Source organism: Scomber japonicus, chromosome 16 (genome assembly GCF_027409825.1).
Source record: "Scomber japonicus isolate fScoJap1 chromosome 16, fScoJap1.pri, whole genome shotgun sequence".
NCBI lineage: Eukaryota > Metazoa > Chordata > Actinopteri > Scombriformes > Scombridae > Scomber > Scomber japonicus.
In genome coordinates this window covers 27,450,161-27,522,249 of record NC_070593.1, presented here as the reverse complement: position 1 = coordinate 27,522,249, position 72,089 = coordinate 27,450,161, and the positions used below count along the sequence as shown (strand labels likewise).

General features: G+C 37.7%; 3 protein-coding genes across 4 annotated transcripts; all 3 read left to right on the top strand.

The window, feature by feature from the left end:
* Window positions 1-48,969: 48,969 nt before the first annotated feature.
* Window positions 48,970-52,514, top strand: LOC128374999 (GTPase IMAP family member 9-like). The gene is made up of 2 exons (XM_053335218.1): window positions 48,970-49,003; window positions 51,445-52,514. Exons 1-2 carry the CDS (start codon window positions 48,970-48,972, stop codon window positions 52,407-52,409), a joined length of 999 nt encoding a protein of 332 aa, XP_053191193.1. The 3' UTR covers window positions 52,410-52,514.
* A 1,508-nt stretch (window positions 52,515-54,022) lies between these two features.
* On the top strand, window positions 54,023-55,323 carry LOC128374998 (GTPase IMAP family member 9-like). Its single transcript, XM_053335217.1, has 2 exons — window positions 54,023-54,065; window positions 54,545-55,323. The coding sequence occupies exons 1-2, from the start codon at window positions 54,023-54,025 to the stop codon at window positions 55,321-55,323; spliced, it is 822 nt and encodes a 273-aa protein (XP_053191192.1).
* A 2,549-nt stretch (window positions 55,324-57,872) lies between these two features.
* galcb (galactosylceramidase b) lies at window positions 57,873-71,865 on the top strand. 2 transcript variants are annotated; one of them, XM_053335364.1, is made up of 17 exons: window positions 57,873-58,027; window positions 58,146-58,214; window positions 58,302-58,365; window positions 59,427-59,540; window positions 60,589-60,728; window positions 61,607-61,645; window positions 64,374-64,504; window positions 65,857-66,012; window positions 66,121-66,245; window positions 67,762-67,889; window positions 67,982-68,071; window positions 68,155-68,244; window positions 68,323-68,467; window positions 68,572-68,752; window positions 70,053-70,216; window positions 70,309-70,385; window positions 71,446-71,865. In XM_053335364.1, the coding sequence occupies exons 1-17, from the start codon at window positions 57,887-57,889 to the stop codon at window positions 71,590-71,592; spliced, it is 2,001 nt and encodes a 666-aa protein (XP_053191339.1). In that variant the 5' UTR covers window positions 57,873-57,886; the 3' UTR covers window positions 71,593-71,865. The 2 variants fall into 2 exon arrangements, with proteins under 2 accessions (XP_053191339.1, XP_053191340.1); XM_053335365.1 differs by lacking the exon at window positions 64,374-64,504 and adding an exon at window positions 61,836-61,963.
* Window positions 71,866-72,089: the final 224 nt, after the last annotated feature.

Below are 72,089 nucleotides of genomic sequence, written 5' to 3'. Positions count from 1 at the left end.
CTAAGTACATTACGATAATGGGGATGGGGGCGTGTGTGTGTGTGTTTGTTTTCGTTAGCCGTTAGCTTGGAGAAATTGATGCTATTGGCATGAAAGCGTATCCCCGCGAAGGGGAAACAGAATCACTCAGAGTCAGTCAAAGTGTTGTCGTTCACTGAGTGATTCGTTCGCAGTGAACGAGTGAGTGAGTCGCAGCAGTTCCACTCCCGACCGGCAGCCATGCTCGCGGCTGAGCTCAACTGAACTGAACTGAGAAAGGAACGAATCAGTTCATGAAGTGATTCAGTTCACTTCGTTCACTCAAAAGATTCGTTCGTTCGAACGACACGTTCGCGAACGACACAACACTAGCAGGGTCACAGCAGCCAAGACAGAATTCTCGCTTTCCAGCACCTCTGCAAATCTTGTTCTGATTGTCTGCAATGATATATAATGCAACGGACATATTATACTGACTATCTACACACACACTTTATATTTTTTCATTATCCATGGATGCATTTAAAGATAAATAAATACTTGTTCTTACTGTGTAACAATTGCCTCTGGAAGGTCAACGAGGATTTGCAGACCACTTTTCAGGTCTAGGGTCTTGAACATCAATGTCTCCAGTGTGGGTAGGAGTGTGCCATGGAAACAGTTGTCCTCTCCTTGAAGAATGTCTAAGGCTATTGTTAGTGGCTTCATTACCATACAGTACTCCTTGAGGAACTGATGCTCTCGTTCTGTGATGGCTTTCAACCCAAACTTGGAGGAAATGGTGTTCAGCTCGACTATAGGGATCTCACAGATGCGAGCAAGGGCATCATAAAACGAGTTCCATCTCGTAGTGCAGGGGACTGGCAGCTTCTTTGCGATGACATCATCGACAGTCTCTGCAGCCACAGTTGAACGGCTAGTCCAAATGTCTGCAGTAGTTGAGAGGTATTCTATTTCTTCAAATACCCCTTTGAGCTTGGCATTCATTTTGGTGTACTCTGCATCTATGTATTTAGAAAATGTCTTTCTGCACGGCGGACTGGCACCTGCTCTCCCCGGTATTTTGCCAATGAGGGCTCTGAATGAGTCTGAGTCAACTGTTGACAACGGGAGCATATTCTCAACAACATACCGCACTATCATTCCATTCAGTTCGGTCTGTGTCACAGCATGTGAAGCTGGAGCAGAAAAATCCAGCTTTTGCTGCTTGGACGGGGTAGTCCCGTGTCCTTCGTTGTTAGCGGAGCTCACGTTAGCCACACTAATACCATAGCCAACAGCTTCAACAACCGTGTTTTTGGCCACAAGTTTTGTAGTCGCGTGTGCCGTTGACAGATGTTTCATTAGGTTAGAGTTGCTTGTAACGGACGTGGACAAATACTTGGCTCTGATACATAATGTACATTTCACATGTATGTTCCTGCCTTTTACCTTGAGGAGATTAAAATAGTGTCTGTACTTCCACCTAAAAACGCCACCTTTTCCTCTGAACTCGCCATGCTGCAGCTTCTGCTAGTTTGTTTGTGTGAGGCTGCTGTGTGTGTGTGTGTGTGTGTGTGTGTGTAAACACTGCCTCTGATTGGCTTACCATGAAATCTTACTCTGCCTTAACCAATCATCATCACGGTTGTCCCGCCCCTCCCTTCTCCCGTTCCCCTCTCCAAAAAAACAAAAAACAAAAAAAGGCTTTGCAGTTTTTGTGGCTGAGAGCAAAGTTGGATGAGAACAGGTTCACTGAGTAGATTAGCTTCAGTTTGTAACGTGCCTCATTAATTAAGTAACGTAACGGCGTTGTAACGATGGAAATAGTAATTAGTTACATTACCCGTTACTGAAAAAATCATCCCATCACTGGTTAGAACAAAACCAAGGCACTGTTTGAGGGTTTATTCCTGTACTATAAAGGCTACACAGAGGAAACTGGTTTTGTTGTCAGAGTTGGAGGTAAACCCACTGGCCTCACTGTAAGGATGACACTACTGGAGTCTAAGCTTGAGGGCTAAACTAGCCCTTGATTGTTGGATTGTTGGAACACCTCCAAGCTGTTGACTGGTTAACACAAAGTCTCTTTTTCTGCACTTTTTTTTTTAAATACGGAAGATGTGGGGGTAGCTTTCCTAGAGTGAGACTACCTAACAAGTGTAAGGTAATGAGTAACTTTAATAACTTTTGATGTTGGGTAATAACAATGTAATTCATTTTTAAATAAGTCATATATTAATTGATTACATGTTTCAAGTAGCGGGTTATATTGCCAGCCATCTGCTCCAGTCTCATCATGTACTATAGTAAAATACACAGGGTTGCAGTTTGAAATAGATAGGTGTGCTTGTCTTTAAATAATTGTGATTGATCAGTTGTCAAAGTTTTTGTCTACAGCTTAATTTGAATTTTTTGAGATACTCTCATATTGAAACTACCAGGTAAGAGTGATGTTTGTTCTTCATTCCTAAAGTCTGGTGATATTCTACATTCTACAATATCCTCAAACCAACAATGAATTGATCTACTAACAAGTATTGTGTGTGAATCAAAAGTCTGATTAATCCTGGTGGTATTTTATGTCCTTAATGCTAAAACCTACAATTCATTGTTCTTCTGTTGCTTAAAAACTGCATGAGAAAAGTGAAACATACTTTTCATTTTAAGTAACAAACAGTAAGTACAAAATGACTGCGTTGAACTTATGACTTTTTCATCCTTTAAATATGAACAACTCTAAAAATTAAAATGACCCCCCCCCCCCCCACACACACACACACACTCTCTCTTTAATTGTGTTGGCATTCATAGAAAATTGAACCAGTTTGTCACAGTTTGTTCTGTGAAACCACAACACACACATACATACACACACACACACACACACACACACACACTTTTCCAGCAGCATTGTTTGTATTCTAATTTCATGACATTTCATGAGACCCGGCTTGATTGGTTTCAACTTCATGGTAATGTTGTATTTTGGAGTGATTGACCTTCCAGGACACCATAGCTTTAGAAGTCTATTTGCCCACTGATACACACATTTTTACACAATTATTATCAAATTAGCATCTATAGTCAAATTACATTATTATTCATCAGTTGAAATTATTCAAACAGCATGTTGTAAAATACAGACAATTGCTCTTGCAGACCGTTGTTGCTTTTTATGTATCGGGGCTCATTTGCACATGCAATATATTATGTTCACTGGAGCAGTCGGGGGCCTCGCCACTGAGATTAATAGGATGCTTTATTTTAAATGAAAATGCTTATTAGTGCTGCTACTTCCCAGGGTGCCCGCCAATAGTAATTTTTCATCAGATGAGCCCCTGCTAAACACTCGGCTGCTGGAAGATCATGATTTTGAAGTGGAGGCCAATAGAGTTATATATAGAAGTTGGCTCACAATCAGACTTTATGATGAAATGATGAAGTGAAACTCTGAAAGAAACAAGAACATGTATTCTTCGTGGTGTCTTCTGTTTATTCTCAGAAGATGCTCTGTACAGTTCAGGACAGTTTGTCAACATGACAACAGAATGTCATGCTGTCTTTTTGAATGTGGGTCACCTTTTTAGACTTGAAAACTGATTTGGGAAATGTGTTTGACAGCCATTACTGCATTTTAGCAGCCGCTGTTGCTGTCCAAGTAATCTAAGTCATTCTCTTACATGTTATATGGACTTACACACATTTAGCAAGAAAAGCGAGAGGAGGATGCTTTAAGCTGCAATATGTAAGAATAGTCAAATTTATTCTGGCAGAGAATTTAGGTCATCTGGCCAGGGACTGCTGTCTGTCCACAGATCCAGGACTAATGGAGCATTTCCATTATACAGTTCTAGAGTCAGCTTGACTCTACTCGGTTTGGTACCAGGTACGCCATTTTCCATTACTTCATAGTACCTCTACAACATGAGCGGAGTCATCATAGCACGGCTGCACGAAAGGAACACATAGGAACGTCTGCATCTCTCGAAGGACCACGGTGTAGTTTGCGCATAGGAGCCATGTTAACTCGCGTGAAACTCGCTCTAACTATTGTTGGCGGTGCTTAGACTCTTCCAGTGATGACTCTCTGTCCAATCAGTGGCCGACTGTTGACGTCACATGTTAGTATCGGCTTGGCTCGCTTAGACACTCTCCAGAGCAGGTACTAAATAAGTAACCAGGTACCAGGTACTATCCCTGATGGAAAAGCAATGAAAACGAGTAGAGTTGAGTCGAACCGAGTAGTGCTAGAACTGTATGATGGAAAAGCCCCATAAGTGCTACAGGGACATGACCTTCTCCATTGCTGCCTCCAAACTGGGAAACACTCTTCCTTCCTCCATTCGTTTATCTCCCACCATTGAAAGTTTTAAGAAAAACCTTAAAACTTACTTTTACTTCCTAGCTTTTAACTGTATCTAACTGTCACTATGTATTTTATGACCATGTTTTTTTATTGAGTTGTGTTTAAGATGCTATAAATATATGTAAAGTTGAAATTGAACATTTAAATTATTCTCTTCACTCCAAACCAATAGGGGGCAGTATATCACCACAAAATTGGGGTTGTCTGTTACATTACGCTATAATGTATTAGCACCTTAACAATTATGCATTATCAGTGCGTTGTTAGCTTGCAAACTAGTTAACTAGGACTTTCAGTGAATCAAACTTTGTTTATATAGCACCTTTCAAACAACTCGTATCCAATTCAAAATGCTTTACAAGCAAGTGACAAAACATAGGATGTTTTAAAAATCGATTTAGAGACGAATGAACACAGAAACAACCAAAGGAGCAAACATTTTAAAGAAATTGAGTAAGACGAATATAAAAGATGAATAGTTAAGCTAATATACAAGATTAAAAAAATAAAGTAAATGAAAAAGTAGTCTAGACCTCATCTATGTTGATACAAGCAATAAAGATAGATAAATTATAATGACAATAAATTAAATAAGTATAAATAATAAAACCATACCAGTATAATAGACTACATAAGAAGCCAGACTAAATAGATGGCCTTTCCAGCAGACCATAATGACTGAAAGCAGTATCACTTCTGCCTCATGAAATAACAAAAAGAGAAAAACCAGATATGAAGAAGAGCCTTCCTGGTTCATAAAGCATTTTTGAGTGGTTGTCTGGTGTAAGGCCTTGTAGTCCCTTATAAACTAATAAAATCATTTTAAAATCAATGCAAACCATGTAACCAGTGTAAAGACTTTTAAATAGGTGTAATATGTGCTCTTCTTTAAGTCTTAGTCATCACTCATGCAACAGAATTTTGAATCAAGTTTGGCTGATTTATTGTATTCTTCCATAGAGCAGAAAGGACATCCTTACAATAGTCTCTACTGCGAGTTATACAAACATGTATCAGTCCCTCTGTGTTGCTCAGAGACAGAAACGGCCTCATTTTAGAAATGTTCTTCAAATGATAAAAGGCTGTTTTTGTGACGCCCTCCACCTGAGTCTTGAAATTAAAATCATAATCAAAAGTCAGTCCTAGATGTCTTGCTTCCTGGCTCGGGTTGAGTTATAGAGTGTTAAGTTCGGAGGCCAGTTTTTCTCTTTTGAGTTTTTGAACCAATAATTGGCCTAGCTGTAAGAAATTCTTTGACATTCAGGTCGTTATATCTATAATACAGTTAAAAAGTGAGAACAGTAAGTCGGCCCAGTGTCATCACTCATCACTGCACTGGGTATAGCATGTACAGATATAAAATAATGGCTCTAAAATGTATCTTTATAGTACTCCACAGGTGACCTAATGGTGTTTAGAGGTGTGGTTATCTATAGATACAAAAACAAAGATATGGGGGAAATGAGTTAAACCTCTAAAGCATACCCTTGATTCAGGTGTTTGAGCCAACTATACCTCTATTGAACCTTCCAAAGATCCTTGATAAAGCAGTCGCCAATCAATTGTGTGACTTTTGACATAAACAATAGTTTATTTTTTCCACCTTGTTACATTCATGTTTTTTACATGCTTCAGTTAATAGTTTCAAAAGGTGATGGACAATTCTAACTACAGTAAAATGGTGTGAAAACCAGAATCTGCACTACATTGTTAGTGACTTTCAGCAGAGCAGTCAGTACTATGCAGCTGGTGAGAACCAGATTGAAATGGATCGAAAATGTTATTAGTTTCCATTATTTCCAGTAATAATTTAGCAACAGCCTTTTCAATGATTTTTGAGACAAATGGTAATGTGTAGATTGGGCTGTAATTATGAGGGAGTGCTGGATAAAGGCCAGGTTTCTTTAAAAGGGCTTGAATACAGGCTTGCTTTGTTTCATTAACAATAGAGAGAGGACAATGGGCAATGACTAATACCTCTTTGAAAATTGTGTTGGGTAGAGGTCAAGACCACAGAAGCATAAGTTCATGTGTGACACAATATTAAGTAGATTATTCAGGGAAACGGGTAAAATCACTTAACAATGGAGGAGTCTGGAGAAGTTATACATGAGGTTAAGCGCTATAAAGTAGCAGGTTAGTTTTCTTCCACCTTTTCTTTTCAGTTGGCAAGTATCACCACTTCCCCAAGGTGATGGATTTGACTGGCACATTGACCTCGACTTAATGTGAGCAATGTAATCTAAAAGTGATGAACATAAAACATTAAACTGATCAACCAGGTCATTTACATCATGGAACTTAGTTAAGCTACAATAATGAACAGAGAAAAGAGGAAAAACCTATCAGCAGATCTCTCATTAACGATGTGAGAGTGAACTGTATGTTTTGGAGGAAGGGGCAGCTTTTTGAAGGGCAATATTGAAGAATTAGCATTTTGTTTTTGTTTTTTTTTGTTTTAATTCAGTAGCTGTTAATCAGCTGAAGCTTGTAACACTAAACACAATCACATTTCAAGTCAAAGCTCAATAAGAAGATAAGAAAAACAAGAAATGAACATTCAAAGCAATGGTGAATATTAATCCCTCTGATGGCTGGCATGCCATAGAAGCCATAAGTGAAAAAACAGACAAAGGGTGTAAAGAATGCTAATATTGATCAACAATATTCCATGCATAAATTTGATATCAAAGATCGACATCAAAGCGTTAGGAATATGAGGTATGGTTTAAGGAAGGTTGAAGATGAGGTCGGGTCAGACAGTTTGGGGAGTCAGGAGGTTTAGTTCTTTCTATTGACTTGCAGAAGATAGCAGTATAGGATTCTTGGAAATGGGGAACTTGTCTTAGGGTGGAGAGGTTAGCTGGCATCAATGGACAGTAGTGAGCCAGCAGTTGAAATAGGAGACCATATGACAGGCAAAGAAAATGTTAACAAGAACATAACATATATATTCACCATGTGTTGTTTATGTCTACCAGTTACCATGAGGTGTCGATGGTTAAACATCTTAAGTAACAGATACTTCAAACTGATAAGGCCTTTAAAGCCCACATGGCGCCCACATGCCTCCAATGGGGCCAATCACTTACAGAACATACTCAGACACGGCAAGGCAAGGCAGTTTTATTTATATAGGGCATTTCATACACAATGGCAATTCAATGTGCTTTACATAAAACAGACATTTAACAGTAAGAATTGGAAATGACCCCCCCCCCCCCACACAGCCATATAAAGTACTCTTATATGCAAGGAACTTCATTTAACCATAGAAACATGGAATAGTGCACGAAAATTGTCAGAAATATGTAAAATATTGTAAAAAATTAAATAAATAAATGTTCACAATCATAGAACATAAGACACTGAGAAAACAACTCAGTCTTCAAATAATCACAATACCTATAGAGATTTTTTTTTTTCACTGTTTTCCATTAAGCAGAATGACATAGTGAATATTAGCTAGAAGGAAGCTTGGGATGTCGCTGCTGACATTCACATAAATCTTTTGAAGACCATTTCTTGGGTTGCCAAAACAATCCATAAACAAAGGACTGTATATGACGTGACATACATTCATGAATATCAAAATATAGAAGAAAGATTTTGAGATGACAACAACCACTAGAAGTACAAGGAAATACCCTATTACAATAAGCAATCATCATTAGTTTCATGTATGGCAAAGTGGTGCATGTTTACTGTACAGTAAATGGAAGATGCCATTTTCACCAGTAGATGAACATGAATGTCCTCAACAAGGTGGTTTTGAACAAGGTCCTGCAACTCGAGGACAAACATCTAGTCTGCACTTAGATTGACAACTTTATTTGTGATGACTGATGTTAAGCTGTGTCCCTGGGGTAGCTTACCTGATATTGTTCACATAACCCTTTGCAAACAAGGCTGTGACTCTGTGAAAACAGAAACTGTCCCTCCACAAGTCTTCAGGAGAACTAAGGTGATCATCAGCATGAGGCGTGTTTCTTCTTTTTTACAAGAAAGCCAGCAATGTAGTTGATTGCAGCCTCCTTGTACTCAAAGATAGCATAAACTTTTGGGGTTAGGTGGTGATCATGCTCTGGCTCTGCATGCTTAACAGGCTTCAAGTCGTACCTGTGGAAGATGTTTGCTGCCGCAGTTGTCACCAGGTGGTATTGTCATGGGGGATGCAATTGCCTGTTCCAGTCCTCACTTGCAACTTGATTTGAAGATGTCTTGCAGTAAAGTTGTTGTTAAATCTAAAAAAAAAGAACATTTCAAAGTTAGGAGGTAACGGCAGTGAGTATTTGGCTTCCACACAGCTTCTTGGAAAACCTTCCATACACTTGTGCAACTGGCAATGATGTCAACTACAAAAGCTTTTCATTTTACAGCATGCAGCAGTATGCCTCTCTGATTTTTCACTTCCAGGAGTCTGTTGTGCCTTTAGCAGGATTTCTTCAGCACAAGCTCTGTTACATGTCGTCATGGATGCTTTGTATCTTTTCCTTTGGGGATTCCTGCTGTTGAGGACATTGAAGGCATTATCTATGGTCCTCAAGAACTCCACCATTTCTTCACATCCTCTGAATTGTGACAGATGGAGCTGTGTGTTGCAATACTCTGGAGCATCTGCCACACTGGTGCTCAAAACCAGGTTTGCAACCTTCATCTTCTGTTTTTCTTATTCTATATGGGTTATTTCAACTTGTTTCCACGTCGTAGTCCCTGCGTCTCCTGAAGTTTGTTCAGCTCCTGGAGAGACTTTTTCTGTTGAGAGTTTGCAATGTACATCATTCAGCCAATGCATTTCTGAGCTGTTTTAATCATGTGGCACATATCAAGTACTGCATGGACCATTTTTTGATATTTGCACACTTTTGCCTAGTCAATTCATCAATGAAGAGGTAGTCTACTGGGATTTTCCAGGAATCATCAATGGTTACAGCCATATGGACCAAGGCGTCTTCAGCTGGTTGTAGGTTGCCCAGCCGAGGCCCATGCAATATTCCAGCAGTGTATTCCAGAAGCTTACATATGGCCACTTAATCCATCATGAGGGCATACATGAGACTTGTTTACAGAAAAGCCTGGTTTTGTGAATCCAGAATCTGGAGAGATTTTGCTGTACCAGATGGTTTTGGGGTGTGGCACACAGCAAGGTCAAAGCATTCATGCACTTAAGCATATGGTTTTGTGGAATACAAAAGTCATGGCAAATTAACTTTCTGATGGGTATCACTTTTGACACTCCACTAAAAGAGGCTTCCAGCATCACTGCAAGGCCTGTTGACATGAGCAACTTCTCTTTTTAGGTATCCAATTTTTTCCCACTTTCTGAATTTTACCATGCAATTTGCACACAGCATACCCGGAGATACTCCTAAATAACTGTGGTCAGTGGTGGCTGAAATGTCATTACTTACTATGTACCTGCAAATCTTCAACATAGTGTTCTACTGTCCCATCATTGTGATGAAGAACAGCATCTGACACCAAACGTGTGTCACCATGCACCTCCTCCATCACAGTGTACTCATTAACATTTTTTTAATTTAGGACATTCCTAGTTGTTGGGAGGTTTCGGTTTTTCACAAGTAAAAAAAAACCTATAACAAAGATTTATATCAAGCTTCTAAAACTGTTTAAACAGTAAGCAGTTAGTCCACCTGAGCATGGCGATAGTTTTAATATATTTACTGTTTTGTCCAATTCTTCTATCAATATGTCAGACTCATATAGTTCTTTTGATTATTTATTACCCTTTGGGATATTGCTTTCTACTATATTAAAGAATTAATTTGTTTGTCATACTTAATTCAGACCAGTTTTTGTTGTTGATGAGAAGTGCTGTAGTTCATTTTTTTCGTGTCTTTTCTAATTTACAAAAGTAAGAAGTGTTTTTTTCCCCTTCCTCTATCTATTTGGCTTTTGATCTGATGAAAGCTCCTTTTGCTTTAGCCTGGAAGATGTAATCTAATTTATTATGCAACTGCGACCTGACGAATTAGTTATATTACAATTTACATTTAATTCTCAAGTATTTTTTAATATATTTGAAAATACCCCATTTGGAGGATAGCTCTTGAGTTCTCTCTCAGTACCTTATTCTCCTTTGACAGCATCAACAAAGTTTTGGTCATCTCCTCCACTGAAATTTTGCAGTCACGATCTCTCCGCTATGTTGAATGCAATGCTGTCACAGCTTTCTTTTATCTTAGCTGTTATTTCTTCAAGCTTTTTGGTCTTCTTTGTCAAAACGATCAATCAGGGACTGAATGGAAGTTAGCAGGGTGTTATTAGATAGATCGCCCTAATAGAACCGGTCACACTCAATAACTCCTGTCTTCATTCTTTTGGAAGTTTTGTATTTGTTAGGTGTTTTCTGTCATTTACATGTTTCTTTGGTGATCTAGATGCTGTGTCATTAATAAACACAACAGACAATTGACAGATAGTCGTCAGTTGTAGTTTTGTTTGGTAAATGTTGGTATAAAATTGAATTATCTAGAAACTTTGCATCTGCTAACCATAAAGTGGTTACTCAGCTCTCCATCTTGACCCCTTCCAACAAAACAGACCTGGAGAAGCTAGTTTACAGAGGCATATGAAGTGCAACTAAGTGCATTAGTAAAATTTCTGGAGGTCATCTGATAACTGCTTGAGTTCAGTAACCTTTCTGACGTATTTCCTACTGTTCCTCAACTTTTGTTAACTTCAGCGTTGTTACATGAAGCAACTACTTCTAACTCAATATGGCAATATGGCGACTTTGTTTTCTGCTTGTGATGTGCAAGCTTCCTGTCAGTTTTAATAAGGGATGAGAATGGAAGTTATAATCACTGGCCCTGAACAGCTCGTCACACAGATGCAGCCACACAGTCCCTGAGCTTAAAACTTTCACCAACACAAAGGTTAAAATCAAGTGGAGAAGCAACAATCATTGTATTGTTGCATCGGCTATAGAGCAGTCTGCTATTTAATATCAGTTCTCTGAGCACAGTTTCTATTATTACATCTAACTTCAGAATACAACTTTATACAGGTTTCTCTCTGATCAAATAATGGCTTTACCTTGTATTATCTTTTTGTTATCATTTTTCTGTTTGATTTTTTATGAAGAATTTTTCTAGAATTGAGTTTTGTGTGATTGTTATATATTTTACAGCTGTAGCATTTTGCAGCTCTGTATGTGCCTAAACAGAGTGTATGCCTTTCATTTTGTTGCTTTTATTTGCACTGTGGGTGTTCTCGTTGAACTTTACTTCCCTTATCTTAAAGGGGCTTTGTGCTTCATGCCATATAAGTAATTATAATTATAACAAAACAGCTATTACATTGCATTAATATGGAAAATAAAATATGTTAAATTATTATTTGTAACATTTATTATTGTTATGTACTATTCTAAAACATACTATTTTTCAGTTTGAAGACATTCACTAATGAAGCGATACCTGCAAGCTAGTTCAGGCAGCCCAATTTGTCCTGCCGGTCCATTCACATACTATACATATATCCAATACATCTTTATAATCATGACAGGATTGCTTGCTGCCATTATAGCATTTCAAAAGCCCTAACTCCACCCCAGCATCTGTAGACTTCCCCTAAGGGGGAAGTCAGCATCGTCAATCCCCACTCCCTGCTGTGTGAGATCAATATTACTTTGTGGGGAGTGATGGGGTCACAGCCAAGACTCCAAACACAGATGCACTCTACATTTAAATAATAGTCTATTCCACTTGAGTTGGCTGACTGAAATGCAACTCTTTAAATTCTTAATAACCCCCTAGGAAATTTCCTGGATATAACTATGGATTTTTTAAATTAATAATAGGAGGAATAAGGGCAGCGGTCAACTGCTACACTTCTATTTAATTCATTCCAACAATAAATGATTGATGAATAAATTGTTACAAGCTAGAGGTCAAGGCAAGAGAAGCAAGATGTATTTGCTCACGTATTCTAGCAAGATAAAGCCTTTATTATCTAGTGCTGGAGGAAGGAAGGCTTACATGCCAAACTTCTGGATACGACGCAATGATAAGGAGAAAGAAAAGAGATATAATCAAATAATTAGAACTAAAATAACTAAAATGTCTTTACTGTCTCAAAACTAACAACAACAAAAACCCAACCACTCTGCTCTGACCTGACAGAAGAAAAGAACACATGGCAGCCACCCCAACCTTCCCACTGGTGACCCATACAGGGTGCTAAGTGGTGCAATGAGAACGATACAATCTAAAGCTGTCCAATCCCAATGATCCCTAACTCAACAAAATCAGTCTCAGCCACAGCAAGATCTGTGCTCTGACCAGGCGGGGAGCTCCAGTCCTCTGCAACGAGGCCAACGTGGAAGTAACTTAGAACTGCATTCTATCAAAGGGGGGTGACCGTTTTGTATACAAGTCAATGGATAATTCACCAACTTCTCACTTGATTTCAAATGTTAAATTAGTTGTTATTTAGAAACAAGTAATCCCTTTAGTTATGAGGCACCATACTTGATAACTTTTTGAAGGATTAAATTGTAGCCGAAGTCTAATTACATGTCAGTAATTACTTTCTATAGACCATGAAATACTGACAAATCTAGATTCTGTTTTTTTTATAATGTAACACACCAAGTTAGAGTCAACAGTACACTGACATGTATCCTATTTCACTGTTGTTCTGTACTTGAGATGTGCTAACATTCACAGAGAATGTATCGACCAGCTTGATACATTGTCTGAAATCCAACCTGCGAGTCACAAATAGTCACTCCTCTTTCTGCTGCAGAAGTTTCAAAACAAGACTCAAGAGGTTTGTTCACTTCTTCATGTACTTTCATTTGCCCTCACAATTTATATCTAATTGAAGGAGATTAAAGAGGATAGACCTGAATTAAACTAATAACGGTATGCAACTAGTCAATACCCCTAGGTGATCTGAGCTTTCTATGAAATTCATGTTAATGATTATACATTGATTCAAAAGCTTTATTCCTTTAATACTTGATCTGTGCTGTGCATTTAAATTATACACACACCAGTAAATATGATAGAGGGAAAAAAGTGTGTTCATGTGTGTGTGTGTTTTGATTTTATAATCAGACAGCAGCAGAAGGAAAGGTAAGTGTCATGCTCATTGAGCAGGTAATCATGCAGATCCATGCCGTGGTTTCAACACACAACATGTCCAGGTAATGTGCTGCAGGGAGATGTTGCTATAAAGTCTAACCAATGAAGCATAGATGCAGCTTTGTGAGAGGGCATGTGTGTTTGCATGCCTGACTGCACGTTTGCTTCAGTGTGGATTGTTCAACATGATTATAGAGGTGGGATTGTCTGCAGAGGAAAAATACAAACCTTCTCACATTTTTCTGATGTTGAAATGTGTGTTGCATGACAGGGTGTGATGACAAAGTGAGGCTGCAACAGAGAAGAATAAAAACTCCCTTTTTTGGCACAGATTAAACAATGCTGTTGGTAGGATCACTGGGGGATGGTCCCCACACAGGCAGTGGCAAATTAAAACTGGATAAACTGTCAATTTGCTGTTTCTCCGTTAACTTTTATATCTAAAGACATACACTAGATTCTGGGACTATTGTACATGTACGAAAGTAATCCTACCTTTACAAGCTATTTTCCAGAGTTTTTAACTATATCCCTCATTCTCTTATTATTTTTTATTTTATTAATTTTTAACAGTTTATTGTTAATGCTTGACGAAATCTGCACACCTCATGATGACAACTTTGCAAACTGTATTTGAAGAGAACAGATATGATGATATCAGATATGGTTGAAAGCTCTGGAAAGACCAAGTCAGTGTACCTTACTAAGTCAAGAATTCATTTTCATGCTCATTTTCTACATGTTATCCTTCATATGATGCATTTTAAAGTGCGTAGCTCCAGATCTGAAAAGTGTACAGTATATAATGCAGAAGTGCCTTAAATCTGCATTTTTTTCTATTGACCAGTAGGGGGCAACTCCACTATCTACAAAAATAAGTCAATGACTGTATAGAAGACTGTGACTGTGACCCTACTTATCTGTTGATTTATTACCTCACTAAACATTTTTTCCTAATGGGTTTATTGTCTTAATTTCAAGTTTCAAGTCAAGAATGATGTACATTTTGTAAATTGTGGTCCCATTTAGAGAAAATAGATAATAAGGCAGTATGCCTTAGGGTGTGGCCCTACCTTGATGACAACGATATGCTTTACTCCTATTCTAATCTGGGATTATTATTATGTATTGTATCCCAGATTAGAGTATAGATGGTTTTTAAGAGTATAGATGTAGTTGTTGCTATTTTACAGTTTGTTTTCAATTCATGAACATTAAAAAGGTAACCTTCTTTTTTAGCCTAAATTAGCATAAGCATTAACATTATCTGAGGAAATAAGTCTCCTAAAGTTTGTCACATGGAAACATTCCCAGTACATATGCAAAAATTATGATGGCTTCAGTGCAACCTTGGGATGCCAAGTTTCATTGTGTGGCTTCTTCTGGGTGTAAAATGAATCTAATGCACAAATTTGAAATGTATTATAGATGGTCAGGATTATTAGAAGAAAGATTTACATCACATCAAACTGACTCCCAACAAATCTCACTGAGCTCACTGTTCACACTGGATCAGTCTCTGTTCCAAATATCTTGAACTGAAAGTGGTGAAATGATGTTACAATTATTCAGCCAAAAAGCAGATCCCCATGTGTCTTAGATTATGGATATAAAACCAGAGTATCATGTTTTATCCAATGAAAGACACCCTTTTAGAGAAAACCTTTGAGCTAGTTGGCCAGCCAGAGGTGGATATGGGTCTTCAAGCCCTGTTTGGCTCTCTGCATCTGAATGTGCTCAGACCATCCAAAACTGTCTGGTAGATATGAAAGACTAAATAAATTAAACAAATTCCCATTCTTATGTGGTTATTACTGTCATGTCCCTGGAGTTGTTTCTTGAAGTGAGTTTAAGTTAGTGAAATGTTCTGGCTGAAGCTCGTGCCAGACACTGCCATTCCTCAAGGCCTTCTCTTTGTTGTTGAAAGTGAATTGTCAGTGCCAGGCCCGGCTGTCAGAAGCTGAGCCTGCCTGGCTTGCTGGCTGGAGAGCGTCTCTGGTCTGATGTGTCTTTACTTTCATATTGCGACTCACCGCTGGCAGAAAACTGCCTGGCAAGAAGAGTTTATGAGACCAGATGGTTGATGAGAATTAGCTTTTTGTCTTTCGCAAATACATGCATGCTCCCTTGAGGGTTTTATATGTTCAGTGCACTGGCAATGTGGTACTTTTTTAAAGTTTTGTTGTTGTAGAGTGATTAGAGAAAGAGTACACCATACATTTGCAGATTTCTGTTACTTTATGATTAATAAATGTAGTGTTTATAGGGTGGGAGGACTACCAACATTAAAGTACAGTTAAAGGGTCAATTTAACAGGTAAAGGTCAATCCCAACAAAGGTTTAGTCATTGTGGGGAGCAGACTGTGTGGGTTTATAGACCAAAAATGTATAACAGAAAATCTACATTATTAAGTGTGGACATGTAGTGTGGAAGATGTTGGCCAGACAGGGAGGTTCTCACAGAAAGATGCTATTGAGTGTTTTTTTCTTTTTAGCTCAAGTAATGGAAGAGTTAGATTGTCTATCAGAGGAGATTGAGGATGAGTTAGTGGGCACTAATGAGGAGAACCATGTTGTCTGAACCTAGATGATGGCAGTTATTCCAAGTGCAGCCTGTTCCTGTTTCACAGCTTAATCAGAAACAAGGACCTGCCTGCTTGTGGTTTGACAAAGGGGGTGAAACTGCATCACAATGGAGAATGTTGATGATGACATTAATATATTGAATAAGAATGATTAAATGAAATTGGGGGGAAAAAATGTTTTCAATAAAGAAATGAAGACTGTATTACAGGTGTATGTAACTAACTTATTACAATGTTATTATTACCATACATTCCAAATAACAGTTGCAATTTAATTCATTTAACTGTGTAAGTATTGTATGATACATACAATCCACATAAGTTGGATTTGTTTATTATTATTTTCAATAAAATAATGTTTCTCGAGGACAAACTTTTTTTTTTTTGGTACTTTCCATGATTGGTTGAAATTATTTCGCCAATTTTAAGTAATAAAAGCACATTAAAACATTTTTGTCATGTTCAAGTAATAATTCATACAATAGAGGGTTAAACACTACCAGGGACTAAAAGTACAAGGGAAGCACATGCAAAGGATTTGCCTTGGTGTTGTTTGGTGTGTAGTAGTCTTAAATATACACAAAAAAGACTTATCATTATTACTTTAAGTATTATCAATCTTTATAATAATGTCCAGGAAGCAAGCCAACCAGGATGATGGAGGTGAGTGGGGCTGCTTTCCCCCTGAAATCCACAACCATCTCTTCCAAAAAAGGCAGAATTGTTATCTGAGAACTGTTATTGGGTTTACCTCCTTTCCAAACTTGTATTTAGCCTCTTCAAACCAGTCTTTGACCTCACTCTTACACACATCCTCCTTTTCTAACCTTTTCCATCCACTCTGAAAAGCTGGAAGCCTGCCAGCTGCAGCGCTGAGTCCACACAGCCAAGTTTCCTTGAAAACACAAAACAGAAGAGGAGGAAGCCTCCGTTCTTCTTCATCAGTAGCTGGAGTTCATCTAGCTTGTTGCGCAGTGAACACACTTTAGAGAGGAATACTCCCAGTGATGGAGTGTGTTGTCGTCGACTGCGGAGATGCATGAGCGTGGCGTCTCGTCTCCCTCTCGTCCATCATCTCGCTGCATGAACAAACGAGAGTACTCCTCTGACCAAACAGTCCAGTAATTCCAGTAATTGGAAAAATAAATCTGGAGTTGTTTTCCCTGATGTTCATGAGCTCTTCTCTGGTGAAAGAACTTAAGGTACTGCAGCAAAACGCTGAATGTACAAACAAAACAAGACAAACTGCGGTGCACCGACACACACCGACGGTGATAACTTTATTTAAATCTCTGCCTTCTGAGTTCCACAACTTTAAACCAACACTGTGTAACTTCTGCTGACTTGCTGTCACGTGATAATTACAGGATGCTGTTGATATATTGGACATCCAGGTCAAGGAATAAGAATCTGGTTCTGCTTAAGGGTGTCTTCCTGTTAAAGGTGAGGTTTTTCCTTGCTGCTCATGTGGGAATGTTGGATCTCTTTAAATTAAATTAAGTTAACGAGTATGGTCTAGTTCTTTTTCACATACAGGTCAATAAAATGCAGGACAAACAGGTTCAAGAACTGTTTTTACCCAAGAGCAATAGCGTCCCTGAATGCAATTAAGGGCACTTTCATACCACTATCGATTATTTGGTCCGCACCAAGCAGTAAGATTGTTACTATGTAGCATACAGGCTGCGGTGTGGTCCACGTTCACACCTGCAAACCAATCAAAATTGGTTTGATTGACGTTCCCTCATCTTCCAGTAGGTCAGCATTTGGTGCAGAGTCAAGTGGACCGAGACCACCTCTTTTTGGAGGTCTTGGTCTGCTTGATTTAGTGTGCACCTGAGTGCAATTGATGCTTTCACACCAATGAAAACGAACCGAACTAAGAGCTTTTGGTCTGAATGGACTGTTTAGTGCGCACCAACTGCTGTTGGTGTGAAAGCACCCTAAGGCTTGAAAAAATGTGTCTGACTGTGCAATAATCTGGTGATTGTGCAATAACTTGAATTACATGTTGTATGTGAGTTGTGTGCTTGGTATTTATGGGTTTTTTTTAATCCGAGTATTAATGTTTTATCTTTGCACTTTCATAATTTGCACTAATAAGGGGTTGCATCTCAATTTCGTTGTACAATGTACAATGACAATACAGATGTATTCTATTCTTCTATTGTTCTTTTTTATGATTGTGTGTGTCTGTGGTGCTCACCCACTCTGTACTTCCCCTCAACAGTTTTAGCCTGTTTTGATTTAACACCCCAAAAACTCCATTATGACGAACTTCATTTCTAACAAGCAGTTGTTTTTTGACAATGCTCTGATAACCCACCGTACACTACCTGCCCAGCACCAAACAGCAGACAGACAAAGATCAGTAGATGCAGCTTTAAAAGTAGCCTGAGGTATATGTAAGTATTATTTGAAATGCACAAGACAGATGAAGTCTAATCAATCTTCAATTCTGCACTGCATCTTTTCTAGCGTTAACATTTAAGAAAACCTGGAAGAAACAGCAGAATATTAGCAACAGTTCAGATGCTTGTGTGTTCAATTAAAGCACTATTACACTACAGCCTCCCTCCAAGGAGAGCATGGCTTTACACACAGCTGGCTCCAATTGATTCCTGACCCTGAATGGCTCACAGGTACAAATGGAAAAGAATCCTCAGGCGACCTCGTTGGTTGTTCGGCTGTATCTTTGTGAGCCACAGTCCACTGCAGCCAATAACGAACATAACCTCAACACCACACACTGCGCTAAGCCTCTTAGAGCAGTGAGAAGATGGCTCATATGATCAACAATGCTTGTGTGTCCTCTTAATAGTAACAACAAACAAAGCAGAGGAAACTTTGGGGCGTATTCGATCAATGCTAGAGGCTGCTCCGAGCTCTGATCGATCCGCTGACCAATTAGTGGCAAAAAGCTGTTATTCTTTAACTCTGTCACCATCACTTTTATTTCTCTTTGTTTGACAAGACAAATTAGGGACTCGTGTGTATGTGTACGTGTGTGTTTGTGGCTTTCTAGCCTTTAAGCACACTATCAGCTCTCTTCTAGATCAATAATACAACACTCATGCCAGTTAGGCTCAAACAGGATTTTATTTGTTGATCATCTGTCGCTCTCTGCAGCTTCCTCCGTTCTGCCCTCCAACAAGCAAGTAAAAATACAAAGATTCCCCTCATGTTTTAGTGGTGAAACAGAGTGCAGTGCAGCTCTGCAGCCCTGGAGTAAAACAGTACAGTGTAACTGTTGAGTTGGAGGACTGTGGGCGGTACAGTACAAGCTGTGGGCTGTGGGTTTTATCTCCCAAACTCTATAGAGCTGTGCTGGTGCTCATTCTCCAGCAGTACAGTAGGCTAAAGATAGTTTACAGCCTCAGGCAGCTGCCGTGCTGAGCCCCCCCTCCTCCCCTCAAGCTGGTCAGACTGTAGCCTGACTGCTTTCTGTGACTGCAGGGGACAGATGCTAGCAGTCCTCCAATCACATCCAACACCATTACTAATTCTCAGGCTTGGGTTTGGACCTCCAGCTGATGTCAGGTGTGTGGAGAAGTGTAGGAATTAGCTCAGCTTTGGAGGAATCTGTCTATCTGCCAGTTCAGCACAATAAATACAGATGTTTGAGAGAATACAGATAGTCTTTGTCCACACAGGATGAGCTTTTGGAGGCATTCAGACTTTTTCTTTATCCAGGCTCAACATTTTCCCCCGAGCATGGGCCAACATGTCAGTCCTGGACAAAGTACCTGGAAAAATGAATGGCTGTAATGCACTTTCAATAATTGAATCTGTATGTTATGTATGTTATATATTATAGATATTCATAAAATACCAAATTAACAACATTACATCACAAATCAACACTAACCTAACAGTATAGACCAGGGCTGTCAAAGGGCCACATACAGCCAATTTGATCTCAAGTGGGCTGGACCAGTAAAACATTGCATAATAACCTATAATGTATTAAGTATATATTATATCTTTACTATAATAAACCATCTATTTACTGTGAAAAAATAGTGCAATTTCAACAATATTATGTCTCAGTTTTTCCAATTATTTTGCACAAAAGCTAATTGACAACTCTGAAATATAACTCCTTTTCTGCAATTTTCATAGTTTGCAAAATTATCCAGTTATAGACATACTAAATGAAATTTAACATTTAGTGTACAATTCTACAGTACATTAGATGCCAACAGCTTGTTCATGTGGGAATGTTGGGTCTCTATAATTTAATTGAAAGAGTACAGTCTAGACCTGCTCTATGTGTAAAGTGCCTTGAGATGACTCTTGTTGTGATATGGCGCTATGTAAATGAGAATTGATTGATTGATATTAAAATGTACCAGCTTTAATAATATATGATAATCAGTATGTTAGGTTTGGACATTGAAGTTCACTTGCCCATTCAACCCTCCTTTTGTCCTCTGGCCAATTTGTAACAGGTGCTAACTCAAAAATGAGGTATAATTTCATTTCAATGGGGCCTAATGACCATCATTTCCATAAATATGTGTAAAACCTGTGGTAATAAGCTGGAATGAAGTTGGCCAAAAAGGTCTAACACAAAATTGAGTGATACCTTATGCTTTATGAACAGTCAAACCAAAGCGGGTCAGTTTTGACCCAGGAGGACCCTGGTTTTTCTTACATATGAAAACAATGAATATGAATTAATGAAGAAATATAATGAAGATAAGTCTACATGTTTAGACAGGACCGTCTTTATCTGGAGCATGTCACAGCTACTACTTCAAACAGAGAGCAACACATTGAAATATGGGGCAATTTTGGTTCGGTTTGGTTTCACAAAAATTTCGAGCGAAAGATAACGTGTGAACAGAAGCCATGTGGGAGCTGTCACTGTGTTCATGGGTTAGACATCTCATGGGGTTGGTGGGCGGAGAAAGGAGAGTATATTTTCAGAAATGGCACATAGGCTACAACATTTATAAAAGGCTAGATTTCCCTTATTCTTTGTAAAGCAGAAAATAAAACAAATGTGTGGAGAGTAGCACTCCTCTGGGACATGAAGGTGTACTTGTTCCTCAAAGGAGGATGGATCAGTTCAATGGTTTTCTATCAGCAATAATGTATTACTGTTATTACTGATATAAACAGCTTCTGTGTATCTCTCCATGCCTCTGTTGAGTCAACTAGTTTCTTATTCTAATTATTCATATTCATATTAATAAGAATAATGATACATTTTTTCATTTTTGAGTATTTAGTATAATCTTCATTACAAAATAATTGCACTTGTAAATGATACATTAGGTGTATGAAGTAACATGAAGAATAACAATACAACAAAGCATGAAACAAGAATGTAACAGAACAGAAGACAGAAAAAGAAAAGAAATGCAGAGACAACAAATAAAATGAAGTAAATACATAAATAATAAGTTATTTACAGGTCAACCAGATCAAACCAACAGTGTAAGGCAAGGCAAGGCAGTTTTATTTATATAGCGCATTTCATACACAATGTCAACTCAATGTGCTTTACATAAAACAGAAAAACATGTAATTTGAGAAACTTAAAACATACAATTAACCCCTCACCCCCACCAACAGTGTAGTCCCCCCCCCCCCCCCACAGCATTGATGGGTAACGTGGCATTGCTGCTTCATCTTAAATTAGGAAGATGTGCTGCCTTCAGTTGGCTGAAGGGGGGAAGGTGGGTTTGATCCAGGTTGGATCATGCTCCCATGCAGGGGTGCTGTAAGGGGGGGAAAAGTTAAGATGATTCTAAGGGCCTGTGACTGACATGGGCCCTAAAAAATATTGGAAAATAAATAAACTGTTATGCCCAGCTCGTTGGAGAGCATAACAACGCAGCTCAAACATCTCAACAGCTCAAAATTAATAAAGTAATTTATTTAAGGTAACAAATGTAATCAACCAAGAGTTTAAAGTCAAACTAACATGAACCAAAGCTACAATCAAAATCAAAACCAAAAATGAAGTGCCTGAAAGGCACCAGCCTTCCAGGAGGGCCAGAGTATGAGAGAGAGCCATCTTGGTTTTCCTGGGTTTAAAAAAGGCTCCTACAGGTGATCTCAATCCTTTGACGAGGAGGGAGGGACCAGACCATCTAAGGAAGAGCGAAAACAGGAGAGCAGGAAGCAAGGCAGACTATCCCCTTTACTATGGAGGCCCAGGGCCGTCACAACATTTAAAATAATAAACAGATATTAATAAAAGGTTTGATTTACAATGTACTCAGTAAACTTTATTTTTTATTGTATCTGGCAAAAAAACACCCAAAGCTTCTGTATTGAAACTAATTAAGTCAATATATTACTTCTTACTAAGAAGTCATTATTATTAAGACTACTTCTTTAACCCTTTATTAGGCGAATAGCCTAACTATTTTTGGTATAGCTTCCATCCAAAATATCCCCCCCGTGTCTCTCTGTGAGGTTGTAGAACCATGTGGATTTTTTATATATAGACTTTTTGGAACATGTTTAATGAGGAACCATAAGTGGTAACTTCACTGACCTTGATTTGCAACATAAAATTTGAAAAAAGTCACAAAAAGTAAAAAAGTCATGTAATATCCCCCAAAAACTCTCTAGGGTAAGTATTTCAATGAGTGTCCTATAAAGGGTTAAAAATGAATTATACATGCTGCTGTACAGAACATGTCTGAGCTTTAACACCCAGAATTGATGTAATTTGTTACGTAATTTTAATGAACCTTCTTTGATTTATCAAACTATGACAGCCTGTGATGCTCCACACCAAAAGCAGTAAAGAAGTATATAAATACAGTTCAGATGTTTCCTATAAAGTAGTGTCAGTAAATCTTCTTTGTGTGTTGTGAGCAGGCGGTGGTGGAAGGATTTATCTCACATTTCTCTTCACTTAGAGACTCTTTTTTGTTTTTTGCCCCAAACTTTCCATTTGTCACCCGCCTCAGCACAGCAGCTCATGTTTAGCAAAAGCAGAGTTCAGAGAGAGGCACTGACATCTAACATTAGACAAAAAGTGTTAACATCTTCCTTTGAACTAACAGAGCTGTTTTATTGCCTCCCTGTGGTCTGAAGATGCTCCCCCTGCTGGTCTGTTCAAACACTGACTCTATACATCATTTTTGTCTATTTGTTTTGTAGAAAATGAAAGAAATGAGTCTTCTGACCTTTCTCTTTTGTCTAGCTCCACTGGGACAAACTTTCCATTTCTAGCCTCAGTAGAGTTTAGGTTTGAAGAATATCTTCTAACACACACTAGCAAGATTTTGAACTGTTTTTGTTTCCTTTTCTTTTCATAACTGATGAAAAGGCACATTTTTCCACTTTTGATTCATCACATCTTGAGTGGAGAAGACTTCCCATCACTCATCCTCGTAAAACACAAAGACAAACAGTGCTGGATGGAATAACTTTGTTTAAATAAAAATGACTATGCATATGTTAAGCCTTTCCATTTCGCAGGGTCTTTTTTTTTTGTTGTGCTCTATGATTCACATGCTTGTGATATTGTCCATCTCTTTGTCATTTATGATTTGGCACCACCTGCAGACACTTTCTTCGATAGAAATGTATGACGGTCCGTCAGACCATTGCAGCTGTTGTAGGAGGTGTTTGAATGTTGGCTGTCCTAGTGTTTAAAACACATGTGATATCTGTTGATTCATGGCTAAAGTTAGTTGTATGAATTAGGTCAGGGGTTCCCAAAATTTTCCATGCCATGGCCCCACAAGCAGCCTTAGCTTCAGGCCAGGGACCCCCTTTGCAAACCTACCAACAATGCTACAACATATGTAGAGAACAGTGACGTGCGGTCAGGGGAGGCAGGTGAGGCCGTGCCTCACCTGTTATCATGGAAAAAGACTTAAAAATAAAAAAAATAATAAATGGTTATATTTGTCCAGTGATTTGCACTATAACGTTATTTTCTATCTAACTTTACCAGTTTCGGATTATTTTTAATTCAAAATCGCTGAATTTTCACATGTACTGATCAAACACTGAAAAGAGACGCGCAGTGAGGCTGCAGCGAGACGAGCCTCACCATGGATTGCGCAATGACTCGGTTTACTGCGCTGGCATGCTATGCAGTGAGACAGTACAGCTGTACAGCTGTCTCTCTGTATGTCGCTATTAACATGTTCAAACACTTTTACTATATGAACTAAATTTCCATAGTTTAGCTGATGATATAAAGTACAGTGTTTGTAGCATGTTTCGTGTACTGAGCAGCATAAAACGGCTGCAAAAAGTCACTAAGTGAGGCACGCAGTTCTCCGGCCTCATGGCAGGGGGCGCTCCTGATCCCAGTGATTCTTATTACGACTCATTAGCTGCAGAATAAGTGACAGTAAGCTACAACTACAGTGAGCAAGTTGGCAAGTCATTTATAAGTAAAGGTAAGACCATAATAACGTTTTTTAAATTAAATGTGTTTTTTTGTGTGCTACAGTTTGTATGTGTAAAGAAAGCTGATATGAGATTTTAAACATAACCTGTTAACTGCTGCCAATCAAATGGTGAATAAGCTACTCTGTAGGGTTCATATGTTTGTAAATCTGATTGTGATGAAGTCAGTGCCTCACTAGACATGAACCTCACCGCACGTCACTGGTAGAGAAACATCAACTTTTAGAATGATTTCATTACTTTTATTATAATTATTACATTTGTTTAGCATGAGAATATTATTAACTAACATGTTTTCAACACTGTATTATATTCCGACTGAATAATAAACTTTTCAACAAACTGTTGACAGAAAAGAACAGAACAAAAGAAGGTCTACACACAACTTCATGATGTCATGAACAATGTTTTGACTGGCAGGCAATCAGAAAGATGAGCATGGCAAATCACATTTCAATATGATATATTATTATAAATCATATTTTATAATGATGATTTACAAATAATTAGATTATATTTTATAATTATTATTATTTTTTAAATTAGATTATATTTTTGCTTTTTTGCTTTTATTTTCTTATCTTCCCTCCAACTTTCTGAGGCAGCCCCCACTTTGAAAACCACTGAGTTAGGTGAATAAACTACCCAGTTTATTAGAGGGTAAAAATCACACAAGCATTCATTGCTGGACTGTGACAGTCGAGGGCGGCTGTGGCTCAAGAGGTTCAGAAGATCGGCAGTTGGATTACCGCATGTCAAAGTGTCCTTGGCCAAGATAATGATCCCCAAATTGCTCCCGATGGCTGCTTCAACAATGTACTAGGAGGAAACTGTGTGGTCTGTGTGGTAGCTCCTGTCATCAGTGTATGAATGTGTGTGAATGGGTGAATGCACTAGATGTAAGTACAGTCCATTGAACATTGAACACCACCCTGACCTCCATCATACACCCACAGTGTCTACAGCTAGCAGGTACGTGAGCCGCTCAATTCTCTTCCCTTTTTCCCCTGCTGTTATCTTCACACGCTGGGTCTATTATTTGTTTGACCGGTTTGTCTCTTTGTCTTTTTATCACAGATAAAGTTAAATCCTCCTAAGGTATTTAAGGATCACTACAACATCTGACAAAAGAAATAAAAACACAGGTCAGGGACAGCAGCTGTGTGTTTTTAATGCTGTGTTAGACTTTTGAATTAGAGCTAATACATGCTGGTCATATTCAAATACATCCACATGCATACATCTAAAGTGTGTGGATGTACTTGAAAGAGTGAAATATGCTTGTAAAAAATATATTTCCAGTGGACATTGAGAGATTCTTAACTTGATGATCTAACTAAAATGGAAGAGTCTGTCTGTCTGTCCTTCAATTTTCTCTGCAATCCTTCATCTGATTGACTTCACACTAGACGGCCGTGTTGCTGAGGACTCCTGGAAGTGCAGCGTCGAGGGGTAGAGCTGTTTGGATGAGCGCTTCTCGAGTAAGCTCGTTCACTTCTGGCAGTCAGAGTGAGCTAAGAGGCTGGGTGGAGAGTGATGCTGCAGCTGTCAATCAAAGAGAGAGAGGACAGCAACTCAGCAGGGACTGTGTGTCTAAATAAAATGGAAAGCGCCTCTCTCTGTACATCTGTATGTGTCTCTGTCCTTCCATTCACACTTGGCGGGTGTGTTGCTGCAGTGACGAGTGTGAAGCTGTTTGGAGGAGCTGTTCTTAAGACAGCAGCAGGAAAACTGCACTGCACAACTTCTACTCATTTGCACCTTCAACAGGTTTCTTATTACATAAAGAAAAAAAATCTATTCTTCTTCATGTACTGTATTACTTCCTAAAAAACTAACATCATTATTATTTTCATGATGATGTTTAGGCAGCTCATAACTGGTGGTTCATGTTAGGGAAATATTACATTGGTTAAAGAAGGAAGTCAATGGTGACGTCACCGTGTAGACCAATCTGCCCCTAATCTTTTTTTTAATACTTTATTTATTGTCATTATTTTATTTTATACGTCATCTAAAACATAACAGTTCATTAATATGACAATTAGTTAAAGTATATCAGTAATGATATTTATAGTACAGATTTAAATGATTACAGTATATTGAGCTCATTTTAAATTGATGCAAAAATGCCAACTTTTTTCTGGTTCAAGGTTTTCAAAATAAGAGAAGTTGCTGCCGTTCTCTTTTTTTTGTCATTGTAAATTGAATATAATAATTCATAGAAAATTTTTTTTTTTTTTTTATTGTTTATTCATTCATTCAACCAAGCTTTAATTAATCTTAAGAATACACTGAGTTGTTAGAACTCATTTACAGTCTGGTCAAGTAATATATATATATATATATATATATATTTTAATCATAATATGGTAACAATTCCAATATTAATAAAACAATTTAATGGAAAATGAAAATAAATAAATGAAATAATAATAATCAACAATTAAAACATCTGCTTGCTGTATGTCACAGGTTCACAGGTTTTTTAAAGTTTGCACCTTCCTCAAGCAGCAAGCCTCAAAGAAAGAAAACAAACAAACAAAAAAAAACATATAGGGCCTTTTTGAAAATAAGGTACCCATCAGCTCCCTGTTCCTATCTGTCCCTAATCTAACCTTTACCCCTATGCCTTTGGCCTAAGACCCAGCTTCTGTGTGGTATGAGACCGTAGTGCTTGTTGAGCTGACCTGACTTATTTGAATCATTTTTCATTTATGTTTGAAGAGTTTTTTTTAAGCTCAGTGATTACATCAGCTGTCAAATGCACAGTTCTGAACGTTCAGTCCTAAGTTCAGTCCATTCAAGCCTTGTTAATGAAGCTAATGGCTCAGCGACCAGATATATGCAAATCATTATTAAATGATTGTTTTTTTGGCCTTGGTGCTCTCTCAGTAATTGTCTCATGCTGGCTTTGATAAGGGTCACATAAAAAACCAGAAGCTGCACATCTGTCCAACATGAGCACAGTTCCTTATGAGAGTCAACATGGAAACGTCCTCACACAGACTCTATTTACAACTTTTAATGTTTCTAATCTCTACTCACAGTAAACAGCTTGAATCAGACGCCATAGAACAGATTGTAATGCAAGCTTAGACAATCCTGGTGTATAGCTCTCCATCTGCTCCACTATAGGTGCAGAGGATGTGTTTGCACTACTTTTTTTTGCATCTGCTCTCTGTCTGTAGTATAATCCTGCAGAGGCTGAATGAATATTTTTGACTGTACAGGCGCCACTCATCATCCAGCTGTCTTTGTACAGTCAAGATTGCTCGTCGATAAATTCACCAAAGCAGTGCGCCTCATTTCCATCTATCATCCAGACATGCAATCCTAAAACATCATTTTTTATTTTTTATGTGCTTGTCTCTCCTTCCCTCCTGCTCTCTCTCTCTCTCTCTCTCTCTCTCTCTCTCTCTCTCTCTCTCTCTCTCTCTCTCTCTCTCTCTCTCTCTCTCTCTCTCTCTCTCTCTCTCTCTCTCTCTCTCTCTCTCTCTCTCTCTCTCTCTCCCTCTCCCTCTCTCTCTCTCTCTCTCTCAGCACCTGGGATGTTGCGTTCAAGGCGCAGCGGTCATATCGTTATATTTATTCCCACAGTGTGCAGGCAAGCGAGACAGTGAGTGTAATGAGAAAGCTCATTGGGATGATGTACACCACCCCCCCCCCCCACCCCCCACCCCTCACACACACACACACACACACACACACAGCCAGCATTTTTGACCTCCAAAGAAATTGAGATCTCTGGAGTCTCTCAGTTTTGACTTTTCTCATCCTCCTTATCGGCAGACTCATCCCTGCCCCGCTGGCTCCGTTTTTCCGCTTCATATCTCACCAGTTACTGTAAATTACATCCTTAAGGATGACTGAAGACTTCAACCGACTGTTTGACCACCTGCCTGCTTTTCTTACTGACTCCATCCACAAAATAAAACGCAGGCACTTAACGCTGGTTACGGGTCACCTCGTGTGCTGATTTACATGTTTTCATGCCTTAAGTTGCATGTTAATGTAGAGTGATGAGTGTTGAAACAGTCTGAATAACACATCGGTGCACTGCAGAGGCGAGAACAAGTATGAAAACAGTGAATATTTATTTTGTATACTCATCATACTGTAGCTTCCCTGCTTATTTACATATATACAAGCATGAAGTTTATTCCTGTCATTCCTCACATTGTAAAATCTTGTTTTCATCATGTTTTCCTATTGGCAGTATACTATTACAATTCAAATTTGTATGTAAATTGTAGGTAAAAAGAAAGAATGGAAAAAAAATCTGAAGATGAATCTGAGATGAAACTGTATTGTACTCCGATGTGATTTCAATCCCTAAAAAAGAAGCAAAAAAACAAGCAGACTAAGGGAACTGACATGCATTCAAATGAGCTTTTTTTATGATAGCAACATAAAACATGCTCTCAGCCTCCAAAAGCCATGTGCTGACTTGTTGCGTGGAAACAGCATGTCTGTGGCACTTTGCTGCCATAATTTGTCAGATTTTAGCAGCTGTAGCAGGATGTTAGGATGATATATGACACAGGGAGAATCAGCAGTGTAGGTGTTGCTGGTAAACTTGCATTCAGATACAAACACATGCAGCAGATCTACAGTAGCAGCGCAGGATGATGATATTATGATGAAACTTGTGCTCCTTAATGAGGCGATGGGAAATTCTATGTCAAACTGCTGAATCATTCAAATCAGAAGGAGCTAATGATAGATAATGTTGTATATGCATGTTTACTACTAGCACTGTGCTTTATGTTGTTATCTTTAATAAGACTTAGCTTCATTTTGGAGAATAACCGGAAAAATCTATATTGTTCCAGTTATTCTCTATGCTGATATCCAGCAGGAGCTGAATCAAGAGCATCAGGACCTAGGCTGGACCACAACCAATACAGTTGTGTTCCATCCAATGACGCTCTGCTGTCAGGAACCATATGGCTCCAACAAGCTCACATCAACATGTGTAACAGCTGTGTTGGTCCACAGTGCAATATATATATATATATATATATATATATATATATATATATATATATATATATATATATATATATATATATATATATATATTAAGATAAGATAAGATAAGATGAGGTGAGATAAGTCACACTGTGGGGAAATTTACAATGTTGTAGAAATAATAAGTTCAATAGCAAAAATAGATGAGAATCAATAAATGAATAAAGAACAATAAATAATAAGTACACAAGCAATAAAAACATCAGTAGTAAAAAATATATAGTAAACAAAAAAGTAACATAATGTACAAGAGTAATAATGATGTTGAATGATAAGGGCCTGTGTCACATGATTGTTAAGGTTCAGTCTGCTCAAACAAACTCAACTAAAATGTGTTTTATTTAAGATAGTTTCAACATTAAAATGTAAGAAATGTGCATTTTATTTCCATAATCTTTGTTCAGTGAATGCATCTCATGTTTAGTTTGTCAGTTATTACAAACCTTTAAATATCATTTCATTTAACTGTGTGCTTTCTTTCACTTTCACTGAGAAAAATCAGCTTTTTAATCAGCTCTGAAAGAAATGATGATTTGGTATTTATTATGATTTTATTTATTTGATATGTATTTTTGCCATATCACCCAGCTTTACTTTTAATGCTCTTCATGCTACATATCTGACCTGTTAGTCTCATAGGATCCAGTTCATAGCCTGAGGTCTTCTATCTGTTCCTGCAACCTGAGCCCTGCAGCTATAGAAGGAAACCAGGTCAGCACAATCACTCACCTCTTTTACATCTCTTCTTAAAACATTCACTTTTATCATTTTCAGAGAGCATTGCCTGTTTTTTATGGTTAAGCCCTGTATGGAACACACAGGATGAAAGTAACAAGAACATACAAGTTTGATCTAAGTGTGTCAGCACACAGAGCACACACTCTTACCAGAAGTTTAAAAAATCATGTGCATCTATCCTACTTTTGCACAGTTTTGTTTCATGTGTCATAAACATGATCATCTGACAGATTATTTCATACTTTAACAACATTGTGAAGTCTTCCAGGTCAGACTCTTTCAGAATAAAAGCACACAGTAAATTTTGCAGTGTTAAATCAACACTTAAAGAGTTAAATAGTGTTAGATTTAACTCTTTAAGTGTTGATTTAACACTGCAAAATTTACTGTGCAAGTCAGGTTTAAGTGTGGAGTCATTGTCAGGACCATTATAACAGCTGTTTCTTTCATCCTACTGTATCTCCTAATGTGGTCACACATAATGTCTATCAGTAATAGAATGTTTCATATTATAAATGTATATTTATTTTAGACAGAATAAGATTAGCCTGCTGTATTATAGAAAATAAACTAGATCTGACCTGAAAGCATGTGTCTGCTTCAACCACATACAGGATGTTTTTTTTTTATTATTGATTTTTTTTTTTTTTTTATTATATCAGATCTCTGCACTGGTCTGAGGTCTGTAGTGAAGACACAGCACAGTGGGCTGTATATATCACAACTGAGACAATGAATTTTAAAAAATGATGTTAACCCTTACATACTGTTCATATTATAAACCCTCGCTGTATATTCTGGGTCAATTTTAATCCGGTCTAAGAATCCCCTCATAAAAAGTGTCTATAACAAATCTGTTTAGAAAGCATCAGTAGTTGTTTGAAACCTTGATTTATGTTTCAGAGAGCAGAGAGAGTGTATTTTTCACTCATTGTTGGAGAAAAAACATCTACTATTACACAATATCATGTCCTATTTGACCTAAGACATGAAAATATAACATAGCAATAATGATGTAAATGTATTTAATGTAAAGGTAAAATGAGCAGAACTTTATGGAAGTGTGGGGTTTATTGTAGAACCATTAGAGCCATCAGTCTTCACTGCTACATCATAAAAACTACTATCTTATTAAAACTATTAACTATTCATTTAACATAAACACATGGCAATAGATACGGAGATCATCTGACCCAGAACAGCCTCAATGGACAAACATGTGTATCACATATAATATATAATATTTTCATTTTTGTGCATTTTGGACCACTTAAGGAGAGTTGCATCAAATTTCAGAATAAAATACATTTGGGATGTTTTTACAGCTGCCACACATCAAAATAGGTCAAATTTGACCCAAACAGTGTGTAAGGGTTAACATATAGCAAATGAAATGTGTTATTTTTACATTGTTGAAAATTGAAATTGAAAATAAAATGTACTACATGATATATTTACAGGTTATAGGTGCTCATCATTTCCTCTCATCACACACACACACAGTCAGCAGCAATACTAGTGTGAATGATCCAGACCTCTGACCTTATGCCAGGTTGATATTGATCTTTTATTAAACATGTGGAGAATCTGTAGCTCAGGAGAGAGCATGCTGTCTACCAATCAGAGGGTTGGTGGTGTCATGCATGTTGATGTGTTGGGTACGATATGGAACCCCAAACTGCTCCTGAAGGCTGTGCTCATTGGTGTGTGTGTGTGTGTGTGTGTGTGTGTGTGTGTGTGTGTGTGTGTGTGTGTGTGTGTGTGTGTGAATAGCTAAGTCAGCATATTATTATGACTGAATGTTAGCATTTAGTGTTCAGTAGACTATAAAAGTATAACATTTTATAAAGTAACATTAATAATTAACTAATTATAAATTGCATTATTTTATTTTAGATTATAATATGACACATAGTGAATATGTATTTGCTTCTTTAAAAATGCAACTAAACACATGCATTATCTTTAGCTTTGTTACTATTACTAGGCATGGCAATGAAGCTTGTGGGCTACAATACAGGAAAGAAAATACAGTGTGATGCAACATTTACACATAAACTCTGTTACTGCAATACACTATGTTACTACTGTGCACTGAAATAGATGGGATCATTATTATGTTATGTTATAAACTGAATCTAATAATACAACATGATAAGGATGACATCACAAAGCAGCATGTTCTCACCACATCTAAACCAAAAAGAGTTCTTATATTATCTATTTTGCATTCAGTATTTGGGATGACTGTCCTTCTCTCCTTTGTACTCAGTTAAAACAAGAGAAATGAATACATTGTACTGTAGTGTGTAATAATAATGGTTCAGAATAAACAATCACAGATTTCTACAGAGAGGAGCCAAAGATAGTTAGTGAACCCTGAGATTAAAGACTATTCATTTGAAAAAACAGCAAAAATACAATAATAATAATTTATTTAGGGACTTGAGCACCGTTAAAAAGGGTCTAAAATCTCCCCTGCTCCTACACAACTGTTCTTTTATTTTATTTGTTCAATGCACGTCAGCCATTCTTGTATTATTTAATTATTATTCATACCATGCTAGCTAGGGTCTGTGCACTGTTGCTAATAGATGGACAAACAGAAGGATCTGCAGTACATAGTGCATCTTGAATGGGACCTTATACACTATGTTTAACCCTGATTTCTTTTTTTGCCTTATTTATTTTTCCTGTTTTCACCTCAGCAGCCTTATTGTGGTTTGGAGTGGTTGGAGGACTAGAAAGAAACTATATAGATGCATCCCATTAGCCAGTTTACACAATCACCATCATCCAATACACACAGTATCATGCAGTATGTTATATTATGTGTAGGTTCAGAGAGCTGAGATCTGAAGAAAAGGTCTGGGCTGCAGGAAGGAGATGAAATAGTATGAGATGGAAGTGAGAAGAAACGACAGCAGGTGAATCACAGACCTCATTATTTTTTGTTTTGTTTTTGTTTCTTTATGATGGAAAGCAGAGCATCCACCCTCCCACTCCTACAACGCAGAACCTCCAGCCAAGCTTAACTTTCCCCTCGTTTTGGCCGCCATCATTAATTTAACGCATTACATATGATTAAATGCAAAATAAAATAAATGCCTTTTTTTAATTACAGAGGTTCAGGCAATTTTCACAATGTTGTGCTTGTGACATGTTAAATAATGAACATTAAGGGCCACCGTACAGCCAATTTCATGCTACATCAGAAAGAAGCCCTCTGTTAATTAGTGAGGTGAAACAAACAGTGACCTTCCTCCACTACAAATCTAATGATTTATCACGCTGTTCTTAAATATTAAGCAACCACACAACAACTTCCCTTTATTTACACTGCGGTGGGACTAATTACATACAGTGAGTTGGGATTGAGTAAAAAAAAAAAAATTAAAAAAAGAAGAGGGGGGTGAAGCATAATTAGAAAGTGTGTACACTTCCTCTTCCTGCTTTGGAAAATTTGCTGAACCTTGAACTAATTGATATTAGCTCTACTTAGGGACCGTCCACCTTTATCAACCTTCACATGGTTTTAATGATACACTATGAATGTGTATAATTTGGTAAATAACACGAGTTAAATCTAATATGAACAGGAACATAAAGGAATAAATAACTCGTCCCATCATCCAGTATTTCAACATTTGTAGCTGTAGTTTGGTTTTGTGCTGCTATACTCTTCAATATACTGTATGGAGCAGGTCATTTTTTCCCCTTTATAATTGGTCCTTATAACACATTTCTCATAGATATCTTACCAGTCGTTCATTCACAATCACACTACATTATTATTTCATGTTGAAAGACATCATTCTTTCTATCAATTCATTTAAAGTGAAGGATGCAACAAAATTTGAATGGTAGGTTCCATAGGGCTGGGTATCGTTTAAACATTTGTGATACCAGTACCCTTAAAATGATACAGATACCAATTGAGTACTTCATTTGATACTTTTTTTTTCTTCACTCAATATTAGTCATGCGAATAGAAAGCAATCAGTTGTGTAAATGTCATCACTCCTCCCCATTCAAAAGATTTTTACACAGATACATTTTGAAAGTGCTATTTATTGAATAACTGTACAAACCTGTACAACAAAGTATTATTTGGGCTGTGTCATTTTTAACATCACAACCATGACGCTGGCGTTGAAGAAGTCAGCCTCGTAAACACTGTGAAGTTCTCCACCCTCAAGTTTTCTCCGTATTTGATGAGGTGCTTTATCATGTTGCTCCTATTCCCAGTTTTCCCCAAAATAATCTTACTGCACTTTACACATTTACTTGTACCAGGTGCCACAGGCGTGTAGTACAACCATACTTTTCAGCGTTTTGCTGGCATCTCAGAAAGCTGACCAGCGAACTCCGCCACAGATGAAGCTCAAAAAGCTACCCAGCCCTAGTTCCATGATAAGCATTAAAACCAACAATCAACTATGACTCAGCCACACAAAAAATACTTCATTTTGAAATATTTCCATTTTTGTGTTATCTTGGCCACTTAAAGATAGTCATTAAGGGTGTTTTCATTGCTTCCAAATGTCAAAATGATGAACAGAATGTAAGGGTTAAAGAAAAACACTTAAAATCATTAGTTTGGTCTCATCCAATCAGTGCATGATTAATCAGAGACTGGACACTGCTGCAAGGCCAGGTAAGTTTATTTGTATAGCATATGTTAATCAAACAAATAAATCGGGGGAGTAAAAGTTACAGTGCATATTAATCCAAAGACTCAAGTTTGATTTTGTTGGTCTATTAATAAAGTTGTTCTATACTACAAGTGTTGCTGGAGCTTTGACTTCTTTAGACTTTCTTCCCCTCTCTTCTCCATGCCCCTTGGTAGTAGGTGAACCTCTACTCTGCTTTTAGAACCTTCCAGACTTCTCAGGTTGACCTCAAGTGTTGTTGGAACTTTGACTTCTTTAGACTTGGAAGGTTCATAACATAGCAGAAGATCAGAAATGTATAATGGCCCTGAAGCATACAGTGCTTAATAAACCAACAGCAGTATTTTAAAAGGATTGAAGTCTGAGAACAGGGAAGAATATGATCCACTTTCTTTGCCTGAGACAGTGAGGACTCAATCAGCAGTGTTCTGACTCAGCTGTCTCATCGATTTCTTAGAGAGATCTGTAAAGTTTTTCCCAAATCCTGCTGAGTCAGTCCTTTAATCCTTGATATATTCTTCAGGTGATAGTATAGGCTGACTTTGTAATTGTTTTAATGTGGCTGCAGAGGAAATTAAATGTCTATGAAAAAGAAGAAAAGGTCTTTAGACCAACATCCAGGGCCTTCTAACCCAGACTGTGCAAAGGCTATTCGCTGGAGTTGTTCTGATAGCAATGAGAGACAGACTCTGGAACCACTGTACATTCAAATGAGCTTTTTATTTAAATGCTGTCAAGTTCATAACCAGAAAACATTGCTTCAGAATCCTATTTCTTACCTATTTTATTCCCTGTTCAATGTGACGTCAGTGTGTCACAGAAGAAACAAACTGTCCTGTCCTGTTTGTCTGTGGTGGACATACACTGATGCTGACTGTACCAGGCTCTTAACACATCACAGAGGTGACATTTAGTGGCTTTCTCTTTAAATTGCGTATCCATTGAAGTGACGGAGCACTTAGAACATGCAGTCAATGAAGCTGAAAGCCTCTGAAATATTTGCCAATTACAGTAGATAGAAGCACGGGGTGAAATTTAACCGTTTCAGGAAATGACTGAACTGCTGTTTTAGGTTCTGCCTTTGAAATTACACCAGCAATGAAATGTGTCCATCTAGTTCTGAATGCTGCTGGCTACGGTGTCAAACTCTGGCCAAATCCCAGAAGTCAGATATACTTATGCTCCTCATCTGTGCTGCATGTGCATGTGCAGGTGCTGCCGTCTGTTTTTTTTACCAGCACAGCAAAAGAGACATTTGCTTTGCATTTCTAATGAGAGAAAAGGGGTAAAGTCATATAAATAGTCAATATCTCACAAGTCCACAAAGTCATTCTCACCTTTTCTTAAAGTTAGCATTCAACCATTTCATCAAAGTGTAATTTGGGAGTTTTGTTAAATCACTCAAAGATGCCAGAATGACATTCACACAGTCGATATCATGCATATTCATGAAACTCGAAGGAAGATTCATTTTTCACTTTAATATGAGCTTCAGAGTAACGTCTGCCTGGAGCAGCAACAACATCTATTCAGTTTACTTTCTTAAACTGACTCCCATGAACATGAATCATCAAGACTGGAGACTTTTAAGCTTAAGCTCTTGTTTTCGTGTTATATAGTTCCAAGTAGAAAAGTCGTTTACAGCACTTATGTTTTGTGATATTTATCATTTTATATATATATATATATATATGCATACCACAGTCTACTGATGTTACTTTATATTCAGCACCATGGACAGCAACTGAGGCCCTAAGGGGGCATGTACAAAATACATCATGCCCTCAAAATATTATTGCATGCACATGAGATGTAATGAATTCCCACATTTTGATTCATTTTTGGGCAGAGTGCAATTGATTTTAGGTTTATGCATGATGTATTAGATAAGTGTATATAGAGTGTATACAGAAAAACCAGTGCAACTGCTTCAACTATCAGATGTCAGACTATGGCTGCCCACTGCTCCCACTGTTAGTTATTCATTATTTATATGTATATATATATGTATGTGTGTGTGTGTGTGTGTGTGTGTGTGTGTGTGTGTGTGTGTGTGTGTGTTTTATTAGCTACTGGACACCTGGATTTCCCTTATCAATGTATAATATGATTTGTAAGGATAGCATATGATGCAGGTGATACATTCCTAGTATGTAAAACGTACTTGCAAAATAAAAGCAGGATGATGAATGGATTTCTGTTGAGGGTCAATAAACACATGCTTGTCAGGTCAGTAAATTCACAAGTGAAACAGGAAAAATGTCATTCTCTTACAATCTGCAAAAGGCCTTAACATTAGATTCTTTACTGCCACTACAGCTGTTCAAAAGCCTTATGTAAGAGCTTGTTTTAATTGATTGCAAATGTTTTTAACTTCACTGTTATCTCATCTGTTTGCTTGTATTTATACATCATTTTATATTCTTTATTTACCTACCTAATATTGCTTTGTGTGTTGTTGTGTTGTTAATGTTTCTCACCATTGTAAATGAGAATTCCTCCTCAATGGTCTTTCAAAGTAAGATAAAAGTTAATAATAGTAATAATAATAAATGCACAGGTTACTTTTCCCCCTGTAGCAATGACAAAGCAAAACAGTGAGAAATAAAAGACAGTAAAAGCTAGTTCAGACTCCACTGAGGTCATTCCACAGCTGATTCCTGCTGCTAAATGTACAGTAAACCATGGTGACTAATTTAGTCTTGGGAACTGAGAGAACATTAAACTCCATGATACACATGTGATTACTGTAGGAGTTCAGATCTATGGTGTTTATAAAAATAGACACTAGTGGTCTCTTTTACTAGTTTCCATTTATTTATTAAACTTTTATATGAATTTGGAGTATACATACTGTGACGTGGTGAAGTTTGGCTGTCTGCCTCTACGTTTGTAGCACTTAGTCATATGAAACACATTTTTAAGAGAAAGACAGTAAATGTCCCCTTTGAAATAAGTGATTTCCTGAGTCTAGTCAGTATCACTGCATATTCACTTCACACTGATGTTACAGTGATGTACAGCTCCATAGAGAGCAGAATGGAACACATGAAAAAGTGATTTCCCCGTGATGAAGAAACATTTTACAGAAGAAAATGAGCGCTGAGCTACAATAAAAAGCTCATTTGAATGTATTGTAGTTCCAGAGCTCTGCCCTTCATCCTGACAAATGACACGCTGTCCTTTGGCTTTGTGTTTGTGACTCTTTGTAGAACTCAAAATGTTTTCCCAACTGGCCAAAGTTGCCTGTAAATGTTGTAAATGATGGTTGTGGTACCATATTTGAACTGTCAGTGACATAAAATCTGCATTGATTAATATTGATCAGATGCCATCTGTCCTGATAATATGGTAGTCATGAATATGAATATCTCCTGGATTATGTAGCACTAACTGGTTGTTCTTTCTTCAAGGCTTATCAGTGCTTACTTTTACCATTTTCACTTAGAGCTAAAGTTTTATAAGCAGATATTTCTTCATTTTATACAATTTGCCCTGTTTATGCCCATGCCCGTTTAGCCCACTTACATCCCTGATGGGGCTCATACAGTCAGTCCACATGGGCTTCACATGTGGGGCCCATGTTACTGAAACCATGTGGGACCCACAAAATTTGTCCAGATTAAGCCCATGCCCACTGAGTACTCACATAGCCCACATTTAACCCATGTAGGGCCCACATGGACATGCTGGCTGGGATCTTATCTTATATTATCTTATCATGAGGTAAACAGTTGAATACAGCGTTCACATTACACCAGGAATGTGCACTTGCATGTATGCGATAGACCACTGTGCTGTGATGGTAGTTGCATTTCAGCAAAAGTTGAGTCCATGTCAACCTCTTCTTGCTGTGTTTCAGCTTGTCCACAGTCTGCTGATGCTCCTGTGTCAGAACCCTAACCCTAACCCTAACCCAGAACCTCCACCTTCCTCAGTGTCCTTACCTTCTGTTCAAAGCCCTCGTCAGTCAGTTGAAGCTCAGCCTTTAGCATGACTTCTCTAGAGATACATTCCATCCCCTCTGCCCCCTGCTCTGTAACAGCAGCCACCACGTTCTTCTCACAAACCCTGAAAGTTCCCCTTGCAGCTGCAGAGCATCTTCTTTCCATTATAATTTCCTTGTATCCTGCACAGAACCAGCGCACTGTCGGTAGCCACTTGAATATGGAAACTTGTCTTAAGGAGGTTGTTTTCTGTGTCCAGGTCTTAATTTTTATGCTTCATCTGTTCTGAAAATTTCCACTCAAAGACAGGGCCAATTGCCTGCTTTCCTAGTCAGGCACAATGCAGTAATTATTCAAATGGGGATGATGTAGCACACAGTTTCAGGCAGTCTTAACTCATGGTGTTGCACTTGGCTCTACACACAAAAAAATAATGGAGGTAGTTTAGTTTAGTTTAGCTTATTAGGAACTCCATTAGCTGTTACAAATGGTAATAGCTATTCTTCCTGGGGTCCACAACAAGTAGTTAGGTGATGAATGAAAAACAGAGCTTGAGAGAGAAGTTCAAACTGTGCTTAGTTTCCCAACTCTACACACCTGGATCACAACTTGAAGAGATTGTCATATTGTCGGTTTGCAAAACTTAGAAAAATTGCCAGATACTAGATCCTGTTCCACAATCCAACGAGCAGTCTATCAAGTGTCCACTTGTCCACATTTACAGTCTTTTTAACATCAAATTCCTTCTTTTTGTTTCCCTGTTGAGCTGTGGTGGAAGTATAGTAACAAAAAGGACAATTTAGGCACCATCCTTTAAACCTTAATAAAATACATATATTCCAGACTTTTTATTAACATTACCATTAACACAGCATTAAACAAACCCCTTTTAATCAATGGTACCTTCTTAGAATGATCTAGATTTTTTGCTAGGTTCTCTGATGCTACAGTAAAGAAGTCACTTTTCCTTCTTCTCTTAAATCCACTTAGTGCAACAGAATCAACTCCATACAGCTATACAATTCTGAAATGTCTATGAGAAGAAAAACCCCAAAAATATATTGTGCTGCTTCTGTATACTCAGTTGTGGACGTCGCAGTGTATTGAACTTTTTTTTTTTTTAAAGTACAGTACTTAGCACTTCTCCTCACGCTCACAGTCAACATTTAAAGCGGGAAACTTTCTGGCAGCATGTTCCCAAAGTCAGATTGATAAACCATGAAGCCTGAGAGCATTTTCCTGCTGAGCTATTAATCTGCTCACCCGCTCCCTCACCCTGATTGGAAAAGCTCTTCCACTGAAAGGCCTTGTGGGTGCTCGTCAAGAATAAAAGGAAAGTCTTTAATGAAATAAATAGTAATTTGCGGGGAAACCAAATGGCAGGCAGGGGGGGCATTCATTTCCTAGAATAAAGCAGAAGAGATGTCAGCAGGATATGATTGCTGAATGAAATGCATCTCAAGGAGAAGGGGGACTGGCTTTCAGAGGGCTTTTATTCAGCTGACCTTATGCAACAAATATAGAAAGTGCCTCAAGGAATAAATAAAAACAAACACTTTATTTGATGTTGTGAAATAGTAGTAATCTGGTAAGACATCTGAGTGCATGAAAACTGTTATGTGACTATCTTAATTTATTCACATTGTGCGAAAGGACATACTACTTTGAGACAACTCCATGATTCATATGTCTGCTGCTTCGTTGTGCATGGTGTGCAAAGATCAAGCAAGATCATTGAAGTAGTCATGGGGCATCCCAACTTTTACACAAACAGAAATGTAAAAACTGTCATTTTAACTATTTCTTTGTGACCAGCCGTGACTTCATGGAGGACCAGGTCTGTTACAGGACAGATTAATGAAGTGTTTGTCAAGATATAGTTTCAGCATGCAGCTCCCTCATTACCCAACCAAGATACATATATGTAGCAAAGGGTAAGCCACTGCTGTGTAGGTGTATAATTAACCTTTTGTCTACTCTGAACAACTAGAACGATACAAGGATCGAAGTCTACACCCCCTAGCAAGGACTAGTCTCACGACTTACATCTGGCTTCATACCCTAATCAGCATGGATATGGTGAATTTCGGGATATATCTCTAATGATGGCTACCTGAAGTGCTATGTGTGCCCATTAGGGTTGGGCGATCTCTATGAAATTGGCACATAATAATGTCCACAGTTAAACATCGTGATGGATGTTGATATCATTGTTGGGGGGCAGTAAAAACAAGCCAAATGTCTTTTACTCTGAAATTTGATGTCACTCTCCTTAAGTGGCCCAAAATGCCCAAAATGAAAATATTTAAAAATGGTGTACTTTTATATAGGTGCAACAATTTTTTGTCCATTGAGGCTGTTCTGGGTCAAATGATCTCCGTATCTATTGCCATGTGTTTTAGTGAAATGAATAGTTAATAGTTTGAATAAGATAGTAGTTATAGTTTGTGGTTACACTTCCATAAAGTTCTGCTCATTTGCACTTTACATTAAATACATTTACATCATTATTGCTATGTTATATTTTCATGTCTTAAGTAAAATAGGACATGATATTGTGTGATAGGAGCTGATTTTTCTCCAAAAATAAGTACCAAAAAATCTACTATCTCTGCTCTCAGAAACATGAATCAAGGTTTATTCACACATTTATTGATCAGTCAGGTCCACTATTGACGCTTTCTAAAAAGATCTGTTGTTCTGAACTACATTAATCTGTATGAAAGGTGGTATATAAATAAAGTTTGATATTTTGACTGACTGCACTACTATGTGATGAAAACAAATTTTTCTATCTCCGTCTTTCACATTAACCACCGATCCCGACAGGCCACCCTGATTGCTCAATTCTGACCTGTATAGGGCGATACTCTGGTGTTGAAATGACAGAATGGAGATATAATTATGATGACAATCATTTGTAACCTTTACATACTGCATCCTGAATTCCTATTTAAGTTCAGGAGTTATACGAACCATCTTTTTTTCCATGATTTCAAAGTAGATTTATGGATGTTTAGTCACAATGCACATCAGTCACAATTCTAGTGAAGTATAAGTCACACTGAATCTATAAATATAAGTATTATGTCAGTGTGTTCTGATTTTTTTTTTAGCGATACAAAAATGTGCTACAATAAAAAGTAATATTTATTTGTTCACCTGAAGGAGCTTTTCACCACAAGGAGGCAGCAGGTGATTTAATAACAAATGATAGACCTTTGATTGCGTTAATCAACTAAACCAGAAGTCAGTAAAAGCATGATGTACAATATATATAATACTGTTAAATTAAATCATTAGAGAGTCATTAGTCACAAGAAATAGCACAACATGATCCAGCACAGAAAGAAAGAGCAATTACCTCTCTTGGAGTTTGACACACAGTAACTTTAGCTAGATTTACCTCAGCATGCAGAAGATAAAAGAAAGCTAGAGCGCATTAAAATTCAAAGTGGAGGCAGTAAAGAAACATGAGAGCCAAACAAGAATTAAGGCTCCTCTGACGATTTAAAGAGAGGGAAGATACAAGCCTTGAGCTGTGGCTTAGCAAATGGATTCACAACAACTGAGTTCATTTAGACGGCCCTTTAGCTATGACTCCATCATCCATCTATCCACTGCTGCATATAGCTCTATATATTCACTCTCTCACTCAGTAAATGGAAAAGTGATCTCAGACTTTATATACATATATATATCTATACATCCATCCCTGCTTTACTTTCTTTCAGTCTGTTAAACCCATCTCACAAACCTCCAGTCACACAAAGGTCAGAAACGTACTTTCATTGAAGCATAGAACATACTGCTCTGATAGCATTGAGAGAACAAAGAATTCCACTTCCCTCGGATGGAGGTCTGCACACTGCTGCTGTATATATATATATATGTTCTGATTTAATGAAAAAAAAACTGTCATCTATCTGTAAAAAGTCAGCAATAGTCCCACCTGTATAGACAACTGTGACTTTGCCAAACCACTATTTTTAGTGTAATAATTTAACTACATCAAGCTCATATTACTTATGTACTTTTTCATACAGGACTGCTAGCATTTGTGTATTGCTGTGTTGGTATTTTTACTTTAGTAAAATAATGAATATTTCTTCCAACATTGGCCACATTGTAGTTGTCATGCTTGGACATAAGGAAACATTACAATTTGTCCAACATAAACTTTATTTTGTGATGATAGGGTTGCATCAGCATGATGTAACATATTTTGCACTGATTTCGGCTAGACCTCAAACCTTAATGATTGATTTCCTGATGGAAACCCAACATGGATGTGGACACTCATCTTACAAATCAATATGACAAGCAAGTACTTCTAATAAATGTAATCTGCATTTGAATGAATAGTGATCTGGGATTGAGCGATACTCACAATGCAGGCAAAACACAATCAGGACCTTAAATAACAGTGTGCATCAAAACAGCATTGAACAGAGCTTAGTTTCCTACAATGAACATCTGTGTTTGAGTGCTTTCCAGACTCTTCTACACTGCCAAGACTGATGCATTGATGCTTTCAGGAAAATCCATATTCCCTGGTTGTATTTACCACTTGGATATAGATGGGAACTGCATTTGCAAGTCAAAAAATTGTAAAGAGGCAACTCCTAAATGAGCCCAAATCACTGTCCTTGCCATCTACCTGTCTTGTCCTTTCATGAGGCCCAATGTTTTTTTGTTTAGCTGAGGCATTCAGGCTATCATTAGGCTGCAGGTTACTTCCTCAGACTTTACAATAGCTGCAGAGAAGTCCCTAAGTGAATCTCATCATGTGCACAACACATCACAGTAAAGTGGGAAAACTAGTGCACTAAACAGGCTTTTCACTTTCCTTCCATCCTCCCAGAGGGAACAGAAGAACAGTCCCCAACGAACCTGCTCTTCCCCAGGGAGCCCAGAGAGACATGGCCCTCCACAGCTCCCCAGAGGACAGCAGCATAGCTACTCTGTCATTCCTCTCTGCATGACTTCTCTCTTATTATAGGTTATGCTATTTCAAGAATATAGTCATCACACTGTATATGGGACTTACCTTGCAGGTGAAGTGACATATTCCCACACGGTTGTGTCAGTCACACAATGGCCCTTCATTTATCACTGACATCGGGAATGTACCACCGGACACTTTCCTATCAGCCAGTAATAATGTGCAGCAGAATCATCCAGAACTCTATAAGGTACAGGAGGACTGATGGTATCAGTAAATGAGAAATACAGTATCTCTGTGGTGTTATGAGCTCAGGATGGTTTAAATGAAAATAAATGAGTATTAAATTAACGTAATGACCAGTTTCAGCACCACATAATAGGTTTACTGTGTTAAATTATTAGTATACATACTATAACATTTGAATAAACATAACTATATCTGACCTGCACAATTTATAAAGTGTATACCTTCACTCAGTTGTTTAGTCCACCAATCTAAACTACAACAGCTCTACAGGGAATCATAGCATTATGAAGGTTATCATGTCAACTTCTTATTACATACTCACATATATGCAACGATGGATAGGGGCAGATAAAGGTGTTAGTGTGTGTATGTGTCTGTGTCAGGCTCTCCTTGTCTTTACATATGTCCACAGTTGATTTTGACCATTGTGATTTTGTTGTAAAGGAGGGTGTATCCTGTTCGCTCGTTGGCTAATAACTCAATATATTCTTTGAGCCAGTTATCCAAACTGCAAAAGTCCTTTTTTTGTATTCCAGTTCATTAACTCCATTTTTCTGCTAGAAATGCAGATGTTACAAGGCTCTGTGTTTGCCTTTGTTGGACATTCTTTCCCAGGTCTTTGCCAAGTAAACATGCGGCTGGACAATAAAGAACCTTGATGACAAATAATCATTTCCTTACTCCCAGAACTTCTTCACATCAGGGCCAAACCACTGCATGTGTATGGTTGGTTTCACCACAGCCATGCCAGCACATTTCTCATGTAGTTTGATCAATTTTTCTTCATCTGCAGGGTGTAAAATAAAATGTATATCAAATCCATCCATCCAATCATGTGCTGTGGTTAGATGCACACCCATGCCGTATTCCCAACACATTGTAAGTGAGCTTGTGTGAGTTGAAGGGCTACTATATCATCCAAAATGTTGCAGATTTTCGCTCCCTGACACGGCTTATCAATCTCATATTCATGCCTTTGCTAACATGTGTTTTAAGAACAGATTTAGGCTGTAAATATTGTAAAAATGCAGCATTGGTCAATGCATGCTGTTTTTTTAAACTCCCTGACATTAACAATGAATTGGACACAAGGGAAGTGCCAGTCCATGAATTGCCATTTGTTTGTGTACTTGCTCAACTATTTCACTTAAGGTCTTAGTGAAAGGATTAACTGGGTTTTTTGTTTTTTGGTAAAACCATATTGAGGACACTGGAAGATTTATGTTATGTTTAAATACAAATCCTGCTTCAAGCCATTCCAAACTGCCCACATCATGCTGTATAAGCCAAAAACAGTAGATCTTACACTTTGTGATAAGTAGTACTGGAGCATATCTGGAATACCCAAACCACAAAATATTAAAAGGTTTGTGAGTGTAATGCATTACAACACCTCTAAACACATTCATATTGATAATGAACTGGCAAGTGGTTGTGCAGGTCAGGAGTAATTAAACTCATTATATAAAAATGTGAACCTGTTATATGTTGTCAAAGCAAACCGCATCAAAGCAGCATTTATCACATTTCATGTCATGTATTTAGCAGGAATATAAAGACATTTTTGCCTTGTTTCATTCATGGTAATTTGACCAGCCTTGTGCTAGTTTTCTGCTTGTGTACACACATGAAAAAGCATTTAAAAGTATATTTTTCAGTTCCATGGAGGATATCGACATTTTATATTTGAAAACTGCCTGCTACAAAAGAAAAGCTCCAGTTACATGTTGGCTTCTGTTAAGTCCTAAAATATTACGTTGTAGTGACAACTATGACTTGACATTAGTTTGCATTTCTCTAATACTGTACAAATGAATTTGCACATTCCTGTGATCTTTTTGTGTTCCTGGAAAATCACTGGAATGAGGGGTTTTTTTTTGCTGAAGAAAAATGTTTGAACAACCTCCATGACTTGTTAAGATCCGCTCTTTGTACTTCATCAGTATTTCCAAAACCATTCAAATGTTTTAATTCCCATCATTGGCTGTCAAACCAGTATAAGATCTCAGTGAAAACTGACAGAAGCAACAAAAGAAATAAACCAAACCCAGTCTGTACAGCTCAGCCCAGTTTGCTGTGTGAATAAAACTTCAGTACTTACCTCATCAAATGTTTGACAGGACAGACTGAATAAGACTTTAAATGTCCCGGATTTGACAAATAACTGCAGAAAGAAACAGCCGATAACGCCAAAAGTGAAGATGTGGAGACAAAGGCGCAACAATTCTTGACAGGTTGCCATGAAGGCTGCAGCCCCCCTACACAGACTTTGCCAGTACTTAAATGTCACAGTATGCAAATGCTCCATAATTTAACTGCTTTTACACTTTCATCCAATTTAAATATTCAAACGATTTTCCAATCTAGCAAGGAAAATATTTCTTATGTGCTATATGTTTTGAAGGGCCTTCAGATTAAAAATCCTCAGCTCTTTGAGTGACAGCTAATGTTCCCAAGTGCTCTCCGTATTAAATGTGTTTTAAATTTGAGGCTGCCATTCGTAGTGTGTGCACATATGCACAGTCACAGACTAAATAATTCAGCAATCAGTGGGTCTGAAAATTAATTTGGGATGCAGTGGGCATGACTTGTTGTAACACAGACCGGCTGGAGAGCCAATCGGCTTCACAGAAATGTAAATAGAGGACATTTGACACTTGAATGGGCACTGTGTGTGTGTGTGTGTGTGTGTGTGTGTGTGTGTGTGTGTGTGTGTGTGTGTGTGTGTGTGTGTGTGTGTGTGTGTGTGTTTGTGTGCGTGTGTTTATGTGTGGATGAAAAAACAAACCAGTGGCTGATGCCTTTTTTTGCAGACAATACTGACACCAAGTGGCTGCTTGTAGGAATTGCACCATGTCAGAGCTAAACTTCCTCGTGTAGTCAGATGAATGGCTCATTAGTCATTGTGGTGCTTTTATACCATCCATTATCTTCAGCATGTTATCAATTACTGTAAGTAGACTTGTGAACAACTGTTTGCAGTTGGTAGTGTCAGTTCCATGCACAAGAGTAAGAGGTTAACAGAGTGAAAAGTTGCCTCACATACCAGTTCATACCATTTGTATCTTTGTTGTGGTTTGTTTCGCTGCCAAACTTTCAGTGCAGATATGTCAGTTATATTAGGGTATTTCCATGGTGACAACAAATGCGTGCCAATCATTGTTTAGAACAAGAGAAAATGCTTGTAATGTTAATGTTGACACAATGCTTAAGACTTCACGTAAATTGATTTGAACTTCCAAGAACCAGAGGGAGAAGGGGAGAGGAAAAAACAAACATCTGATGCCAATCTCTGTCAAGTCATTGAGACAAGTTGGACAAGTTTTCCTTGCATGGTTTCTTAAGCTTTTCCAGACTCTTACCAGTAAGCACTGGCCCGAAGTAACCTTCCCAATGACTGGAAAAGATACATGATACAGACCAACACACTGAAAGATTAGTCACATGGAAAATACTGTAAGTGGACAAATGAACATTTCATCTACGGGTATCAATCAATTAATCAAACAAGTTTATTTGTGACATGTAATCATATAAGTAATGGAGGGGTGGGTGGGTGCAGTTTTAGGTAGTGACCTCATTTAAGATCCTAGTGGTCTGAGGGTAGTCTCCACTCGTTTGGGAGGGCCCTCTATCAGATTTCAGTGGAACACTAGTGAGGTGGACCTGGCTGGCAATCATTGTTCCAGTTCATCCCAAAGTTGTAGGGCGTGGTTGAGGTCAGGCCAATAAAGTAAACCATTTCTTCTTCAGATTGAAACAGAAATAAAAACAACACCAACTTTTGACAGAGCTGAAAGAACATTGTTGTCTAAGACGTCATTAGGGCATTTCATACACCTACATCATCTTACCGTACCAGATGAGTTTGTTTATGTGCTTCGATGTCACAAATGGATCACAAAAAGTGCTGTTAGATTTCAGTTATGTAAATTCACTCATTGTTAAGATACATTTGCGTCAGTTCTTTTTCTGTGTTGATACCTTTCATATGCACTCAGTTTGCTTGTGGTGACTTCAGCCATCCAAATGAGTCAAATCAAGTAGGTACCTGCCAACGTTACAGACTTTTTAGTGCCAGCTCAACAGGGAAACAGTGTCCAAGGAAACACAAAGATGGAATTTGATGCTAAAAAGACTGTGAATGTGTCAGATATCACTTGATATGACTAACTCAGGATGCTGAGACTGAATAGAAGCTTCACATCTACTTTTAAATGACTGTGTGGACACACTGTGGATTTGGCCCCAATCACTTCCATTGAAAGCACATTTAAAGGGGATCTTTTTATAGTCAGTATGAACAGGAGGAATGATTACAGTGGAAAAAGATATGTCTGTGTTCATGCAGGCACCTGATGCACATGTTATTTAAAGACACACTTAACAAAATATCTTAACATCCTGCATGCTAAAATGCTGCTGGCACACAAACCTGTCAGACCTGGTCATTTCCTGTATGTTGAGAATGCAGGTGTTATCTGTACTATCTAACATGTGAATCATCGTACACACGCTACAGTCTCCCAACCATGCAGCCCTGTGACATGAAAGGTTGAGTGAATCAGACATTTAAGGAACATGAGTGTGATGAGCTCCAGCTTTCTCATAAAGAAGTAAAAAAAGACCAAGTACTTTTCTCTCAAAATCAGATATCTGCTTATATTTGGTTTGATTATAGAGCATGAAAGGACACGTATCACTGGGTTTTTCATGTTTTTAAGTGGATATGAGCTGTTTCCCACACATGAAACATACAGTACATGTGGCTGTTTACATGTGACAACTTTAAAAATAGGTTGCACTTCCTCATGCCTGAAACTTCCAATTATGCAGAGAGCAGAAGGAACGCCCATGCAGAGATAAGGAAGGTGAAGCAATGAGAGGCAGTTAAAGTGACCAGAAGAGGAATTCATACACGACAATTCATACACACTACTGTAGGATCCTTTTGGCTTTTCAACATGAGCATGGAATACCATCAATACTACAATGAAGGTAAGAGTCATGTGTTTTTCTGTGAATAAGACAGTGTACTTATCTATTCTCACCTTGTTATATTCTAGCCGCATATCTCACTTCAGTAACACATCCCACTGGATCATCACTACTGTCCTGTCACTCTATGCCAAATAGAATATGATGAATTCAAGTTTTCAGTATTTCATCTTTATATATATATTTGTGAACATTTAATTGATGGAGCTCAACTATGCTAAATGACAGAGTTTGCACACCGAATTTCAGTAATGGAAGTTTAGGGGTTAAAAGGGGAAGAAGATTAAGAATCTGCAGCCAGCGGGCATTAGAAGCTGTATTCATGCACAGTGGTGCAGTGTTTGAATTAGAGCTAAGATGAGTTTAACTCCTTGAAAAAGAGATCTGAGCTCCCCCGGAGGCAACTAAAGTCTGATTCTTGACACATTTATTATAACCACTTTTAATGCTACAATGAATGATATAATAAAAATACATACAATATAATTAAAATATAATGTCTGGTCATCTGTGTGTGCCCTGATCAGTGCAGCTGACTGACTGGATTTGGTATCAGATCAGAGATTCTCAATGACTTGTCCATGTAGTGTTTGTTACTGGAGTACCTCCTGCCAGTTTATGGCATATATGCTGGAAGTGCTAGTATTTGAATAAAATCTCTCTCTTATTTATGGTGATATCATTTGTTTTGTCATTAGCATTTAGTTATATACCAAAATATCTGTCAGCTAATGATGGCACATTGAGGGTCAACAAAGATATTACAATTTTATCCCTAGTCAAATGAGTGTGTTTACAAAATATCATCCATCCAATGGTTGTCAAGGCATCTCACTGAAAGGTGCAAATGTAAACTTCATAGAGCCACTAAAGGAAAAGTTGGGGTTATTAAAGTCACTGTTCATCCAGTAATCATGAATTTGTGTACAAAATTTATTAGATCCAATATTTGAGATATTTAAGTCTGGACCATGTGGTGGTGTCTCAACAACAGTTGCTTATCCTGACATAATGTATATTTATTTTTTAATAATAATAATGGTAATAATAATAATCAAATCAGGTAAGATGGGGCATTAGAATGAAAACAATTTCCTTGTTGATTCACAGGACAGACTGTACAGTATCATATCATAGCTGATCTTACTGAATGACTCATCAATAGCTATGGTCTAATATTGATACTGGTATTGGTGTTTTCAGGAGTGAAAATTTGGGAATAATGAGACTAATTATGTGTGTAAGTCTTATTCAATTTTTTTTAAGTGATTTATTAATTTTCAAAAACAAAACAAAAAAACATGAACCATGAAACTGCCTGCAAAGTATTTTTCTTTATCACAATTTTGTCTTTGTTTAGCAAATCATAATTAAGTCATGAATTGTAATTTTTATAAATAAGTCAAAGTGTCATATTTTTAATGTAATTAACGCATTTTGTAGTCCTGGCAACAACAGGAAGTGGCTAAGCAAATTCACATGTTCTAGTGAAACAGGTGATACAAGCAGCTTAGTGACATTATTGTTATTCTCAAATGGCTGCTTGTTGAGCTACTGTAGCCTATGAACTAACTGCTGACATGCAAGCTGGTAGCAAACATGCTAGTGCGACATGCCTTCCAGACAGGTTGACTAGGTAATATTTGCTCAACAAGGGCACAAAGTTAAGTTCATTTAAGACATAATTAAATAAAGGAAAACATTTAACACTATTTTGTAATAGCTGTGTGATTTAATATTAATATTGCCTACGACTGAATTTGGACACTGCGTAAACTTTGCATTCCTTGCATACCCTAATTAAATATAATTTTAAGTTATTACTATAAGCAAGTTTTACAACTTTTAAGAAAACACCAGTTAAGAAAAACAACTTTAAGGGGATTTTATGACTTAACTAACTGGCTTTAGGGGGATGATAAGTCCCTGCCTGGAACCAAATAAGGAACACTGTAGCTCATAGTTGGTGCCCTAACTCTGAGACATTTTTTTGCAATTCCTAACCCTTCATCTCCTATTTTATTATAATTTAAACTAGAGGCAGCAATTGGCTTCTATACATAAAACCAAAGACAGAAAGGATTAAAGAATAAAGTCAGACAACAAAAGCCAGAACATACTATTAGAGAAAATGATTGTTTTACAGTTTCTAATTGATTTACATGTGCATAATATTCTCAGTTAAGAAACTGCAATTTGTTCATATCAGAGTTTTTCCAAATTGTTGGATAGCGTCAAAAATGCATTGTGATCAAGATGAATAAGGGCTGTTTTGTCAGGTTTCAGAGGTTGGAAAGATGGCTCAAAAGATAGGTGCACACTGATATCATCTTGTGGCATGTGACTCCTTTGTTATCAAAAATGTAGTTATCTAAGATCTGTCTTTCCATCTGGAGTGTGGACACAGCCTGTTTGACGAAAGGTGTATTTCTGTCCAACAGGGTTTGGAAGTTACATAGATCCAAATGAGAGGAGGATTGTTCTAGTTGGGAAGACTGGAGTCGGGAAGAGCGCAGCAGGAAACACCATCCTAGGGAGGGAAGCATTCGAGTCCGAACTGTCTCCATCTTCCCTGACCGCTGAATGCCAGAAAGCCAAGGGAGACATCAATGGTCGAAAGCTCGCAATTATTGACACTCCAGGGCTTTTCGACACAAATTTCACCCAAGAAGAAGTGTTGAAGAGGATCAAGATGTGTATCTCTCTTTCTGCTCCTGGTCCTCATGCCTTCCTGGTGGTTCTTCAGCTGGGCAGGTTCACCAAGGAGGAGCAGGACACCATGAAGATGATTCAGACCACCTTTGGGGAAGATGCTGATAAATACACAATGGTGTTGTTCACACATGGAGACCAACTGAGGAACCAGACCATCCAAGAGTATCTTTCACATAGTCCAGACCTGAGGGCCTTTATTAAGAATTGCAATGATCGATATCATGTTTTCAACAACGAAGTGAAAGACCCCATCCAAACAAATAAACTCCTGGATAAAATTGAAGAGATGATTACAGATAATGGTGGAACCTTCTACACCAACGAAATGTTCCTGAAAGCAGAGGTAGCCATAGAAAAGGAGAAACAGCGACTCCTAAAGGAGATGGAACAACAGAAGCAGAGAGAGCTGGCTGAGCTGCGAGCCAAGTATGAAGAAACAGTCTACCGCAGAGAGGAGAAAAGGATGCACATCAGATATGAGTATGAAGCCAGAACTCGAGCTGAAAGATCAAATGAGTTCACCTCTGCACCCATAGCTGTAGCAACGGCCTTTGGTGCTGCTGTCGGAGGTGTACTTGGAATTGCAGGGGGCCCAGTCGGTTTGGTAATTGGTGTTGCAGCTGGAGCAGCTGTTGGAGCTGGCATCGGCGCTCTATCGGTCAGAGTCTCAGAGCGATGCCATGTGCAATAAGACCAGTCGAACACGGAGTTGAATATTATGTTTTACTAAAATCAAATTACTGCAGCTTAAAACTGTTCTTAAAAATCCCTTACAGCTGCTTTTACCTCATTGAAAAATCAAGAATCAATGAAAACAAGTTAAAATGCCGGAGATAAGATGTCTACTACGTCACTGAAGACTTTCATTCTCAGTGTTTGTGCACTGAAGGCCTCAAGTTTCCACATGACTGTTCATCAGTTGGCTCCAAACTATTTGTGATGTCACAAATTATGCTCAGGTATATGCCTTCACTTTGAAAGATGAATGTGAAAACAAACTGCACATACATGATTCTGCACTGTGAAGAAAACAACATCCAACTGAAGGAACAAGATGAAAAACATGATTTTGATTGGACGGGGACTTTAAACTACTACTTTAACTATAACAATTTCTACCTGACCAAACTTGTATTATGCTGCACCTTTAACAGCATCTTCAATGTTTAAACTTTAGTAATAAAATCATCAAGTGCTTCACATGACAGATTGTGACTGAATGATTACATTTAATTATGTCTATGTGAATAGTGTATATTACATTCCTTTAATAAACAAGATGAAAAAAATATTTTGTTAAGTCTTTTATTGTTGTTTTATTGTTATGATAAGATAGCCTGAGGGTGGAAAGAGGGGAGTGGTGGAGTCTAGCTATATGTAGGTATGTATGCACACTGTATCTACACTATCCATCATATAGAGTTTATATACAGAAATGTGTAGAGTGCAATGTGTATGCTTGTGTATATGTAAATGTCTATTGCTCTGTAGGTTTATAGAGTATATTTATACATACTCATTTTTCCTTATTAAATTTTTTTGTTAAAAATAACATTCTATGCTGTTCTTATCAACAAATTTTATGAAGACACACTGTCTCTCAGCACAAAAGCCTTGGAAATGTACTCAAACAGCTGGACGTTGTAGTTTTTTAACAAACATCAAATAGAAACGTAGTTTATTTATTGGACTACAGTACCTTCAGTGGTGGAGTAATACACATTTGGATATACTTTTTTTCTTTAATTGTAATGGTGTTACTGGTATTTGTTATCAGTATTTGAATAATTTGTTTTGTCACTCAATCAGTCCAAACCAAAAGATATTGAGTTTGAAATTACATAAAACAGAGAAAAGCAGCAAGTCGTCACTTGAGAAACTGGTTTGGGCTTTTCTTTTCCATTGCAGCCAGCCTGTGCCTTTAGGCTAAAGGTGAAAGTGGGATGTCACATCATTCCAACCATTGCAACACCTGCGATTGACCTGTTTTAACCTGTTTCCTGCCTTCATTTTGTATTCCTTATTTTGCTTTTATTGTGTTAATTTTAACTGTATGTTTAGCTATGTCTTTTGTCTTTTTTTAGGGTATTCTCCCCAGAGCTTTGTATTTAGTTTTTTTTCTATGAGTAAATCAGAAGATGATGATTTCTGTGCATGGCCTGTTGTTCAGAGTCTTACACAAGAGTTGTGCTCAACATTGGTAAAAGAACTGTACTTGTATAACACTTTTCTAGTCGTTATGATCACTCAAAGCACTTTTACACTACATGTCACATTCACCCATTCACACGCTTTCATACACTGATGACAGGAGCTACAACACAGGGTGAGAACCTGCTCAACAAGAGTAAACTAACCATTCACACACCGTTGACACAGCCATCATTGGGGTTAAGTATCTTGCTCAAGGACACATGGACATGTGGACTGGATGTTGTCCACAGCCGCCCCAAGATTCTGGGAAGACAAAAACCCAAATTGCACCACTCAACCATGAAAAGCAATTGTTTTACATTATTTTATTTTATTTTTTAATTATTTGAACTATTTATCAAATCACCTTCTCTACTTAGAAAGTTTTCAGGGTGTTTTACATAACTCTATTTTATTTTTTATATTTTTCTATCAAATTGTCTTCAGAATGTTTTAATGGCTTTTGTAACTGACTCTATGTCATTGTAAATGAGGGTGATGATCTCTCAAGTTTAGATAAAGGTAGAATGAATGAACACATACAGTACAAAGCTGTATTGTGGCTTTATATTTCATATAGTGTCAGCAACTCAGCACTAAAAACAAATATGTTGCTGTATTTTCTCTCGGCAGGGTCTGAGAAGCAACAGAAGAAGAAGAAGGAGAAGAGAGATGAAGTACGCATCATACTGGTGGGGAAGACAGGTGCAGGGAAGAGTGCAGCAGGAAACACCATCCTAGGAAGAGAGGAGTTTGAGTCAGAACTGTCTTCCGCTTCATGGACATTTCAATGCAAGAAAGCTGATGTAGAAGTCCGAGGTCGAAACGTTGCTGTCATCGACACTCCAGGTCTGTTTGACACCAATGACACCCAAGAAGAAGTGTTGAAAAAGATAAAGATGTGTATTAATCTGTCTGCTCCTGGTCCTCACATCTTCCTGGTGGTTCTCAAACTGGGTAGGTTCACCAAGGAGGAGGAAGACACCGTGAGAATGATTCAAAGCATTTTTGGCAAAGACGCAGCTAAATACTCAATAGTTTTGTTCACACATGGAGACAAACTTAAGAGACAAACTATCGAGGACTTTATTGAAAAGAGTGACAAACTCAAAGAATTCATTCAGTCTTTCAGTGGGCAATATCACGTCTTCAACAACCAAGTGAGGGATCAGGAACAGACTGATAGGCTTCTGGAAAAAATTGACGAAATTACTCTTGAGAATGGAGGGAAGCATTACACTGTAAAGATGTTCAGAAAAGCAAAGAAGGCCTCAAAGAAGGAGGAACGAAGACTTTCAAAGGAGATGGAGGCAGAAGAGAAGCAAAGGAGGAGAGACCTGAGGGCTGAAGTTGAAAGAGAAATGGGAGGGCCAATGCCATATGACAGAGACAATAAATGTGTTCTGCAGTAGGAAATGAAGATATTATGACTATTCAGAAGCTGTTGAACTTGGTGTGTGGCTAGAGGTTTTTACATGAATTAAAGGCTCAGGCCTCAGAACATAGATGCACCATCATTTCAGTAATTGGTATTGGAGATGCAATGAATGAATACATTGAGTAGTTGACTGCTTCTTTAATGTGAATATTTTCTGGTTTATTTAGTCCTCTGTGACAGTAAACTGAATATCTTTAAGTTATGGACTGATGGCCAGGATAGAACAAGACATGTGAGGTTGCATCTTGGGATTCAGGAAACATTGTTCAACATTTTGTTACATTTTATGGACCAAACAACTAATTGATTAATCAAGAAAATCAACATATATGAAGAACTGATCATGAAAATCATCACTATTATTACATTACAAGTGATTGAGAAACCTATGCATTGCAAATACTAACTCTTGCCTATTGTATATTTCTCCTCGTGCTATTCTATTTAGTCTTAAGGAAATAACCATTGTATGCTCTGCTATGATGATTTAAAAACTTATTCATGTGATATAATACAATATATGTTGTGTAATTTGATACAGATATTAATTGTTTTGGTTTTTGTATTTTATGTTACATGTTTTACATATTGTAACTCTGAAAATAAAAAGTTAAAAACAATTTTAAAATAACACAATCCTTTGCTAAAAGAGCCTCCTCTACAATCTCTTTTGGGAAGACTTTCAACAAGACAGTTAGTTGAACCCAGGGCTCTGTGTTGGCCAGTCAAGTTCTTCACACCAAACTGGAAAAAACATTGTTTATGGAGCTGGATTTGTACACAGGGACACTGTCATGTTTAAACAGGAAAGCTGATGCCACAACATTGGAAGAGCCTGAACTATCAATATTTATTGTAAATGTGCACTCATTTGAACTAAGGGGTTTAACTCAAACCAAGAAACAAGTTTAAGACTAGTACTTTAACATGTGGCTCAATCTTTAGATACAATAGTACTATGTACATTGTACAATTGTGTCCCTTTGCAGTCCTGCAGTATACTGTATAACCTTCAGAAAATATGTCAACTTGGATGTTGGGACTGTTTTTGGCTCTTACTGTATTATATACTGGTGATTATGTTGACTAGGATTTTGATGCATTGTTTATGTGAAAAGATCGTATGTTGGCTGATTTGGACAAATATGGTGTTAGCTTTATAAAAACATTACATGTTCGTAATGTGTTGGGCAGTCTTTTGCTCATTTGCTGATGGTCTTTATGAAGTGGTAGCTACTGTGTGTACATTGTACAGAGTACTCTGCCTCTCACACAGTGCTTAGTGAAATATATTCCACTCTCCTGTGGCTCAGAAGGATCGAGATCAGTAAGCAGAGAATCAGAGTAGACTGTTGGCTGGATTGATGCAAAAAGGCAAAATGGTGTAAATCTACCAAATCAGACAACATATCATTTGTAAATACATATAGGCTATGTACAGAATGCATTTTGTATTTGATGTTTGACATGGAATTATGTAGTTTTAATGACTTACAGTATACTCTGGGCACATTTATATACAGAGCACTATCAAAAACTGATTTTAGGTTAAATTTAGGTATTACATGATACACTTAATCAAATGTGAATAATGCAAATGTAGCTCCTCAAGTGAAGCCTATACCAACACAATAATTCAAGTCATATGACACATTAACTTGACAGACGTAGTCCAAGATTTTAAAAAGTTCTGTTTTGTATTTATTCTAGATTAAAACTGGCATTTGTCTTCAAAGAGGTCAGTTGTAGTACATTAGAAAACATATCTCGCTGCACATAAATGCTCTGAATGATTGTAATCAGTGTTCTGTGCTCATCATTTCAAAGCAGAGTTTACTAAAATGATCTGTCTGCTGGTCCATCTGCAGCCAAACTTTGTTAAGTTTGACAACAGTGACACCCTGTGGCAACATATGTTATTGCACCTTTAGGATATTAAATAAACCCAGAGCAACAAGTAAAAATCCTGGTAAAGTTAAAGATACAATATGTGTGAATATTTATTTGTTGTAAGCAGTGATGGAAGATGTACTTAGAGCCTACATTTAAGTAAAAGTACCAACACAGCAATGTAAAAATGCTTCAAATATTGCAAGTGAAAACCATGCATTAAAAAAATAAATAAAAAATGAAAGTATTTTCTTACTCTCTCTCTCTCTCTCTCTCTCTCTCTCTCTCTCTCTCTCTCTCTCTCTCTCTCTCTCTCTCTCTCTCTCTCCCTCTCTCTCTCTCTCTCTCTGATGATTAATGGGAGAGGAAAGAAGAAAAAAAGTTCTGATATACAAATGGTGTGTAAGGTTTTAGATAGATAGATAGATCCTTTACTGTCTGTAGCCTATTTCTTTTTAAAAGTCAGTTTTAAATTGTACTAATGCACCAATTGAGCTCAAATGTGTAACATATTTGTGTTATATTGTAAATAGTTTTGTGACATTTTATTGTTATGGGGGGTTTTTGAGACCACGTGACCTCTAGCAGCGCTGTCATGTGACGTACCATGTGACATTCAGGGAAAGCGGAGAGAGCAGTTGAGCAGTATGGAGCAGAGAGCTTCTGTGGTGTTTGTGCTGTTTTTAAGTTTGTTTTTAGATTTGTCCTCTTCACAGAATTATGTCCTGAACGATAAAGACGGACTGGGGAGAGTTTTTGACGGAATTGGCGGTTTAAGCGGCGGAGGGGTGAGTTTATCTCCAATTACTTCCTGGTACGATACCTCCCACAGGAGGACGTGAAGTGTGAATAATGCACTTATTCTTATTCTTTAATATAACTTTATTTATGTCCTGGTTTGTTTAGGCGACGTCTCGTTTACTGGTCAACTACGCAGAGCCTTACCGTAGCCAGATATTAGACTATCTGTTCAAGGTAGGCTATAACGTTACTCATTCATTCACTTTACTGTGGCCGCTACTTTAAAAACTTACATTTATATATTTTTTATGATGTTTTCAGCCAAATTTTGGGGCGTCTTTGCACATACTGAAGGTAGAGATTGGAGGAGATGCCCAAACTACTGGTGAGTGATGTTTAGTAACATTAAAACTAATGATTAATGTTTATCCAGGAAGCTCATGGTAACTCCTTCAAAGTATTCTTTATATTCTAACAACAGCTAACTAATGATAAAAAGACAGAGAAGGCCAGCAACTCACCTTGAACCACAAATTTAAAATGAGCACAATGTACTTTAATCATTTCAATCTCTACTGTATCTATTGTTATTGGTTTATTTTAATTACTATATTAAGTAATTGTAATGATGTTGTATCACTGGGTGACACATGTAAGTGAGTCAAAATGTAGTACCAATATTTTGCTCATGGATTGATTGATTTTTGTAAGTTTAAAATAGCAAAACACTTGCTGGTTCCATCTTTCCATTCTTGTCTTGCATTACATTATATTCTAAACTTAACATTTTTTGAATTTTGACTGCTGGCTGCACCCAAAAATCAGCGAGGAGTGTAATAACTTTGTAGAGCAACATTCATAAAAAACAATGTAGTTCCAAGTGCTTTACAACAGAATATACATACACCAAGTGCTTTGCATGTAAAGAACCTAAAGGGAGCTTAAAGCAATTTAAATTAAAAAGAAAGAGGGAAGAAATAGAAACATTAATGTAATATACAATGAAAATAAGATGCTAGAAACATAAGATGATAGATAACAAGATAGAATAAAAATACAGTATATAAACTCAAGTTAAATACAACATATAAAGAAGTTCAGTGGTGCTTCAGTGTGAATATGATGAAGTTTATAAAATGCTAAAATGAAGAGGCACATGTTTAGCTTTCTCTTAAAAATACTTTTTATTCATTTTCTGTAGATCACTTAATTTAGATATTTGTAATATGTCATATTCTTGAGTATCAGACTGATAGACATCCATACACACGTTGTTTCCCCCTGTGCTGACTAATCTGATGACTTGTAGAACAGATGTAGTACGGTACCATGAGGTTGTTTAGATATTCTAGAATGTCAGAGCCATGTTAGAGCCTTTAATAAACTTCCTCTGAGTCCTGTTATTTCCTGGTTTCGATGTCTCATTGGACTGTGATATTTGTATAGATGGGACAGAGCCGTCACACATGCACTATGAGAATGATCAGAACTACTTCCGAGGCTACGAGTGGTGGCTTATGAAAGAGGCCAAGAAGAGGAACCCAAACATCACACTCATAGGTAAGAAAGCATTGTCATTTCTTGTGCCCCAAACTAACTATACTTTTACACTTCTTGAATTAACACTAAACCAATTTTTCATTCAGCCCTGAAATATGTCTTCAATACCATGTAAACGAATATCAGATTCCTAATTGGATGTATCAGGGTTTTTTTGGAATGTCTACATATATGCTAGAAACATACAATATAAAATACATACAGACAGCTTACTCACCCTTCCCCCCAACACTCAGCTGTTATTCAAAAAAAGTGGATACAAGAAATGACCCGAAAATCAGATAAGTTTCATCAGTACACAGAGCACTTGAAGCAGCTTATCTTCTTATTGCAAAATACACACAAAAGCATGAACAGGCTGTTTTAAAGATGACAGATTAAAGAAGTCCCGAAGCAGCAGGAAGAGGTGATAGATCAAAAAAAAAAAGTTGGCTTGAGCTTATTATCGAAAAGACCTGCGTCCAAATTCTTAAAAAATTCTAGAGACAAGAAAAAAAGGGATACTGGATAAGTCTGATTGATTATGGAGATCTGTATGGAACCAAAAACTGTTCTATTCATATAAAGCTGGTGAAACTACCTTCTAGCTTTAGGCTGCAACCAAAGAAATGATTCCTACATTAAGCAGTGAAGAGTTCTGTATGGGCATCTCTAAATAAATCCACACAGAGAGTTATATAACTACATTTAGAGGTCTAAGATAAGTATAAGAGGTGTTCTGATAATCAATTCTAGGTATAAATAGCAGAGATATGATTCTTTTTCTGACATAGAATTAAAAAAAATCATTAAGCATGGAATGAGCTCAGATAACCAGATGTTGGATTTTATAATAAGTCAATGTTGGGCTGAAAGCTGAGTTCAGGGTCAGTCTGAAGTTTAGGATATTTGATGTCTGCTGTCTTGAGGGGAGTTATCAAGCCTCATGGAACTTCTACCTCTTTGATATATCAAAGATTTGCTAGACTTTAGAAAATGTAACTTATCATTATAACTGTATTGGTGGTATAAAAAGTATCTTCAGCTATGTTTGTGTGTGTTCATGCAGGTTTACCCTGGGCGTTCCCTGGTTGGGTGGGTAATGGTAAGAACTGGCCCTATGACTTTCCAGACATCACTGCAGCATACGTAGTGAACTGGATCCTTGGAGCTAAACAGTACCATGATCTGGACATTGAATATGTTGGGGTGTGTACTCATTTACTCTGATTCTCATTCTTGTTCACGTTCCATGTTATATATTGTAGAATTACCCTTTATAGCAGAACTTTGCCTTCAACAATGGACATGGAACTACAGCTAGAAGGTATACATGCAACTTATTTCATGGGAGATGTTCATTTTTGAACCTGTTGTTTAGTCAGTTAAAGACAAAGTTGATTTTCATAATATCTGCCATGCAAGTCAAAAGTACAAATTTACAGAAGAAAAAGTGCCAAAAAAAAAAAGACACCTCCCACACTCGACTTCCTGCTGGCAAATCAGTCAGGCTGTTCATCATCTACATTTATTTATGATAAATACATGGTAGACATCAGGTGTGATTAGATTACCTTGTAGCATAGGGGCCTTCCCATTCCTTATGGGCTGTACTGCTCTTTTTGCCACAACCTTAATCCTTTCCAAGTCAACAAGTTAATTTATGTACATGAGCTTTGCCCTCGGTACTACCTTTCTGTACCTATCTGCTACTTCCTCTATAAACTGAATGGTAGCCAGCATGTCTTGGTTGTGATTTTCTGCCCTTATTTCCAGTTTTTTGCAACTATGGTTGTCACAAAGTTTTGGGTAATTGTGCGTAGAACCGAAACAGTAAACTTCTCTGGGAATTTAATAACCAATTGTCAAATATACATAAAATATAAAAATAAATTGGCACATGTCGGACAACATATTCACCAATACCGATTAGCTGTGATCGGTTAATATCGACTGATAATATTGGCTGACTGATATATCGGTTATGTTATAGGTCGGGCTCTAATGGTGAGAACTGTAACAAAAAGTTAACTGTCAGCTGATTACAAATGAACCTGTGTAATGGAAACTCACTCTCATCAATTTAGATCTGGAACGAGCGAAGCTACAACAGCAAGTACATCAAGGTAATTCTAACCTTTTGTACATCACTGATTTGACAGACAAGTCTTTGTGTATTATTTAGTAGCTCAGCCTCAAGTTTAAGTAGAAAAACAGCCACCAACATTGATGAGAAATCCAGGATGGACTCTCAGCGGATGAGATGTTTTTAAAAGTCCAGCTTGGTTCCTCTGAGAGCATGTCTTTGTTGCTAAGGTGCTCCGGAACACGCTGGATAAAGTCGGTCTTACTGACGTTGGCATCATCGCAGCTGATGGTGATTGGAGCATCGCCAATTCTATTGTTGTTGACCCGTACCTTAATGACGCTGTTGACGTGATTGGGTAAGTACAGTCGGTGGTGACTTGAAATGAAATGCTTAAAACTCTTATTGCATAATCACTAAATTGACCAACTGCAGGGGCGTGTGTTTCACCATGTGGTTCAGGCTCAATAAAGGGTAATTTGATCCCTGATAACTGATTGACCAAACTTGTGATGAGCAGATGGTGAAACGTCCACTGCATCTGGGTGTGGCTTTGCTTTTCAGTTCAGTTCAGCTTGTGTTCCTCATCCGTCGAATTCTTCCTCTCTATAAATGTTTGTGGCTGTTTTTCTATTACATCTGAGAGTCAGAAGTGACAGTTCAATCATAAACTAACTCCATCATCTGCATATATGCATGTCCATTTGCATGGAGTAGTATTTTCCAGTGAAGCATGACACTTTTACCGCTCAACATAACTCACCAATTTCAATGTAGAAACCTGGACAGTATATTGCTGCCGTCATGTTAAAACAAAAATATGTTATTCTAAAGCTGCACTAGTCAATATTATCAAGTATCTGTGAATTAGTTGACTGTGATATGAAAAATGTCACTGGGCTGGTTTTTCACTCAAAGTATCCAATATTCATTCCAAAAATCATAATGGACCCAACTGTGGCTGAATAATAATACATTTTAAAAAATCTTATCGCAATTATTTTGACTGATATTGCAATTTTGACTATTTTTAAGGCATTGTTTATTTTAGGACACTTAAACTATATGGAATGCTGCTAAACTACATTTCACGTTATTTTATCAGTGCAATGACAATAAAGTATCCATTCTATTCTATTCAAATTGAATTATGATTTATAATATGAAGGGAACGATAATGTTTACATTATTATTCTCATTTTCATTGAAAAAACATATTAAAATGATTATGGTGCACGGTATACATTAGCCGTCTTGAGTCCTGTAAAGTGTGTGAATAGTTACAGACTACACGTCACAGTTAAAGAGACCGCAGTAGGACGGCTAGTTAGCTCTTGCTAACATAGAGCTCTAGGCCCAATTATCATGTATATGTGTGTTTAATGTTTAATGTAGGTTGTGGTTATTTGTTTAAAATGGTAGAGTTAAATGTTGGTTGTTGAGCTTTAATGTACAAGATGTTACTTTCTGTTAAAAAAAAATTCAGCTCAGCTATCAGCTAAATTAGCCATGTTGAGTCCTGTGAACTGGTGTGAATAGTGACAGACTACATGTCAGTTTAAAGTACTGTAGTCAATCAGTGTCTTCTTGCCAGTCGTGTAGCTAGTGCTAACTGCTAGCTGTGCACAGATATCAGGCTAATCTCTTGTGAGGACGTCAAATAAGTTGAATTGAAATTAATATAAACAAATCGAATCAGGACATAATGAATTAAAATGTAATTGTGACAGGTGATAAGTGCCAATATCCAGTTTTAATAATCACTCAGCGCTGCTCATATAAACTCACTGTTCACTACCTGCTCAGCACTGAACAGGCGGGGAGTTCTGGTCCTCTGAAATGAGGCCAACGCAGAAGTAACTTAGAACTGCATTCTATCAAAAGGCCACTAGGGGACGACCATTTTGGTATCAAACGGACTTCTGTCTCAATACAAGTCAATGGAGAATTCACCAACTTCTCACTTGATTTCTAACCTCAGTAAACGTTTTCAAAATGTGTTTATGGTCTCAATCGCTAGTTTAAAGCCTTCTTCAATGCAGTATGATGTTCATTTGTGAAATTTTGGCCTCCCTGATTTTATATTTGATAAAGCAGGGTATGCATTAGGGCGTGGCTACGTCATGATTGACAGGTAGATTGACCAATCTCCTCGAGAGCCAGCCCTCGCAAACCATAGCAACCTCCCCGCTCCGCCATTGGCTCCGCCCATGGCCCCGCCTCATGCCCATATAAGTAGAATCTGTGTTTTTATTTTTCCCAGCATGCACCTGAAATTTTCAAGATGGCGCTGCCTAGATTCGAAACTATTGACTTCCGAGCAGCAGTCCACAAACCAATGGGTGACGTCACGGATGTTACGTCCATGGCACTGAACAGCAGGAAGACTGTTAGCAACTAGCTGGTGAACATAGCATAGCGTTTAGCAGCTAAAGAGCTAGATATATTGTTCAGAAGTTGGAGGAGAACAAACCAGAGTTGAAAGGAGAGTGAATATTGGATTTATTTTCATCTGAATGGAGCAAACAAAAAACATTAATGCAGCTTTAAAGTTGGCACAATAATTGATATTACATTTTTGTTACATGGTTGTCAGTTTGATTCCATAATTGGCTTTATTTCCCCCAAAAGCTTTTACAGGTATTTCAGTTTAACACGGTTGCAGCAAATACTGTAAAGCCACACACATTCAGAATTGTCACAGCTGTCTGTCCCTCTTCTTCCTCTGCTCTTCCTCCACACTGTGTCACTGTGACCGGCTGTACCAGCTGCTGCGGTACACTCTGGATAAGAGCGGCCTGGAGAGGGTCAAGATCATAGCCAGTGACAACCTGTGGGAGCCCATTACCCTGTCTCTGATGTTAGACCCTGAGCTCAACAGAGCCGTAGACGTGATAGGGTAGGACCCTCCTCTGTCACCTGTCAATCAAAGCTTGCATGTTATGGCTTCTTTGTTTGCCAGTCTGGACGCTTTAATATCAGTCGGCTGATGTCACTTAGCTTGATACTTGTTGCTGAAAATGTCTAGTGTGTGTGTGTGTGTGTGTGTGTGTGTGTGTGTGTGTGTGTGCGTGTGCGCATGAGTATCTTCCTGTATTCTGACATGTCCATTGTAGTTTTAAACTCAGTCAAATATATTTGATGTGTGTCCACAGTGGTGCAGGTATGTGACATACAGTAGGCTTTTTCTGTTGTCTGTCTGTCGAGGCACACACAATTACACAAGAATAATACAATAGAGTAACTTCATAGCACAGGTTGGAGAGAGGAGAGAGATATTTTCTAATTCATCTAATAATTAAATTCATCTAATAGTTAAATTTGAATGTTTTGAAGTACAGTAAATAAAGTTATCTTAAAGTAGATATCATCACACTGCAGTTTAAAGAAAATGTGGCAATGTGCTGCAAACAAATAAAACCTCTAAGTCATATGCAACAACAGAACTGAGTTACAACACAGAGTAAGTATCCTGGGGACATTAAAAACGGAACACTAGCAATTAGCATGAGGCCAGCATTGTTAGTGTGAGGGTTTAGCTGTAGCCAGTGTCTAGACAATATGTGCAGTAATGTGTGAATCATGCAACCTGCATGAAGCTATGTAAGTGATGCAAAACACTACTTACATAGCTTCCCTGTTTTGTTGCTAAATTGGTGATTTCTTTTTTTCTTTGCCTGTATTTTGTTTATTTGCATGTTTGTGTGTGCACTTTTTAAAAAACTAAACGCAGCAGATGTATTCATGTTTTATTGTTGGTGGGCTTTTTTTTTCATTTGCTTGAATACATTTTCAAATGAGAGATAAATGTTTTATAAGAAATGATCTCTCTTATTAATCATGTCAGTATCCATGAAAAACAGCTGGACTTAGATGTTGGTGCTTTATGGGAACACTTACCCTAACAGCTGGAAACATTGGTTAGAACATTTTAATAGAGTAACTAGTAATCTGTAACCAATTACATTTCCAAAGTAACCTTCACATACCTGATTACAAATCAAATGTACTGTTCTGCTACACTCAGTAGCAATAATAGATAGAGGAAACATAGATGCATAGGGATGTTACACATTCAAACATCAGTTTAGCAGATGTTTAATGAGGAAGGAAATGTATTCAACATAACTGACTTCTATAATGCACACACTGTGTTTGGTGAGACGGAATGTACAAAACTCAACACAACTTCAATGAAAAGTAGTTGAATTTTTTAACCTTGTGTGACGTATATGTAATCCCCCCCCTCAGGGCCCACTACCCAGGCACCACCACAGTGATGGAGGCCCTGAAGACACAGAAGAAGCTGTGGTCCTCAGAGGACTACAGCACCTTCAACGATGAGGTTGGAGGAGGCTGCTGGGCTCGCATCCTCAACCAGAACTACGTCAACGGACTCATGACTGCGTAAGCACACACACCAACAACAAGCACAATTCTAGTCTCATCAAATGCTTTTTTAATGTGATGTACATTTCTTCATCACTTTAACTTAGCCTCTGACTCTCCCTGCAGTACCATCTCCTGGAACTTGGTGGCCAGCTACTACGAGGAGCTGCCGTTCGGCCGAGACGGGCTGATGACAGCCGAGGAGCCCTGGAGCGGCAACTACGTGGTGGAGTCTCCTATCTGGATCACAGGTTCGCATGTGGGACACAGATATCATGACATACTGAGGACATGTGACACTAGTTCCTGTTGATATTTAACCACACAGAAGGACGGCAAATAGAAAGAGTTGATCATTCACTACATTGTTCACATGTTGACACAGGCTGCAGGATAGTTTCACAAGCCGAGCTGATACTGACAACAATGCAACAGGATGACATCACACTAACATGACACTGAGACACATTAGCTTATTACTGAAAGCAGTTGTTACACAGAGGTCAAGGTTCATGAGCTCCAGCAGTAATAATATTAAACAAAGAACTTCAAAGAATGAACTATATGTCTATAGAGCAAGACCAGAAAGGAAATACATTACTTAGGCCTGTCACAATAATGATCTACTTATCATACAATAACCTAATTATCATATATATATATCATTATCATTATATCTGTGGTATAAAATGATCTTCAAATGACAATAATATTGTTTATCATGGTTATTTCTGAGACAATTATCATCCAACAATAGTAGTTATCATGACAGGTCTAATGCTACTATTATAATGCACTCTAAAGATGCTCAGTTTCATCAGAAGCCAGTCTAAAGAGGCTTTTAGTTGTTACTCTACTTATCAGAAAGGTTCATTAAGTTATTAAATACTGTAGTTTGATAAGTTAGATTCACTTAATTGCAACTCTTATCTTCCACAAGTCAGTGAGCACATGTTGGTGTTATCTTGTAGTTCATCTTTAAGAGGTTGTTATTGGAGTGGAACATCTAACCTCAACTTTAACAGACCTCTTAATGAGAGTCTAATCAGGAGGAGACAATAGCATTATGGATAATGATGGTATTAACAGTTGAGCAGAGAGGCTGTTCTGTACTGTTGAACGCTTTTTATTTCCCTCTTATCACTACAGAAAATCATTTATCTAGTCATGTTTTCATTGTATTATTCTCATACAGGCAGGTTAAGGGATTTCACTTTTTTCTATCAAAAGGCAGCATACTCTCACACACTGCTCTCTGCTTTTTCCTGTTGGTCAGACAGTGTGCTTCATCCAGACCAGTTAGCTTCACTCTCAGTTATATTCATATAGAGGTTCAGTGGACAAAGGACAAGAGCGAGGAACTGGAGGAAGAGCCTAAATATAGTAACTGCTTTATTGGTTTATTGAATCAAGAAGTGAATCTGAATCAAATCAAATGTATGATGCAGTGCAGAATTTAAAGGGTCACTCCACCAATTTAATACATGAATCAGTTTACTCTTCAGAGAGTACTGTTCAACTTTTTAAAGTGTCTTCTCTGATTGTAAATGTGATGCATTGTGGGAAATGTAGGATCTAGTGTCTTTGGAGCTTGATCCCTACTAAGGACTACAAGTCGGTATATCTTAGCCTCTGCTGATGCAGTAACCCTTTCATTCTGATATTGAACAGTATCAGCATCAGTAAGAAGATCAGCAGATATATTGTTTAATTTAAATGAGTTAATAGCACATGATACAGTTTAGCAGTGACTTGTGTTCCTTGCAGCTCACACCACACAGTTCAGTCAGCCTGGATGGAGCTACCTGCAGACTGTTGGACATCTGGCACAAGGCGGAAGCTACGTAGCCCTGACTGACGGAAAAGGAAACCTCACCGTTGTCATAGAAACCATGGTAAATTCAGCTTTCAGTTCTGGAGGCTCATGTACATACAGTGTTACAGTATGACAAAAACATTACAACATATTCCTCTGTTTCCTCTACAGACTCACGATCATTCAGTGTGCATCAGACCTCCACTCCTTCCCTTCAATGTAACGGCCCAGAATGCAACATTCCAGCTGAAGGGATCCTTTGTAAGTTCCTCTGGAGTTCTTCACCAAACTATTAAAATACTGATTGATACTTCTGTCTTACACTCACTTATTTAATATTCCAGGTATCCATCAAGGAGCTCCAAGTATGGCGGTCGCAGTTTAACTTCAAGACTAAAAAGCCCTCCTTCTTTGAGAAACTGACTCCACTGAAGGTAAAGGGACAGTTCCCAAAATAGATTTTACACATTTTAATCTAACTGTCTCTGATAAAGACATTGTGGTGATTTCAGCTGTCAGATGGAACGTTCACATTGAATCTGGCAGAAGACGAGGTTTACACATTAACCACCATTAAAACAGGACAGAAAGGGAGCTACCCCGACCCCCCTCCCTCTGCTCGCTTCCCCAAAGTCTACAAGGATGACTTTAATGTCCGTAAGTAACACACACACACACAGAGACCAGTTTATTTACTGCTGTTCTACAGATCATTCAGATGGTACAAAACTGCTGTATTTACTGTATGTGCTCTCCTGTAGCAACCCCCCCCTTCTCTGAAGCTCCAGACTTTGCAGACCAGACGGGGGTGTTTGAGTACTACGTCAACCTGACCGACCCCGGACCTCATGTCTTCACCCTGCGCCAAGTTGTGACCCAGAGACCCGTGACCTGGGTGGCGGACTCTGACCAGACCATCAGCGTCATAGGAGACTATCAGTGGTGAGATGATGCTTCAGTGAACATGCTCAGTAACTGAAGATGTTGAAAGTTTCTATTCATTTGTAATTGGTTAATCTATGCATGCATTCCTTTTCTGCTGCATATCCACATCCAGGTCATGATCCATGAGTCATTATTTATATTAGTGGGAGTGATTGTTATATATAGCCAGAAAGTATGTGCAGGAGTTGAAGCTCATCAATTGCTTTAGCTTGACTTGTGTTCATTCACTTGAGCAGGAAAAAAGTTCCACAGGACTCAGATCTAAAAAAAGATTTTTAAAAAGTATATGTATTCCACAGTTTTGCAGTATCTTCTTACAGGAGTGTTTAAAATTAAGCTCTCCTAATCAGCAGTAATGCTTAAGGGCTCTGTCCTTAATTGAGCCTCAACTGCCTGATATACATCTGTGTGGTCAAGAGACCTACTCTCTTAAAGTGACAGTAACATAAATGACTCTCCTCAAAGAAAGCTTAAAATACTGTTTGCCTATACAAAACATCATTCTTATATAAACATGAATTAAATCAAATGAGTTTAGCTGACCTTTTACATATTTATCATGAACTTATTATTCAGTGAAATCAATGAACTTTTAAACAACATACAGACTGCACTCATTTATTGAGCTGAAACATATAAGACATTTAGTATGGCATGACAAAAATGTTGAATACATTTAAATACAATGACATTTATTTCATGTTGCACTTATTGAATAATGCTGGACCTTATTATTCCTACTGATTTTTATCTCTGTCATCACTTCAGAGTCTTTATGAGTGTGTCTTGGTGTATAAATCTACAGAGACTCTGCTCTCTATCTGCATTTCTGTCAATTATTTTGCTTTAGAACATTTCAGAGTGTTATCCTTTGGGCATTGGGGGTGTAGCCTCCAGCCAATAAGAGTGTGAGGTCAGGACTCATAGTGTAGTGATCTGTTTACACCACTGGGTCTGTCTCTGTCATCTGCTCCTCTCTGCTCTCCGTCTGTGTGTCACGGATGTGTAAAGAGCAGCAGGTGTGTGTGTTTGAGCTACACACACACACACAGAGCAGAGAGGATAAAGCTCTGCATTCACACTAAATCTGGCAAGGCTGCACCTTCCCGCAGGGTTGTGCAAAAGTATGGTAAAACATAACCACCTTTAATCTCACCAACGCTGTTTGTTCTCTTTACTCAGTCTACCTCACTCGACCACCACTTCTCTCTCTCTCTCTCTCTCAACAATGAGCGATATGTTCACAAACACCAACAAAACCTTCATCGTATACCTTTAACGTGTATTTACTTTCCAGGCAGAACCTGACTGTCACATGTGACATCTTCATGGAGAAAGTGAAGACTGGTGGTGCTTTCATAGCAGCCAGGGTGGATAAAGGAGGGCAGTCAGTCCGCAGCGCTAAAGGAGTCTTCTTCTGGGTGTTTGCAGACGGCACATACAAAGTCACCAATGATCTCGGTCAGTATCACACATTATATCATGAAGTTAAAAGTAGTAGTCAGACTTTAAAAGCATGTAAAGTGAATGATGTTGTATTGTTGTGTCTACAGCTGGTCAGACAGTACTGGCTGAGGGACAGTCTGGTACTCGAGCGTATGGTTGGCACACCTTATCACTCACTGTACAAGTAAGTTTCTTCATTTGTTGAGCTTGCTGTCAGCCTTCACTGGGAGTAGCTCAGCTGTTTCAGTGTCATAAGACAAGTGACCACACCCTGAGATTTATATTCCTGCCCACACAAACCATTCTCCCATATCCATAATGAATATCTACAAGGGTTAGGGTCATTATGAATAGCACCAAACAAAAATAAAGCATGACTCAATTAAATACACCTGAAAGTGAGTTGCAATGATTTGTTCATTAATTGATTAGTAGTTCAACTGAAAATGGATCTTTTGTTATAGTATAGATTGATATAGTATGGATTAATTTAGAATAGTAGATTAAGTCATTTAAGCAAAAAAAAAAAAAAAAGAAGAAGCAAAAAACCCAGATAGTGAATATTTTTTGTCTTGGCCTATCGGTTGAACATAACAAGACATTTGAATATATCAGTTGGTATTCAGTCCCATTAATAATGAAACATAAAACCTGTTTTTTTTACATCATACATTTACATCAGCTCTGTCCTTTGCTCTTATTAGTCTAGTCTTTTATTTCATTACTTTTTGTTTTGTCTTTTTTAATCTATTTTAACCTCATTTTTTACTCTAATTTTTCACAAGCTTTTTTTCTTTTTCTTTTTTTTCTTCTATTATTTATTTTCTCTTATTTATTTTACTTTATTTAATTATTTTTTTTAATTTTTAAAACACTTCTATCACTTCTTATTTTCTGCCAGTGAATTGGTCTCAATCTGTTTCTCTTTTTTAATTCTAGTTTACAACTTTGAAGCACATTGAACTACATTAACCTGTATGAAAGCTGCTATATAAATAAAGTTTGATGATTTAGTAAATGACTGCAGTGACTGGGTGTTAATGTCAGTCACAGTGTAATCACATGGTAACTGAACCTCTCAGCCATCGTCTGCAGGCTTTATGGTCACATCCATGTGACTGACTGTCTGGATAGCCTGTAAACAGTCATACTGTAACCAGTAAAACAGGTAAATGTGCTGTATGTGGTTAAACTTGTCTCTCTCTCTGTCTCTCTATCTGTCTCTCTCTCTGTCTCTGCTGCAGGGTCAGTATGCGTCTGGGAAGCTGAATGGATATCCACTGTGGAAAAAAGCTGTGGTACTGACACCAAAGAACGGCTGGGCTGCTATAGGAACACACTCATATGAACTGGCTCAGTTTGATAACTTTGCCGTGGAGGCAGAAAAATGATTCTACTGTGAAATGATGATTCACGTGAATGTTGTGATTAATTTATTGACTTGATCAATGTGAAGATTTAACACTTAAGAGTTCTATCTCTTGGCTTCAAGCAATATAGATTTTAAAATTAAAAGTTTTAATGATTTCACACAAGCGTTGAGGATACATAAGGGCACATGATGAAACATAAAGCACTGCGCCCTTGAAATCTGCTGTCCAAGATTATTGTACATTATTTTGCACTGTGGTTTTTATGAAATAAAAACATTTTATATTTTCTGATTTTTTTTTTTTTTTTTTTTTTGTAATGATTTGAAACTTTGCCTACCTCGCTGGGATAAAAAGCCTATGACCATACAGACCATAGTCCTACAACTGAAGATCATCTATTTTTCATGTTTGTGTTGAATCATCACAGTACAGTTAGTACACAGTCATTACTATTGCTAACCATGATGCAGGCACTATCATGTTGTAACACATGCTTTATCTCAGCAGACATTTTC

Excerpts from the sequence above, each read along its gene's own strand:
- galcb (XM_053335364.1), top strand. The coding sequence starts at position 57,887 with ATGGAGCAGAGAGCTTCTGTGGTGTTTGTGCTGTTTTTAAGTTTGTTT. Across the intron at positions 59,541-60,588 it reads CCCAAACATCACACTCATAG|GTTTACCCTGGGCGTTCCCT; the intron begins GTAAGAAAGCAT and ends GTGTTCATGCAG. Across the intron at positions 64,505-65,856 it reads AGAGCCGTAGACGTGATAGG|GGCCCACTACCCAGGCACCA; the intron begins GTAGGACCCTCC and ends CCCCCCCCTCAG.
- LOC128374999 (XM_053335218.1), top strand. The coding sequence starts at position 48,970 with ATGAGCATGGAATACCATCAATACTACAATGAAG. Across the intron at positions 49,004-51,444 it reads CCATCAATACTACAATGAAG|GGTTTGGAAGTTACATAGAT; the intron begins GTAAGAGTCATG and ends TCTGTCCAACAG.
- LOC128374998 (XM_053335217.1), top strand. The coding sequence starts at position 54,023 with ATGACAGGAGCTACAACACAGGGTGAGAACCTGCTCAACAAGA. Across the intron at positions 54,066-54,544 it reads TGAGAACCTGCTCAACAAGA|GGTCTGAGAAGCAACAGAAG; the intron begins GTAAACTAACCA and ends TTCTCTCGGCAG.